The sequence below is a fragment of the Benincasa hispida genome, chromosome 9, assembly GCF_027475165.1.
Source record: "Benincasa hispida cultivar pf3 chromosome 9, pf3_genome.v1.1, whole genome shotgun sequence".
Taxonomy (NCBI): domain Eukaryota; kingdom Viridiplantae; phylum Streptophyta; class Magnoliopsida; order Cucurbitales; family Cucurbitaceae; genus Benincasa; species Benincasa hispida.
Genome location: NC_143486.1, coordinates 90346753 through 90418841, shown reverse-complemented (window position 1 = coordinate 90418841; position 72089 = coordinate 90346753). Strand labels below are relative to the sequence as shown.

At 34.4% G+C, this 72089-nt stretch overlaps 4 protein-coding genes across 4 annotated transcripts; all 4 read left to right on the top strand.

Moving 5' to 3' along the window:
* Window positions 1-10368: 10368 nt before the first annotated feature.
* On the top strand, window positions 10369-13999 carry LOC120086634 (cytochrome P450 81Q32-like). Its single transcript, XM_039043374.2, has 2 exons — window positions 10369-11586; window positions 13226-13999. The coding sequence occupies exons 1-2, from the start codon at window positions 10675-10677 to the stop codon at window positions 13838-13840; spliced, it is 1527 nt and encodes a 508-aa protein (XP_038899302.1). The 5' UTR covers window positions 10369-10674; the 3' UTR covers window positions 13841-13999.
* Window positions 14000-31367: 17368 nt separating this feature from the next.
* On the top strand, window positions 31368-33870 carry LOC120084943 (cytochrome P450 81Q32-like). The gene is made up of 2 exons (XM_039040755.2): window positions 31368-32350; window positions 33142-33870. The coding sequence occupies exons 1-2, from the start codon at window positions 31439-31441 to the stop codon at window positions 33790-33792; spliced, it is 1563 nt and encodes a 520-aa protein (XP_038896683.2). The 5' UTR covers window positions 31368-31438; the 3' UTR covers window positions 33793-33870.
* A 440-nt stretch (window positions 33871-34310) lies between these two features.
* Window positions 34311-40656, top strand: LOC120086228 (aspartic proteinase CDR1-like). Its single transcript, XM_039042774.2, has 12 exons — window positions 34311-34763; window positions 34859-34979; window positions 35861-36288; window positions 36385-36541; window positions 37640-37722; window positions 37807-37903; window positions 38039-38111; window positions 38330-38542; window positions 39158-39282; window positions 39504-39605; window positions 39706-39803; window positions 40159-40656. The coding sequence occupies exons 1-12, from the start codon at window positions 34369-34371 to the stop codon at window positions 40331-40333; spliced, it is 2067 nt and encodes a 688-aa protein (XP_038898702.1). The 5' UTR covers window positions 34311-34368; the 3' UTR covers window positions 40334-40656.
* A 3819-nt stretch (window positions 40657-44475) lies between these two features.
* On the top strand, window positions 44476-47253 carry LOC120087006 (uncharacterized). Its single transcript, XM_039043848.2, has 3 exons — window positions 44476-45492; window positions 45770-46117; window positions 46207-47253. Exons 1-3 carry the CDS (start codon window positions 45061-45063, stop codon window positions 46825-46827), a joined length of 1401 nt encoding a protein of 466 aa, XP_038899776.1. The 5' UTR covers window positions 44476-45060; the 3' UTR covers window positions 46828-47253.
* Window positions 47254-72089: the final 24836 nt, after the last annotated feature.

The following is a 72089-nucleotide window of genomic DNA, read 5'->3' as shown; positions in this document are numbered from 1 at the left end:
GGGAAAAATCTAAAAATATAACACTTCTTTAAAATATTTGCAAACATGAAAGTGTTAACCAATCAACTTTTGAATTTTTTCTAGTTTCCAATTTTGCCCTTCCTTATCTTGTTGCATGCCTTCTTCTCTTTTTTTTTTCTCCATTTTTTTCTTTTAGTTCTTCACTTTTTTTTTATTTTATTTTCTTTCCTTTTTTTTAAAAAAAAAAATTCTTTTATTTCTCCAGTTTTTTTTTCCTTTCTCTGATTTTTTTAATTTTTTTAATTTTCTTTCATTTCTCCAATTTTTTTATTTTTTATTTTTAATTTCGTTCCTTTCTCTAATAAGAATTACGAAACTGATTTTCAAACCCAAGACTTGAAAATACTTAATTCATAAGTGACTTAACACCAACAAGCCAATCATCAAATTTGATTATTACAACAAAACGTTAAATATAAATAGCAAATGATAACGGATTTGAAAAGAACTACTTTTTTTAGTCCGCAAATTTGCATCATTTTAGAAACATTAAGTTTGAAATAAAAAACGATAATAGTTATTAAATAAGTTTATTTTTCAAAAAAAATGAGAAATAAGAATGTTATCAAATAGGTCAATAGAAAGTCTGTCAATGATAACACTAATATTTTCTATCATTAATAGCTTAATCTTTGATGATTTTCTTTCACGGTTAATAGCCACGTATAGAAATTTATCATAATCTATCATTGATAGCTAACTTAGTGAATTTAATTAATTAATAAAGTTAAATCTTGAACTGAAGTATAAGTGAGACTCCTAGAAGTTATCACTAATAGCATATTATCAGTGATAGAAACCATCAACGACAACATGTTATTTGATGGTAAAAAGGAATGGCATAAGTTATCTCTGATGGCATGTTATCAGTGAAAGAAGCTATCATCGATAATCATGATATAAGTGATAAGTGATATTAGTGATAAAACTTAAGAGATATCTATATATTGATGATATCAATGATATAAAAAATTGATTATGTTTGATGAAAGTCTATCATTGATAACCACTGCTAGAAGCTATCGGTGATAGCCACTGATAGAGGCTATTAGTGATATTCACTAATATAAGCTATTAGTAATATTTGTATATCAGTGATATGAGTTAGGTATATATCAATTAAATGAATTATATTAATGATGTTAGTGATATGACTTAGATAAACATAAGTGATAGTCACGTATATCATTAATAGACTTTTTATAAGTGATAGTCACTTATATCATTAATAGACTTTTAACACTTATAGTCTTAAATATTCATCTCTTTGAAAGTTGATAGTTTCCTTTCAAAGTTAATAACTATTTATAAAAGTCTATCATTGGTAGAACTGATAGCCTTAAATATTAATATTCCAAATCTATCTTTAATTATTAAAAATTTTAAAACCAAAATATGAATGTGTGTTAAATCAAATTGTAGTCCGTAAACTAACATTTTTGTGATAAATGAATGGTTAATAAAATACATTATGGACCTATTCAACATTTTTTTTATCATGTACGTCTATTAAATAGAAAGTTGAAAATTTAGAAATGTATGATACTATTTTAGAAGTTTTGAGGTATGTTAAACACGAGTTCAATAATTATATTTATGGTCTCTACATTTTTTTATTTAGTTTCCATTTGATGTCTAAGTTCCAGAATGTTACACATATAGTTTTTAAAGTTTTGAGTTTGGTTTCAATATAGTCTATAAGTTTCAAAATATTATATACCCTCAAAATTTGAGTTTTGTTTCAACTTAGTTTATTGATTTTAATATGTAAACTTTTAATCTCGATTTTTCACTTAATACTCATTTCATATATATAGTGTAAATCTCTGTTAATTAATTTAAAATATTTAGAATAATTAAAATGAATTAAGTTTCACTGCTTTTCATTAGTATTTAAATTTAATTTCATAATTCTTTCAAATTAATAAATAAATATTGATGTACATGATTGAAAGTAGGTATTTAATGAAACATCGAGATTATCAATGTAAAATCTTGAAACATATGAATTAAATTGGAACTCGTCTCAAGGGTAAAATTGTAACATCTTGAAACTTATATACTAAATTGAAATAAAAATCAAAATTTAATAACCAGGGCCCCGTTTGGTAACCATTTTGTTTTTTTTTAAAAAAAAATTAAATCTATTTCATCTTTATCTCTTACAATGATTTGTATCATGAATTTTTAGCTAAATTCTGAAAAAAAAAGATATTGAAAAATTACTTTTTTTTAGTTTTCAAATTCTGGCTTGATTTTTCAAACCATTAGTAAGAAAATAGATAATAAATTAAAAAAATTTAGAAGTAGAAGTAGTATCTATATACTTAATTTTTAAAAATAAAAAATAAAACATAAAATGATTAGTAAACCACACCTAAACCATCACAATTAAATAGAGCCAATACTCCTATGAGTATTAAAAAAATGTATTTTTCTCTTAAATTTATAGTTTTAACGAAAAAAAATTAACAAAATGGAAACAAGAAGGAGACAGAAAGTGTATACGTGATGCGTCCATTGCTTTTGGCATTAGGTCTTGGCACGAGGCTTTCTCATGGGCCCCCACGTGGGCACTGAGTGGGCAGGGCCCATGAAGAGATGGCAGGGAATTTACCCATCGGATCATTATGCCCTCCACATTGGTATCACCTCATTTGCCTATGCCCCACTGCGCTACGCCGGTACCCATTATGGGCTACATCTCATCTCATTTTTACTGTCATTCTTCTCTTTAAAATTCCATCTTCTATTATTCTATTTAATCCCCCATTCATTAACTAAATTTTGTTTCATTTACAGATAATCCCATTATCGACCACAAGCCGCCACCACCACACCTTCAAATTTAATGATTCTTATCTCATTTCATTTTCTACATCAACCATTGGCTATTCTAAAGATGCTTAGGGGTGTTTACCCTGCCAAGTGAAGTTAATAAATTAATGTTTGGAGGGTAGAATTGTAAGATAGATTCTTCACTAACCGTAAAAAGTAGATTTATAGGAAAAAATGAAATTACTTTATAAATTTGCAAACTTCAATATGGTTTACTATCGAATAATTGAGTTGTCTAACCCAAATAAAAAAGTTGATGAGTCAAATGATCTCTTGTATAATTAAATTTCGTCGAATCTCATAAATAGTGTGTGTGTTTTATTTTTTCTAAAATCTCTATCAAAGTCATCATTTCTTGAAAATGAGTTGTTCTCAAATATAAAAAAATGAACCAAAATATTTACAAATAATAGCAAAATATCACAATCTATCTGTGATAGACCGCGATAGACAACGATAGACAACGATAGACTACTATCTGTGTAAACCCCTAAACTTAGTTTATTAAGTAATTATGATTAAGCTTCTTTTAATTATGTGCTTATGTTGTTTGGAAGTGTTAAACTTAAATGTGAGCTATGTCCATGTATGTAAGGGTTAGAAAGAAGTGAAATTTCTCTAAGCGTTGAGAAGGTGTGTCTTATCGGACAACCAACACTTAGTAAAATATTGAGACTTGTGAGTAAAAGGAAGTTAGGCATGAAGCTAAGCCAAAGGAGGGAAGGAAATACCCTAAGAAAAGAATATTGAGGCTCTCGGGTGAAGATAGGGAAATCTGACATTTAGAAGTATTGAAGAGTTTGAGAAAGAAGGCCACTGGTCAAGCTATGCACCCAAGAGTAGAGGAAGGATGTTAGACAGGTAATGGTGTGAGGCATGCGTTGATGTTTAAGGCTAGTGGGCTTAGTAAGGGAGAACCTGGCCGAGGCTGCCAAGGATGAATTAGCCTCACAAGTGTTGGGTTTTATGTCCTAAAACTCGCAATTTGTAAAATGATAAACATTTTCTATAATCAATAAACTTATTAATGATTTTACAAAGAGTTGTAAAGTGCTACATACGATGTGATTCTAATTCGTACATGTTATGACATGGGGAATGGGGGCGTCCTATGCAATGAGTTTGCATAAGATCAGACCAAGAAATAAATCACTCTTACTTTATGACAATGTTTACTGTATAAGACTAACTATTTCACCTTGATGACCTAAGTAACTCGATCTTAATCCTGAGCTAACTATGAACTCTTGTTTATCCGGGATTATCCTTAGATTTGCATAGGTGAGGATTGGCTCAACAGGGCCGACTCAATAAGCCTCCCATTTCAGGGGTGAGACCTAATAGATAGCTGGGGACATAGGGTGCAAAACAGAGTTCACGTCTACCCGATTTAGGGATAGGAGAAATGTTGTTTTCTCAAGTACTAAATCCAGGTCTTGAACAAGGGGCCCCACCCTCTCACTGGGCTGAGAGAGTTTGGTTTAGTGATTGGATCACAAACTAGTTGTTCATTAGAGGATTAGTAGGAACTTGAGGAATAAGACATAATCTTGGGGGTAAAACAGATATTTGACCCAGCCGTTATTACGAACAACCTGTGTAGGGTCGATTTGCTGATTACAGTTAAATCATGTGGACATAATATATCTACAGCAAGGGGAATGCAACTATGGGCTTTAGTGGAGTGACCTACTAGTTAACGAATGAGGAATAATCTAGTCTAATGAGTTTAGCCAATTAATCTTGAATCGATCGAGCCCATGATCTGTAGGTTCGCGATGTCCCCCTACTACCTCGTAATTGGACTAGCTCTAAAATAACGTGATAAGTTAATTTGAAATGTTCAAATTAGAATTAAGGGAATTAGTAATTATATGAGATATAATTACATGTTTAATTTGAGAATTAAACGGAATAGGAGAATTTATATTTAAATATGATTTAAATATATAAAGATGGATGTGTGTAAAAATTAATTTAATATTTGATATTAAATTAATTAAGTTTTATTTAAAAATTAATGTATAAAATTAATTTTATAAAATTAAAATTTTCAGTTTTAAAATCAAAATGGATTTTTTAAAACTCAAGTTTTGATTTTGAGATAAAATTGGGAAATTGGGAAAACAATACACAAATGGAAAAATAAGTTTTTCCATTATCCATCTTCTTTATGCTCTCACATTTTCCATTTCTTCTTCTTCATTTACTCCAAGCATGAGCTGCAACTCATGCAACTCTCTTTCTTGCATGATGGTCTGCAATATATTAAAGAGTTTGGAGTGAATTTCGGGCATGCAATCAAGAGAGAATTTTAGAGAAAATTCGTGTTGAAGAAAGTGTTCTTCAACAAGATTGATGTTGTAAGCAATTCTCCATAATTCCTTAATTCAAGCTTGTTATGAGTCCCACAACTCAATCTAGAGTACCAAGAGAATAGTGAGGAAGATCTTGAGGTGGTCTGCAACAAGATTCGGAAAAGATTGTAGGTGGAGATTGTGCTTTGAAGAGATTCTACAAAGGTATGTCATGAAACTCACTTGTTTTCTATAAGAGCATGCTTTATATTTTGTAAAAATTAATGAATTAGAGTGCTTAAACGATCCTTGTTGCTTTCGTTGTTGTTGATACATTCTTACAATAGGGAGGTTAAAACGACTATTGGATGAAGTGTTGAAGGAGTGTTTGAGTAGCCTCGGATGAGATTAGTAAAGGTTAATGCGGGCAGCATGTAGACAGCTAAGTCACCTAAATGAGCGCTTAGAAGGGACGTTAAGGCATGAGGCTAGGTGAGGCGCAAGGCATGCACCAACTGGAAGGTAGCAGTTACCAAGCAAGGCTACCGTGGGCCTAAACAATGGCATGGGTAAATGGCATCTCTCCGTTGATGCGACGAAGTATGCTATGAAAGGTTAATTGAGACAAGGATGATCGGATGAGGCTTGTAAAGAATGCCAAAGGTAAGACAGTGTGATGATGGATAGAAGGGATGCGATGGCCAATGGAGTGTATGCTAAGATGTGATGGTTAAGAGGGAAGGCTTACATGGTCGCAAGCTTATGTGTTGAGGAAAGGCTGAAGCATACTGCTTAATCATTCGGTTAGTGAGCTAAGAGGCTGGGTTAGAGGCCTTAAACAAAGATTAGTGGGACAGGTTGCACCTTAATGAAGAATCTGGTCATGCAGCCCCAAGTATAAGAGGAAGTCTAGAACGGGGAGTTACTTGTGCAAATTAATCGTGCAAAAGAAGAGGAATTACTGCCAAATCGAAGCTTGAACATTGTTGAAGTTGATTTAGGGCTATCAAGAGAAAATTCTCATGGAATCGAGCTGGAAGCTGAAGGATTTCACAAGTGCTCAAGGCTCTCAAATCACTCGAAAAATCTAGAAAGATTGAAGAATTCTGAGCTTATTATAAGGAATCAGAGGCTGAAATTTTGAGATAAAGTAGTTAAGATGTTTGGAAACGAGTTCTTAGAAGGAAGTTTTGTGAGATGAGGCCTAGAAATTAAGTTAGTTAGATTGGAAGTTGAATATGGAATGTTGATAGGTTGAGCAAGCAAGTAGCTGCATCATAAGAATAAACATGCAGCTGACCAACTAAGGATGTGCGTGGACAGGCGCACACGTTGTTGAAGGGCAGGCGTTGGTGTGATGAGCATTAGTTGTGAAGTTTTCGCAGTGTAAGCGAGAGGCTACAAGCAATAGTTAAGACGCGTCGAGGTTCGTGGCCACAATCGCTCAACACATAGGTGAGGCGGGTGCATCCTAGCGCAAGTGAACACCCATATGCATGTGTTGCCACCCACCAATCTAAATACAAGGTAAAATTGGATAAGTTTGGTGTTGTGTTGAATTTACCTAAGTGTGGAGAATGCGTTAAGCACAGTTCAGTATGGTGATGTGTTGAGTTGAGCTATGTGTTGAGAAATCATAAGGAATTATTAAGTTGACGTTAAGTTTAAATGTTAAAGTTAAGCTAAAGAAAGAACTAGTGACATTAACCAAGGTACTTGATGTCATAGGACAAATGATAATAGGGGAAGCTTACCATCATTTGAAGATGTAGCCAAAGACAGTGAATGACGTGTTCTGAATGTTCTTTACTTAATGTTTTCATCGCATAAGTTTGAGGAATGCTTTACTTACGAATTTTCTGAGCATGATTCATGATTGAATTCATAAGTTCTGAGGATGTTTTCTTGAAAATGTTTCAAATACTTGAGATGTTAACTATGCGATGAGTTTTCCTAAATAGAGCATGCTTTCATTAAGTTTACTTCATCGCATGCTTAGTTTGAGTTTGAGAAGTGGACGCATGGTCCCTTTGTTTCCTTAAAGTTTAAGAATTTTATATGGGATTGAACATTCTTTCACTGAGTTTTACTATGAGTTTTAAAGTATGTTTTTTTCCTAGCTTTCAAAGCTAATTTTTTAGCCTACGCATGATGAATTCTAAATGAGGTTTCTAAAGGATACTTAAGTTTAAATGCTTAAAACATGCTTTACGAAGCATTCCTTCAATTAAGATTATTTCTCATTATTTATATATTTTAATATATGTGCTACTAGAATGCTTGATGTTTAAATTTCTTTATGCAAATAAGGTTTTATGAAGTTCTAATGAGGAAACCCGATACTGAATGTATGAAGGTATCTGGTGTTGGGAATGTCCTAGAACTTTCAGTTCATAAATTTTGTGTTAAACATTATATTTATCAATAAAATATTATTGAGTATTTTATTCAATAAAGTTGTTGTATTACGAAAATCCAATAAACATATCCATGACTATAATATGAATACTTTAACTTTATGTGGTGACATAAACAGGATCAAGTTAATAGTATATAGCCTAAATGGTCTATAAGCATATGAAGAAAATTGGGTATCTCATCCTGATAACACTATTGGATGTGACCCATTTTGTATAGGTAATACAAATGATGTGATCCATAGATCATTCATGTAGAGACATGTGAGTGGGGGCGTCCTATGCAATGAGTTTGCATATAGACTGGACCACGAAACAATCATTTTTCTTTATAACAACTATTTACTGTTATAACTGACTATTTCATACTTAAGGTAACCTAGGATAGCTCGATCTTAATCTTGAGCTCGCTATGAACTCCTGTTTATTCGGGATTATCCTTTGATCTGCATAGGTGAGAGTAGTCTGACAGCACTGCTCAATAAGCCTTCCATTTTGGGGATAAGACTGGATGAATAGCTGGGGACATAGCCCTGCAAGATGGAATTCACTCTTACCCATTTTAGGATTAGCAAATAGGTTGTTCTCTTAAGTACTGATTCCAGATCTTGAATAATCAGGACCCCGCCTTCTCATGATAAAGAAATGACATGATTCATAAGTAGTATTATGAATCAAATTGTTCATTAGAGGGTTAGTGGGAACTTAAGGAACGAGATGTATTTACAGGGGTAAAATGGTAATTTTGACCCAGCTGTAATTATGAACGACATGTGAAGGATCGACTTACTGATTATGGTTTATATGGATAAAAATATATCTACAGTGAAGAGAGTACAATTATCAAGCTATATTGGTGTGTCTTGATAGTTAACGAATAGTAATTAATTTTATTAAAGAGTTTTTGAATTAATTACAGATCGTTGGAGCTCATGATCTGTAGATCCATAAGGTCCCTCTACTGGCTCATTAAATTGGAATAACAAATTGAGTATTGATGTATGAGATTAGGGTTATGAATTTGAAATGTTCAAATTTAATTTTTAGGGTTTTCGATTGATTGTATATGATACAATTATAATTGTTTAATTTTGAAATTAAACGGAATTGAAAAATAAATTAATATTTAAATTATGATTTAAATATAAAATTGAGTCATTGGTGATATTAATATTTTATTAATTTAATATTTAGATATTAAATTAATATTATTAAAAAAATAAATTAAAATTAGTTTTATTAAAATTAATTATTTTGAATTAATTTAAATAAACTGATTTTTTAAAATCATTTTAGGTTAATGGGGTTTTCCAATTTTAGAAAAAATCCACTAACATGTTTGATGGAATATCATCAAATTCCAATTGATTTTAGTGATGATCTTCAAGCTGGAGCTACCCACCATGCAACCCTATACATTTGCATGTTATTTACCTATATTTTGAAGCTTCATGCATGAAGATCAGAGAGATTGCTGAAATATATTTTCTAAATTGATAACCTGAAAACCCAACTCTCGTTCTTCATCATTCAACTCGTTCAAGTGTTTCCACCTCACATTCCAGCTTGAGTATAGTAGAGAAGATCTCGGTGGTAGTCCTCTCGGTGATTCAAACTCTATCTTGGTGTTTTTCAGCTGAATTTGTGGAGGAATCTTCAAAGGTAATATATATTTCAAACCCACTTGTTAAATATCATATGACCAACATGCTTAAAACTCAAATTAAATGTAGTTTAAGTGCTTATTGATTATGTAGCCTTCTGTTGCATTATATTTTATTCCTTCATCTAGGTCCCCTGGTACCTAAGATATGACAGTATCAAAGGCTTAACAACGTGCATGTAGGTTAACATCATCGACACTGATTGTATTGAGATTACTCTATGTCAGCTAAGGATTTGACATTGGGTGATTGAGCAAAAGGGTTTTCCTTCAACTAAGGCTAGAGAATGATGTTTTTCCAAATGAAGTGAATGTTAGTTAACGTTTCCAGGGTTCTTTTAACATTGTTAGAAAATTATTATGCCGTGATGTTTTAAAGTTTGTTGAACCCTAAGTTCCAATAATTAGTGCTTGAGTATAAAAGTGTTTTCATATCTTATTTACTAAAAGCATGTTTTAAAGTCACTCGTTGGGCATTTAGCTCACCTTTTCTAATGTTTTCTTTTCCTTAAATAGTGGTCCACATCTCGAAGCCTAGCTGATTCAAAGATTGAGACTTCTAGAAGAACTTAGGTGGTTAAACTTGTCTTGTTTTAGTAAACTATCATGTGCATATTAAAGATAAAGGTAAACAAGATGGGTTCCACATCTGTGTTAGCTGTTTTTTTTTTTTTTTTTTTTGGTGTGTGTGTATATATATATATACATAACTCGTATTTTTGTGTTGGGTACGTATGTTATTGAGGAGTGCCTAGTCGAATGCATGCTTATAAACTGTTTACCAGGGCACGAGACTTGAGAGTACATATCGTTAAGGTCCAGATGGGCAGTGGATGTCATAAGAGTTATCTACCGTCATCACATCTCCTACTAGGTTAAAGAGGTAATCTTGGAGGGGGTATGACAATCTTGCCTATCATAACTATTTTTGTCATTTAAAATAATTTTCCGAGAATTGAGCTCCGTTTGATTAATTTTATTTGGTTATATTGTAATGAAATGAAATAAGGGGGTCATAGCCAAATCTGAAATCAACAAACACAATCCGATTGAAGAGGTGAGGGTGACAAATCCAACTGAATTTGAAAATTATAAATTTATATGACAGATTGACCATAGACATTAATGATAATAGTAATGTAAGAAGATAATAATACCATAAATACAAAATTTAAGTAAATGTGACCAAAAGTAATTCAATACGATCGGGATTGAGGCTATGATGATTGAACATGAAATCCTATTTCAATTACAAGAATTTTGATTAATTGGTAAAGACGACCTTAACCCCCAAGACTCAATACTGCCCAATAAATGTGACTTGGAAGGTTTGAAAATTGAATTATCACGTAAGAAGCAAATTGAAAATTTCCCGCAGAACTCATCGATTCTTTGGCCATCCAAACAAATAAGGTTACTATAAACATATGATTCTCGCATGAAAATGTCCATGGCGATCCCATTCCTATATCTTCTGGTTTTATTCATACTTCAAATCTTCACAAATCACTTCCTTCACAGAATCCGAAACCTTCCCCCAAGCCCATATCTCTCTCTACCCATTATAGGCCAACTCTACCTCCTCAAAAGCCCTCTCCACCGGACCCTGTCGGAAATCGCACACCGCCATGGCCCAATCCTCTTCTTCCGGTTCGGTTTCCGCCAAGTCCTGGTCGTTTCATCTCCGTCGGCCGCCGAGGACTGCCTCTCCAAAAACGACGTGGTCTTCGCCAACCGGCCTCGTCTCTTTAGCGGCAAATACCTCGGGTACAATTATACGAGCCTCCTCTGGGCGCCGTACGGCGAGCATTGGCGAAACCTCCGTCGAATCTCGTCGTTAGAAATCCTTTCCAAGCACCGCCTCCAAACGCTTTCCAGTATTCGCGTGGATGAAGTCCGTACGCTGATCCGGAGACTGTACAACGCTAAAAACGACGTCGTAGACATGAGAACAGAGTTTTTCGAATTGATGTTCAATATCATGATGAGAATGATAGCAGGAAAACGGTATTACGGGGAAGATGTGGCGGCGGACACGGAGGAGGTAGGGAGATTTCGGGAGATTCAGGAGGAGACGTTTCGATTAAGTAGCAAGACTAATTTGGGGGATTTTCTGAGGGTTGTGAAATGGGTTGGATTATCCAAAGGGCTTGAAAATAAATTGAGGGAGTTGCAGATGAAGAGGGATGTCTGGATGCAGAGTTTGATTGAAGAACATCGGAAGCAAATGAATAATACTTCTACTTCTCTTCAAAATGATGCTAAAAAGACTATGATTGAGGTTCTCCTCTCCCTGCAACAAATGGAACCTCACTATTATAAGGACGAGTTTATCAGAGGCCTCATGCTCGTGAGTTACCTCACTTCTCGTTAACTCATATTAAAAAATGGCTAGATTATACAACTTACCATTAAACTTTATATTTACTTTCAAAAAAATTCATTCAAACTTGCAAAATTGGTTTTAAAAAAAATACGAAATAGTTAATATTTTCTGTAAAATATATCCTGACCTTCAAGAGTTTCAAAGTTTTATTTAAATTTTAAATAAAAGTTAAAAAATTCCTAAATTGTTATACGAATAGAAACCGTTAAATACGGTCTCGCTTCACTATTTTTTCCTCTTTCTTATCTCATATCTTCTTCAATATCCGATTACTCTTTTTTTTTTTAACTGTTTGACATTTGTTTATTTATAATTTGGTGTTTAACTTTTAGGTCTAGTTTTGAGTTTGATCTCAATTTAGTCCCTCGATTTTAAAATGTAACAATTTTATCTTTGACATTTGAGTTTTGTTTTAATTTGATCCTTAGATTTCAAGATTTACACTCTTAACCTTGATTTTTTACTAAATGTACATTTTCTGTCTTTAGTGTTAATGTATGTTAATAAATTCAAAATAATTAATAGAATTATAATTAATAAAGTTTCACTATTTTTTTTTATCAAGTTTAACATTAAAATTTAAAACTTCATTTCATAATTATTTTAAATTAATTAAGAAATATTTACTTGAATGATTAGAATTGAGTATTTAATAAAAAAAATTGAATTTAAAAATGTAAAATCTTAAAACCTAGAGACCAAATTTAAATAAAACTCAAATATTAAGGATAAAATTGTAACATTTTTTGAATTCGTGGTCTAAATTGAAACTAAACTCAAAATTTAAGAATTAAATATACAACATGTTGAAACCTAAGGACCAAATAAAAACTACATTCAAAATCGAGGGACAAAAAAAGTATTTTTTTTTCTTCAAATAAATAAAATTGCCAACTTCAATTAAGGTATGTGGACTACAATAACAAGAAAGAGAATAATGAAAGTATCAAAAGATTTTAGAACTTAAATATTTTATAAAGTTGTAAGTTAATAATTAAGTGTATTAAGAGCCAAATACTAACTTTTTTGTTCAACTATTTATCGTTTTTGTACGTGTTAAGGGAAAATTTTAATTTTATAATTTTGTGGAACTTTATGTTTAACTTAGAATTTTGATATTTATTTTGGTTGCTAAAAAAATTTGTGTAGAAATTGAAAAAACAAGAGTATTTATATGAAAAAAAATCTATATATATTTTTTTAAAATTGGTTCATTTTGAACTAAAAAAAATTTCAAATAAATTATTCATCATAATAACGGTAAGAGCATTTTTTAACTTAAAAATAAATTAGACCTATTTTGCAACGAACTATTAACGGTTTCGGTTCATATGAGGGTACTTTTATTTATTTGTTTATTTTAAGAGTATTTTTTAAATTTTTTAAAGTTTGTGAGTATTTTTGAAACAAAATTTCAATGGTTTCACTCAAAACTAACAATAATAATATTTTTGTACTCTTTTTTAAAGTTGAAGGATATTTTTAAAATTTTAAGAGTTTAAATGATAATTTTGATCAAAAGTGCAAAGTTTATGAATATTTTTTTTGATAATTTAATCTTAAAAAATGTAAGAATGAAGCTCATGAATTTGGATAATTGTAGGTGTTGCTATTAGCAGGAACAGAAGGTTCGATCAATACAATGGAGTGGCTTCTGTCACTATTACTCAACCATCCAGATTGTCTTCAACGAGCCCAAATGGAAATCGACGACGTCGTGGGAAGATCCAATCGGATCCTGGAAGAATCTGATCTGGCCCATCTTCCTTACCTGCGTAGCCTAATCCACGAGACTCTTCGAATGTACCCGCCCGGCCCATTATTGATTCCCCACGAATCATCGGAGGATTGCCACGTCGGAGGGTTCTGTGTCCCCGCTGGCACAATGCTATTCGTGAACGTGTGGGCCATCCAAAACGACCCCACCGTATGGGTGGAGCCTGGAAATTTCAACCCGGAAAGATTTGGAAGCGAGGGAGAAGGATTCAAGTGGATGCCATTTGGGGCTGGGAGGAGGAGGTGTCCCGGCGAGGGCTTGGGGCTGCGCGTCGTTGGATTGGCCGTCGGGTCGCTGATTCAGTGCTTTGATTGGGAGTCAGTGGGCGGAGAATGTGTTGATATGAGGGAAGGCGGTGGCCTCACCTTGCCCAAAGCTCTCCCCCTCCACGCCCTTTGCCGACCCCGTTCAAATGTCGCACATTTGCTTCCTCAAATCTGATTCAAAATGCATGGTTTAGTTTAACAGTTTTTAAATTTGGAATGTTTTTTCTTTATATTTTGTCATTTTCAGTTACACCATTTTCATTCCTAGTCGCAAAATGTAGGCCTGTAATAAGTTTATGAAATTTAGTGAGCTGACAAAAATTTAGAGGATAAATTAACCTAATTAATAGAGTAAAATTCTGAACACGATAGAAATTACAATCCTAATTCCTTTTCCTGATTGTTCTATTAAATTTAAAATTGGTGCATTAAAAGGTATGGATTCAAATCCAACCTATTTTAAATAATAGGAATTTTTAACTCACAAAATGACCAAATGACCAAATCTTTACAACTAAATCTATGTTTGGAATTGATTTTAAAATTATCCGAACATAATTAATTTAATATTAAAATTTATACTTTTAAATGTAGTTTTTATAAGGAAATTATTTTAAATGATAAAAACATTGGAAAATTATATATATAAACAAAAAAAAAACTTTTTCAATGAATTGAGAAAACATTTTTCTATTTTATTATATTTATAAATAAATTATCCATTTTGCTATATATGAAATCAGCCTAAGGCTAATAAAATGCATCCCTCCCTTTTAGATAGTAAAATATAACAATTTGTAATAACATTATTGTTTGTTTTTTTGTTTTTTTTAATCAAAATTGCAAGATGACACAATTTTATTAAAGTTTTTTCTCATCAAAATTAGTTGGAAAGATTAAAAACATGTTTTATAGTCATTTTAAAAATTATAAAAGTATTTTTTAACAATTTTAGAATCAATCCCAAACACCCGCTAAGACGCGTACATAATATAAATGATTAAATATGGTATACATTGACATATTTAGTAGTTGAACATCCTTACTTTTTCAATTTGTCGAGTGTCCTACATTGATAAAATCAAATACCTCACAATCTTTATAAGATACTTATATTATTATCAATTAGTTTTGGAATGAAAATTTATATGATCTGATATAGTATTAATGAGTTATGCCAAATTTAATTATGGAAAAAATTGCATAAACCACACCTAAACTTATCTCCCTAATGATTTCTTAACGGTGGCATGTTAGCCCATTTTATTAAATTAATATATATGAACACAAGAATTTGAGGGCAAACTTGTCATTTTATTAAAAAAATATATATATAAAAAAAAGGGGATGAAGTTTGTCAGCCCACTTTCATTTTCTCTCTCTTCTTTGTTTAACCCAAACCTTAACTTCAAAATTAAGGTGATGATATTGAAATTAATGATTTTCCTTCCACATCCTCGGATGTAAACAAGTTTTTTTTTTTTTTTCTTCTTCTTCTTCTTCTTCTTTTTAAATCATGGAGAGGAAGATTATTAGACCATAAACCCATTACCTGCACGGCCTTCATTCAAGAAGTTAATGAAGAAAAATATGAGGAGATCATAAATTGCAATAGGAAAATTGCATCTAACCCGAAAATGATTTCGTTCTCCAATGCCCTTTTGCTATTGAAATAAATCTATTGATTATCAATACTGATTACATAAATTACAAGCTCCTTCGCTCCTAATTTAAGACGTGAAATCAAAGAAGAAGACGAAGAAGAAATATAACCAAGTTACGAAGCCCTAGCATGTAATTGCATAACAATGATGAACTCCACCGCCACAAGGAATCAATTGCCTTGAGAAGTCCAAGGCTGCCGCCATTGAAGGTGAACAAATCCTCCACCAAGATTTTCAAGAAATCGAACGAATTCTCTTCGCTTCTGATTCCTAACCAACGTGATTGTCGTTATCCAATAACTGTATACCTTCGATCTCCCAAGATCATCTTCATTATGAGGAGTTCAAAAGCGTCATTCAACTCCCAACTGGAAATTGATCCTCTGTCGTCGTCATCACACTCTTCCTCCGCAGGGCTTCATTACATATTTCAAGAAAATTTTCGGTTTTGACCCAAAAACTTTTTCCTCATTCAAAAGTAACTTCATCTTTAAAATCTATTTTTTAACTATTTTCCCAACATTTCAGACTTTAAGTTGAAGGACCCACCACGTAAAATGATAATTTTGTCCCTCAATAAATGGTCATTTCAAAAAGTTAAAATCAAAATTTATCTTCATGTGGAAAGTCAGGGTTTTTTATTCTTCTTCTTTTCGTTGAGTTTTCTTCACCATTGGTAGATTCTCTTCTCAAAAAGACCCCTTACCTCGGTGAAAAGTACCCATCTTTCATCTTCCGTTACCCCTTTGTCCAATTCGAATTTTGACAAAAGGTACCTTTTCCATTTTTCTTTCTTTCTAAATGTATCAATTCTATCATTTATAGGGGGAGTCTGTATGATTTCTGGTATGAATGTGTAGTGAAAAACCCAAAACCTATTTTTTTTATCATCCTTTGAACTTTAACGAACTTAAAAGAACCTATAAAATATATGGGATAAGGGATATATGTCCATCTATGTTTCATTTCACATTTTCGAGAGGGCTTGGCTTAGTTGATCCATGATTTATGTTTCGTCTTTCGAGTTTACTGAACTTCACGAGACAAATATCTCGTGAGGTTATTGCAAATATTTGTCTCTTGAAGTATTCGCAATAGTGGAAAGTTTGAAAAATAGCTTGAAAGCTCTCTGTCATTTGTCTCGTATTGTTGTAAGTATGTCTCGTGAAGTAACTTCACGAGACAAAAGATAGAAATCAACTCAACTTCACGAGATAAACCACAGAGAGTACACCTGAAGTTTTTTTTACAAACTTCACGAGATTTGTCTTTTGGTGATGGCTCTCTTGCTTCTTTCTCGTGAAGTTTGTCCTTTTAAAGGGTATTTTCTTTCACTACGGATTTTAACATTGTACCATGTTTTGTGACATGTATAGGTAATTGTTATGAAGCCGAGGATCGAGTTAGCAAAATACTTTAAGGCTTTGTTATCTTCGTGTTCTCATCTGGCTAAGACTTGTATGGTGATCTGATGAAGTTATCGAGGGTCCAGTTAGACATATTTAGGCAGACCCTATTCGGACCCATTTTATATAGTACTCTCTCCCTCAATAGACAATTGATACATCACATACTTCTAAGGGAGATTATGGATGATAGATAGAATGTAATTTCTTTTAATCTATTCGAGACTAAGGTATCATGTGGTAAAAATGAGTTTGACCTCATCACTGGGTTTAGGGTACAAACGCGAGTGGTGCAGAATCCTAACCCTACCAAGCTTAGAAACTTGTACTTCAATGATAGGCCTAGATTGAAATAGTTTGAAGATGAGGAACATTTTCTTGCCATGGACTTTAGAAGCGATAAGGATATGGTGAAAATAGCACTTGCATATTTCATAGAGTTAGTCATGATGGAGAGGGAGAAAAAAAAAGTGTTTGACTATAGCATCCTTGGCATTGTGGATAACTAGGAGATTTTTTGCAATCATAATTGGAATAGTGTGCTTTTTTGGAAGACTATCAGTAGTCTTAAGAGAGCTTTCACCAGTGCTATTGATTGAGTAAGACCTGGGACTCTAGCTAGATACAACCTGTACGAATTCCTATTTTCCTTACAGGTTAGTTCACATACGAATTCTACGTGTGCTTCCTTCTCTATTATCATCAATTATTATTCATGCATTAACTCTATCTTCCTGTTTGTAGATGGTGGGTGTATGAGACGATTGTTATGCTTATAAATATTGTGGTAACTCCTACTAGTGAGACAGCCATTCCACGCTTGTCTCGATGGGAGAGGCAGGAAAAATCTAACATACGCCTCATTGGGCAGAGATATCTTCACGACATGACGGGTAATGGATTGAAATTCTTTTGGTATATTTTGTGTCAAGATGTTTGAGTATGCACCATAGCAACCAATTAGAGAAGATTGTGGTATATTTTGTGCCAAGATGTTTGAGTATGTTGTAACTAGGTATAATATGTCCACTTTGACTCAATCAAATATGGATTTCTTCATACGTCAGTTTGTTGTACAAATATACATGAAGAAAGCTATTTATTAGTGCATTTGTTTATCTTCAATGTTGTTTGCTTTCTACGCCTTCTTTTGATACTTTGCTTGAGATAGTTAAATATTACACTATCACATTAGTTTTATTACGAGATGTTATACCGTAAAATAACCCAATCAAGTTTTAACATAAATTGAATTCGCGTCGTTGTCAATGGTTATCGGCAAGTTACTCGATTGTGGCCACACATACCGTACCTAGTACATTTGTGAATCTGAGTGACCTCTTCTACAAACGGTAGTTATCTCCTGGTAGCGGCCAATTTGAGTAAACACATCGGTGGCAATATCTGGATGTCTTCGTAATCATCCCCCCGAGGCCATTCTGAAATATGATCTACAGGGAAAATAAGTTATGCATATGATTCGTAAACAACTTGGATGTTGTAACAAGGGTAACAAAGTGTGTATGGATCAATGTTATGGTAATGGGCTGCTGGAATCGCATGAGAGTATGGAATGTCGTACTAATCGAAATCCTATCATGTACACGTATGTGGATTCAAGTCAACAACTCCACTAAGTGATTATCAATGACTTCAAAAATGTGTTGATCAATCGGCCTCACAAAATGTCTTCTAGATTTGTACTCTATCGTCGCCATTTTCGCCTCCACAAAATTTGAAAGCATCGTTGACGACTCGATGTGTAAGTTCATTGCCAATGAAACCAATCTTGCAATAGACCCCTTATGTGGTCAAGAAATTTAGTTATTGGCAATGTTCTAGCATCCTTCAATACAACGTTCAAACTTGTAATTCCCATTCGTAGACTCATCAGACTCATTAGACTCATCATCCAATTCCTTTGGTAATTCCCATTCGTAGTCTAAATTGTCTTCAACCATGTTCTCCTCCGAGTTTCTGTTGTTCTCTCTTACACCATGCTTAAAAACCCCTTCAACACATACATTTTCATCTTCTATCTGATTCTCTTCATTTATATTATGCCCAAACCCCCTGTCTACACAACCAGTATCTTCCTCACCGTACATTGAGGAGGATGGACCATTACCCTCGGGATTGTATAGATAAACAAAGAAAATCCAACCGGATAGGTTATATGGGACAACATTATTATCTAAAGGGGTTAGTGATGTAGCATAGTCTGATGGATAGTTTTGTTCGAAGGAAGGTTGTGTAGGATAATAAAGGGGTGAATATTCTTGGGCTAAATTGTATGAAAAGCTTGGTTGGTATGAGCAACTGGGGTTTTTTAAGTCACTGTCGCCATACATAGGTTTGGATTTTGTTGATAAATAGATAAGGGACCTATATGCGTCCTTACCATTTAAAAATAACCTAAGTTATTGATCATTTCATATCAAATACTTAGGAACCCTAGATCCAAAATTGTATAGACATCTTAGGGTGAGATTATAGTTTTTTGGGGTCAATCCCACTTAGATTATACGACTCCAACAAGAAATCTTACAAGCAAGTGTCACCTCTTACATTCAAACCCCATAGATTACCGCCTGCGTATACTCATTCATCCTCATTTTGAATACCACTGTAGCAAACAAACACACAAGGCATTCTGTAAGTGAAGACAAAACTTACTAAAAGAAAATGTATAAATAAATATTAAAAAAAAATTAGGAGAAAGTTGACTTTACGAGAGAGTTGACTTGATCAACTTCACGAGAAAGATGACCTAGTCAACTTCACGAGACAACTCGATTGGTTAAATTACACGAGTGATAGCTCTAAAAAAGAGTTACATTTCCTTGCTTAATTTGGACTCGTTAAAGGGATTTTATGGGTTAATTATCTTTTTTTTAGGTACTGATGACGGGAAGTTAGACGTCAAATACTCGACAACTAAAATCCTTTGGACGCGATATGCGATGCATGTTCTTAAGGTATGCATTGATAGTCATGCATCGATGGTTATGCGTTGGAATGATTATGTGTTTACAAATGTATGTGATGACCATGCGTCTTGTCACAAGTTTTCTTGCGCTCATGCCAAGTATAACACGAATGCAAGTTTCTCAGGTGATCTGAGGTCAAACATGGGGACTTGTAGCAAAATGAATGTGATAATGTGCATACGGCGGTTTAAATAAAAGAATGGATGGGAAGGTTTAAGTTAACCCTACTCCTACTCCTATTTAATAGACATCGCAATGAGAATATGCATGAGAGGTAGAGACACGACAACTCTTGACATGAAATAAATGAATGGAAAAATAGATAAAATGTGGAGATGATTTCATTGCAACCCTTAAGAGTGATCGCAAGAGAAACCTTAGTCAACGCAAGCCATGCGATCATGTAATACACATACAATAGTAAATGACCTCTCGATGCGAATGCTACGACTTCCAATGCTAGAACGCATGCGGTATATGCGATAAGTCTATAAGACCTACACATAAGCCTCTATTCTTATTTAGCGATGACAAAGTGACACACACACAAATATGGCGACCATATAATATCATACCTATTCCTAGGGTGCATGCGATGCAGGTTAGCAAACGGAGCTTATCTCTAAGTTCTCCGTTCTTGCCTATGCGTTCCAATTCGCTCTCTCGAGTCTTAAATTTGGGTTTTAGACTACTCTCCTAAGTATGCCTAAATAATGAATGATGTGCTCATAGGACAAGGTAACCGCATGAACTTGGCTGATCTAAGATTATTCCTATCTCTAGTGAACAATGCATACATTGCTTAATGCGACCAACCACTTACCCTTTTGGGCAGTTGGTTGTTACTGACTTTACTCATAGACTAGCATTGTATTAGCCTATGGACATGCGTTTTCGCAGCTTCACACTAAGAAAATAAGGTTACTCACACACTCACGCAATGCACACCTCTCGGTGGGTTGCTACATGCTTCATATCCCTAATCCACATGACTAAGTATGCGATACCCAAGCAATCTCACTAAGTGTTGCAATGAAAGTAAAGATGCTAAGCAAAGAAGATGGAGATAGAGTCGAAGGAGACAAAGAAATGCATTGAAAACAAATTGGATTAATTCGTTAATCATAAAATGTCATACAATACAATATAAGAAAAGAAAGAAAAATGAAATGACCGGCTGGAAGCAAAGACTTGCTTCCAGCGGATGTACGTCAAGGCTGCCGGTGGTGCCATGGATGGCGGTAGAGCTGACTCTCCCGAGATCTAGCTCTAGTCGTCAATCGGAATAGATGAAAGAGGTGAAAAACTCTCAAGTGTCTTCTCACGCATTTTGTCTAGATCACAAGGATTTGCCCTAGGCGAAAACCTTGGATTCAACCTTGGGCGAAAACCCTGGATAACTTGAATTTCTGCTCATCGACTTCTTTATATAGAACCCGGATTGCCGACAGCATTAATGGACTGCTCTAATTATGATATTCGGCGCGTTTAGTCCTTTCTGAGCCTCTGCCGCCAACGGCGTGATAAGTGAAATGTCAACATCATCTTTTGATTTTCTTGAAGTAGATGCGTTGATGCGTTTATTCCTCTAACCTTGCGTTGATCCCTTTATCATGCATTATCACGTAGCCGCAACCGCTAAATACCGCAACTCTACACGATGACCGCAATCGCTTAACGAGTGCAACTCTCATGTGATGGACACATACGACTGATTACCGCAACATCCATGCATTGATCGACGCGTTTGCCTTTGCGATGGAGAGTTTCTCTGCATGCTGTCATCTATGCGGTGGTCCGGCTTCCGCAGTTGCGTCCACTTTATGCATTAGCTACAAAAATAGAACATTGTACGCATAATAATGCATAATAACGGGTTAGCCAATATTCTTTAATGTTAATCGACGCAAGCTCATTTTCTCATGAATTCCTAACACAATTGTCGCATATTCTGCTTAACAACCTTTTTAATTCTAAGTAAAAGGCCTAAAATGACATGCATTTCTGCATGTTATCAGGTACCAAGCAACCAAGAGGTAGAGTCGAGCATTTGGAGCTAAATAGGTCGATTTAAAGCAAATTGGAATTGATTTGAGCATCATGGCTTCAAAAAAGTGAAAATGACCGAAATGCCTCTATTAGAGCGTTGCAACGCTCGTTACATGTCTAAGCCCAATGCTCGCCCCACACTGTAAGGCAGTAGTTGCATTCGCAAGGCAATATTGCAACGTTGCCATCAACGTTGAAATGCTCTAGATCCTTAGACGCTACCCAGTCGTCCGCACGTGCGTCTCTTTTTCAACCCATACACAGGGCAGCGTTGCAACGCTATTCATGGGGTTGCAACACTGCGATCGATTTCTATAAGTTCTCTCTTCTGTCTAGGTTAAAGGGTTTTCTTTTTTTTTTTTTTTTTTTTTTTTTTTTTTTTTTTTATGGAGGCCGAGGAGAGGCCTAGTTTTCTTCCATTCCCCTTATTTTTTCAGCATCAATAGGTTAGGATTTTACTTTATTTTGGATCGTTAAATATAGATTGGATTTTTCTCTTCGATTTGTCTACGGATTTTTCGAGGTAAGGATTTTCTATCTAGCTTTTGGAGTTTTAATTCCTTACTATTTCTTGAGAATTATGTGTTTTGAATGAATGACATGTTAAATTTGTGTTTTCTTTGAATTCGATTTAATTTCTAAAAGCATGCTTGTGAGGTTGATTGTTCACGCATAATCGTGCATGGCTAATCGTTTTTTTAGTTACATCCCGTTCTTACTTGAATGTCTAGCTAAAATAAATCAAGTAGCATTAGTTAATTGTGTATTTGATGGTTATTCCTAGGATGCATGAATTGCTAGGTTCGAAGATAAAATTGGTTAATTGAATATGGCTTTCCTGAAAATTAATCAACACAATAGAATTCTTGTTCATAATGCACATTTTTTTAAAAAATTCTATATGGATGCTATCGAACCCAATAGGATTTAGGAACATATAGATTAGTTGGGGTATGGCCTTTCCAGCCTCAAATGATGTTTAGGACACTCCCTAAGTTTGATCCTTGCTAGTCGTCCGCCTTTATAGAGGCTAGTTAGATCACATCGAGTGAGTTGATGTGCACGCATAAATCAGTTACATGTGTAAGTTACAAAAGGAAAGGATAAAAACTACATTGTATGACTCTAGAAACTAGATAGACTAATGCTAGTTTACATTTATATGTCGCATTTTAATTTCTTGCATGTTTTCAATTTTAAAAAATCAAAATCCCGTTTTTATTGTTTTTCAAAGTCAAATTTAACTTAGGAGAGATTTAATTTTTGGCCTCTCTGTGGTTCGACCCTATACTTACCACTATTGCTACATTTTTGTAGTAATAGGAGTAGTTCGATGATCTTTACAAATTTTCTTTTGATTTGCGGATCTTTTTGGGAATTAAACGACATTGGAAAAAGTTTCGCAATAACAAGACAAAAGTTGAACAAAAGAGTTGCCACGTAAAGTTAGACAAAGTCATCTTCATGAGAAAGACAACTTCACAAGACATCTGCTTTAAACTTCACGAGACAAATCACAGAACATTAGTAATAACTTTCCCACGTTCAATCATGTTCTAGTACTTTTCACTTTTCAATTTTCTCTCAACCGTAACAATTCTCCTTTATAACGTATACAAGTGGAAAAAAAGGTAAGAATTTCGTTGCTTATTGAGAACTTTCTTTAAAAAGTAATTTTTTGGCTTCATTTTCATGACTTTTTTTTAAAAAAATAAAAAACTACTTTTCAACATGCCTGTCTCTTTTGAAACTTTAAAAAAGGAAAGAAATTGTTCCTCTGAATTCGGGACCATCTGAAAAGGATTATTCCTCTGAAGTTGGGATCTTCACCTCACATCAAGCATTTCTACTATTGAAAACAAAATGAAAATAAAGATTGAAGTTTCTATTTTAAGATATGTAAGCTAGGTAAGTTAGGTGATTTCAAATTCAAGGCAATTGAATGATCATTTATTGAGGGACAAAATTGTCTTTTTACGTGGTGGATCCCTCCACTTAAAGTTTTGAAACTTTGGAAAAAGAGTTTAAAAAAAGTAGATTTTAAAGATGAGGTTATTTTGAATGGGAAAAAAGTTTTTTGGGTCAAAACCGATAATTTTCCCATATTTCACCCTTTGAAAGAATAGTTGTTTAAGCTGGAAAATTATATATTATGTATTAGTTATAACTTAGAAAAAATCTGTTTACATTTTTTTATTTAGTTGTACAGGTTGATTATTTTCTTTTCACACGTTGATCTACTATATAATGATTAGTGTGTTGATCACTTCATCAATAAGATTTCTCCTCATTTTGTGATCAATTCCCTATGTCCTTTTGAAACATTTTATGGTATCAGAGCAATAAGTCTCGACGTTAAAAGAAATCTAGATAATGAAGAATTAGGTTTCTTTTTCTGCTACAATGGGAGACTTATCGTCTTCATGAGTTTGTTTATACTACCAAATAAGTTTTGTTGTGATATTACAAGATCCTTTTCAAGGTTTTGGTGGGGTTCTGATTTTAATAATAGGAAGACTCATTGGATGAGTTGGACAAGAATGTGTCTTCCCAAAGCTTTTGGTGGTGTAAATTTTCGAGACTTACAAAGGTTTAATTAGGCTCTTGTCACCAAGAAAGTTTGGAGAATTATAGAGAATTCGAATATTTTAGTTTCAAAGGTTTTGAAGAGTATATATTTCCCAAATGAATCAATTTTGGAAGCTAACTGTACTTTAGACTCTTGTGTTATTTGAAAAAGTCTACGTTGAGGAAGAGACTTATTAATCAAGGGGTTGCACTTTAGAATTAGTAAATGTGGTTCTATCAATATGTTCACTGATCCTTGGATCCCTTGTCCCATCACCTTTAAATCTATTTGTTTTAATCCCTTTTAGCAAGTCGTAGAGTTTCTGATTTTATTCTCCCAAATGGGGCATGGAATGTGATCAAACTGGATGAAAATTTGAGTGAAGACAATGTTACTTGTACCAAGAATATTCCAATAAATATCAATATTCCAGAAAAAATTATATGGCGCTTGAAAAAACTAGAATTTATACAGTTAAAAATCGCTAACGACTCTTTATGAAGAAGATTATGGATGCATAATCATCTAGCAAAGATTCAATGGCTCATATTTGGCATTACTTTTGAAACTAAGAATTCCTCCAAAATTTAAACATTTTTTTATGGAGGGCTATTCGTAATGTCCTTCCAACAATAGTTGAACTTAAACGAAAAGGCTTAAACATGGTACCTCTCTGTCGTTTGTGCAATGAAGAAGAAGAATATATTGATCATTTTCTTTTTTGTTGTCCTAAAGCAGTTACCATATGGTTGATGATCTTTAATTGCCTAGGTGTGTTTGAAGACTTTAATCTTAGCTTTGTTGACCAATGGATTCATATATCGACTTAAGATGATTTAGCTCTTTTTACTATTACGTGTTGGGCAATCCGATCTGATCATAATAGAACCATTCGTAGTCACTCCATCACAAATGTTAAGTGTCGAGCCATGTGAGTTCAAAATTATTTGAAAAAGATATTAGGAGGTAAGATCCCATCGATATCATTTCAAATTCTTCAAAATGAATTCAATCTTTTACTGACCTAAAGTGGTTGAAGCCTCCATTTAGAACGATTAAAGTAATGGAGTCAGAAATGCTCCTTAATGGGTATTGGGATTGTTTGTTGAGATTTTAATGGAGATCTCAAAGCTATCGCCTAATATTGTTTGAATATAGTTTTCAATCCTCTTCTTTAGAGTTGAAAGCCATTTTAGAGGGTGTGCATCTTTCTCTTAAAATGGGTTTTCTCAAGGTCATCATTGAGTCTGATTGTTCAACGACATTAAACATTCTAAATCATAGAGTTGTTTTCTTCGTGAAGCTCAATGTATATATGAGGAGATTTGGGCACTTGCTAAGGGTTTTCAAGAATTTTCCTTTATTCATATAAATCGTAAAATTAATTTTGTAGCTAATGATATTGTTGTATGGGCTATGAAATATAGTGTCCATGAGGCTTAATAGAAGTAATTTTTTTCTTTAAAAAAAATTATAATTAATGTAATTATTGAAAAGTCAATGCTACCCATGGAATTTCAACATTTTTCTCTAATATACTCTACCATGTCAATATTTATATTTAAACCAGTCTATACATGTAAGAGAATTATATATAAGGGTTTCTACATAAAAGGCCTTAAGAATAGGCACATATTACGTTAATGTCTTGAACATTTCACCTTTTTACAAAAAAAAAAAAAAAAAAAAAAAAGACCTATTGACATCCCTATTTTCACTAATATTAGTAGCTATTTACAATTTAGCTCGCACCTATGTTATATATATATATACACACACACGAAGGAACTCCAAATAGAGAACCAGTGAGCGGAAGCGGATCGTTTCAAATTCCACTAAGTAAGAATCCAAACAATTACAGTCTAACGGAAGAGATTATGCATAAACAATAAATTACAAAAATGCTTCTTTAAATGAATAAGGGATAGAGTATGCAAACCTTTGAAGAACTCTTTTTTCAAGTATCCCTCGATCAATCTCCAATGCGTCCAAAGAAGAACTCGAGCGCAACGATTAGAACAACCAACAACACGACCACAAGAGTTACCTTGGTATTCTCGTTGTGAGAATCTAGGAATTGTGGACTCTGTGTGACTTTGGATAGAGGAATGAATGAGATAGACGATTGAGTAAGGAAGAAGTCTATCATATAGACTTGATACTTGATTGTGTAGTAAGAAGAAGCCTATCATATAGACTTGCTACTCGATCGTGTAGTAACGATCGTATAATAAATTCGGTACTCAATTGTTTAGTCTGTGAGATGTTATCATTTAGTAAAACCTTTTTATTCAGTAGCCTTTCTTTTGTGATACCGATTCAATGAATCATCATTCGATTTGGAAAACTATTTTCCTTTTTATCTCACAGTTACCATAACCGTGCAAACCTCCCACTTAAGTCAGTTATTAAAGAAAAAGAATAATTAATTATCACATAATTAATATATTAAAATAAATACAATAACCAACTTATCATATTATATTTATAACCTATAGTTTTAATATTTCATCATATAAAACATATAAACCATAGTTCTTTTTTTATTTTATGGTATTTAATATAAATCATATTTATATTAATTCTTCCAATGATAATCTATCAAATACATCATATCAATTATATCACATATAATTGAATTTCCTTTTGTTAATTTGAACACATAAACTAACTCAAAATCTGATTCTCAACTTGAACCCATTGAGCAACCAAGGGGACCTCATGGACCTATAGCTTGAAGCTCTAACCGTACGTGAATAATTGATTAAACTTTTTAACCACGATATTCATCATCCGTTAACTGTCGGACACTCCACTAAAGATCAAAAATTGCACTCTTTGCACTACATATATACTTTTGTGTCCATATAATCAATCAATGGTGCGATGACCCTTCACAAATCGCTTGTAATTATAGTTGGGCCAATTTACCATTTTTCCTCTTTAGTTACATCTAACTTCTTAAGTACCACTGATTCCTCTAATGAACAATAAGTCATAGTCCTACTATGATTGAATTCTCTCGGGCTAGGAAAGGGTGTGGCCACTATGTTCAAGACTCAGAGTCAGTTCTTAAGGGAGAAATTTATCTACTTATCCCTACTTCAGGGAAGGAGTGAATTCCGTCTTGTGTAGTTGAGTTCCCATCTCCCCAATCAGACGAATCCCCAAAATGGTAGGCTTGTTGAGTTGGCAATCTGGCCATTTTCACCCATACAAATCAAAGGACCGCCCTCGTGAGCAGGAGTTCCCAACTCACTCAGGATTAAGGTCATGTCACCTATGGTCATTCTAGTGAAATATAAGTCTCAATTATCAACGACGTTATATAAAGAGACAATCATTTCGTATCCGTAGTGTCATCGGGATAAGGTATCCCTCCTTTATCCATCCACTACAGACTATTTAGGTTATTACTTAAGGCACGATCCACTTGTATGTCTCCACATACATGCTTGAGTTACATAAAATAACTTTGGATCTTAGTTTATTGGATTTAGTAAATGCTTATAAAATAACACTTATTTTATTAATAACTATATGTTTATAGAGTGTTTACAGACTACAAGACTACCAGGAGAAGTAGGACACCAATCTCAATAATATTATATATATATATATATATATGTATATAGTTAGTTATTTATTTATTTATTTATGTAGTTCTCTCTCCTCCATGCATACTTCTCTCCCTCATGTATGTTCTCTCTCCTCCATGCATATGTTCTCTCTCCCCTAATAATATATTTCATATATTCTTTTCCCATAATTCACACTCGTTTCTTCTTATTCCCTCTCTTTTCTCCTTTCTCTTCCCTCTCTTTTCTCTTTCCGGCGATGTGATTTGTAGGTGGTAGATGATGGCGTGGGGCGAATTGATGGCTTAACACGAGGTGACACGAATGACTTGGGACAAATCGATGATGTGGACGACGTGGGGTGAATTGACAGTGATAGGTTGAGCAGATTCGATTGACGGCACGACGAGGCGAGCAAATTTGATCAACGATGACGGGGAGAGAGATCCGTGGCAACCATACCTGAAGAAAAAGAGATGAAGATGGATGGTTATTTTTTATAAACCCCTATATGAAGATGAACTTTGTTTTTTTCTATTTTTTTTATATATACTGTTATATGTGTACTTTTTTTAGTTTTTGTAGGAAATTTGATATCTATTGTGATATATATGTATTAATTTATTTGATATAAATGAGTCTTTTTTATTTAGACTTATAGTATTATAATATATATATATATATTGTGGTGTAAATGAAATTTATGAAGTTTTATATGTTATAGTATATTTCATATAATTTATACTGTGATTTATGTTAAGCATTGAGTCAATCTCTAATTTATAAATTATAGTATATTTATATATTTGTTAGAATATTTTCAAATGCCTACCAAAATGTTCTAAGGTATATTTAAAATAATAATAAATCCATCAAAATGTTCTAAGGTATATTTAAAATAATCATTAATCTGTAAAAAAAATCCAATAAATTGACATGTACAAATAAACAACGGAATATATTATATGTATAAGTGAACAAACAATGAAATATTTCACATAATAACAAAAAACAACATGAAAAATGAAATGGAAAATAAAATCATATTAAATGTCATTTTCTCTCTCTAAATAAAAATGAAAAAAATATATCAAATGCATTTTATCTCTACAATCAAAAAAGGAAAAAAATCATAATAAATGCATTTTCTTTCCATAATAAATGCATTATATGGTGATTTATATCAAGAATTTATATATTGTGGTATATTTCATATATTGGTTAGAATATTTTAAAATTCCTAACAAAATGAATAACCATGAATCCGTAGAAAAAAAGGTGAAACCAATGAAAATAGAAAAAAAAATTCATTAAATGTATTTTCTCTCTCCAATTAAATTAAATAAATGAAAAAATCTCAACAAATAAATACATTTTCTCTCTCCATTTGAAAATAGGACAAAAAATCATACCAATTGAATCTTCTCTCTCCATCATTAAGAAAGTTTTGAAAATAGATAAATATATATAAAAATCGAGAATAAAAATAATAAAAAATGGTAAATTTGTCCAAAAATAATATTAAAAGTCTTTCTTGAAAAAATTCAAATTTAATTCATTTTTGAAATATAGGACTATTCGCACGAGATTTCAAAAGAAATTTATTTCGTGGAACTTGAACTTTGTATTTGTATTAATTTTGTGGAAAGTGAGTATAATCTCTAATACACAGTATTTTAATGCTTTCAAAATAAACTATAAACTTTAAGCTAGTTAATCTTCTTGAACGATCGGCCTTTACACTTGTTAATCTTCTTCGGTGATCGGCCTTTGGGCTTATTTATCTTGATCGGCCTTTAGACTCGTTGATCTTCTTGGGTGATCGGCCTTTGGGCTCGTTGATAGGTGATCGGTCTTTGGGCTTGTTGATCTTCTTGGATAATCGGCCTTTGGGCTTGATGATCTTCTTAGATGATCGACCTTTAGGCTTGTTGATCTTCTTGGAGGATTGGTCTTTGTACTTGTTGATTTTCTTGGATGATCAGCCTTTGGGCTTGTTGATCTTCTTGGATGATCGGTCTTTGGACTTGTTGATTTTCTTGGAAGACCGGCATTTGGGCTTGTTGATCCTCTTGGAGAATTAGTGTTCGCACAAGGCTTCCAGAGAAACTTATTTCGTGGAATTGAAGTGAGTGCAGCTTTAGGAGTCTTGGGAGCCTTCTACTTATTGATGAATTATCTTTGGACTCTCTAGATGTAAAATTTGCTTGTATCTTCAAAGGACTCTCTAAATGTAGAATTGCTTGTATCTTCAAAGGATTTCAGTATTTAGAATGCTTGCATCTTACTTCTGATTGTAAAGAATTCTCTATAAGCTTTTCTGGAGTATAGAATTGCTGACCCCTCCAAATAAGGAGAATTTATCTATTTATAGAGTTCACAAGTGGGCTTGGGTTTGGTTGATCCATGGGCTTGGCCTTTGGGCCCAATTAATCGAATTTAGGCCTGATTTGACATTTGGGTCAAATTCAGCCTATTTTTGGACTTAGTTGGACTTTGACCTAAATAATAATATCAAATTGGGTCCAATTAATCTTATCTGATTCAAGGGTCATGATAAAACCACGTGACGTCATCGAAATTTGTCTTCAACTTCAATTCAGGACATATGTCAACTCTTAATTGAGCCCAAATTTAATGATTTTGAATTGCATCATTAATTTAGTAAATGACGTGGCAACTTGTGATTGGTCTAAAATTTCTCATTCAACAAGGACCTAAAGATGGTTTTTTTATGTAAAAATCTCTTATATATTATCTGTTTTTAAAAAAATCTACATTTTTTGTAATGAATTATTTCACTTTTTTTTTTTTTTTTTTTTTTAAGTACAACTAAGATTAAGATATTTGAACCATATACCTTGTAGTTACTAATATATTTGAATGTCAATTGAATCATGTTCGATTTAATGAATTATTTCACTTTTAAAAGTTTAATACTGTACATGATATAATTGTTAATTTATGGTTTTTAATAATATAACATGCAAATTTTAGAATTAATAGTTAACTAATTTTTTTCTCACTCAAATGTGAAAAAAAGGAAGTCAAATGATATATAGCTCAACCAATACTAAAATATAGAATGATATAGGCCCATTAATATTAATGAAATGCTTATTATACACACACATAAGATCACTATAAATATGAGGATATCTTTCTCACATCATATCATTTTTTATGTCAAATTGAACATATCTTAATTGACATAGGAGTGTATTGGTAACCATAAAGTTTGTAATTTGCATCATCTACTCTCGATTATATTAAAAATAAATGGTTTGTTTTTATTTATTTATTAATTATTATTATTATTATTATTTAATTTTCAAGTTGTTGCCAAATGGCTTAAGGCTAGAGATTCGTTGAGCTTTCAACTTTCCTTCATATCCTGCCTCAAGTGGTTGGTTATATATTACCATTTTGGGTTCATCTAATTGACCAATTGGCTTAGGTCTTTCCTTTAATTTCTAATTCTAAGCAATTCTTCAGACGAACAGCGAAACTGAATCTCATGGCTATGGCTATAGGAGCTATCTTTCTTTACATCCCACTGTTTCTTGTACTGTATATATTAACGGAGCACTTCCTTCACAAGATCAGAAACCTCCCGCCCACCCCTTTCCCATCAATACCTATCCTTGGCCATCTCCACCTCTTGAAAAAACCCATATACCGCTCTCTATACAACATCTCCCACCGCTACGGTCCCGTTGTGTTCCTCCGATTGGGGTATCGCTCGATCCTGATCGTGTCGTCTCCTTCTATAGCCGAAGAATGTTTGACTAAGAACGACATCGTCTTTGCAAACCGACCTCGTCTCCTCATATCCAAGTGTTTCGGGTACAACAATACGAATCTCGTATGGTCATCCTATGGGGACCATTGGCGCAACCTCCGTCGAATCTGCACCGTTGAGATTTTGTCCACTCATCGCCTTCATATGCTTTCTATTGTTCGTTTGGAAGAGGTTAGATCTTTGATTCAACGGTTGTTGAAATGTGAAAATCAATTAGTTAACATGAAGCATGAGTTTTTCGATTTAACTTTCAACTTGATGTTGAGGATGATTGTTGGGAAACGTTTCTATGGAGATGACGTGGATGATGTTGATGAGGCAAAATTATTTAGAGAGTTACAAGCTGAGTCAACTCGGTTGTCTGGTAAATCTAATATAGGAGATTTTATTCCATTAATAAAATGGTTGGGATTTGGTTCAACTTTGGAGAAAGATATGATGAATTGTCAAAATCGAAGAGACACTTTGATGCAAAGTTTAATTGAGCAACATCGAAGAAGAAGAATGACAGAAATCGACGATTCATTTCGTGATGGAAGGAAGAAGACGATGATTGAAGTATTATTAGAGTTACAAGAATCTGAACCTGAACAATATAATGATGAAACTATCAGAGCACTAATGCTAGTAATTCTCTCTCTTATTTTATCATTTTCAATTAGTCTAAACAAATTAATGGTAGTGTGGAGGAATTAGATACCAATTAAAAGTTTAAGAGCCCATTAAAAGTTTATCCTTTTCTTAAAAAAATATTTTTATTTTTTATTTTTTTTTAAAGTTTAATAGATACAATTATACGATTGAAAATGATATATTTTTTCTATAATTTTAATAAAGTTTAGCTAATATAATATTTTCAATATCATATGAACTACCTACATGTGACATCGGTTTTGGTGTAAGTCAACTCATATTAAAATATTAGGGAAAAACAAAAACCAATAAAAACATTACAACTATGAACACGTTAAAATGAAAATCAATATGAAATATAATTTTACACGATAATTTTGTCATGTAGTAAGTGGCTTTGGGTGTATAATAATTATATCATATAATAAATTTCTTGGGAACTCAGAAATTTGGTTGTAAATTAAAATAATAATTTCTATACAATTATTATAATAAATGCACGTTTAATTTATATTATGCTATTTCTATGAATATTTTTCTACGTATATTTCCCTTCAAATTTTATATAGCATTTCAATCAAAAACATAATTCAACGGACTTAAAACATATATTATGATCAAGAAATTCGAATCTCTAAATTTTATCCCATATATTGTGGGACTGATAAAAAGATGAATATTTGACCATTAACAAAAATGTTGAAGTTAATATTTCATGAACATATATTATGACTCGTATATCACATCACAATTCTAATATTATTATATATTGCGTACATGGACAGCTTATGTTAGTAGCTGGTACAGAAACATCAGGGAGCATAATGGAGTGGGCTCTATCTCTTTTGTTAAACCATCCAACAATTTTAAAGAAAGCACAAACCGAAATCGACCATCAAGTTGGCCACGAACGTTCGATTGACGAATCCGACATGGCCCACCTTCCCTACCTACGTGGCATAATCAACGAGACCCTTCGGATGTATCCTCCAGCTCCATTACTAGTACCTCATGAATCATCAGAAGACTGCTCTGTTGGAGGCTACCATATTCCACGTGGCACTGTGCTATACATCAATATATGGGCCATTCAAAACGACCCCAAAATTTGGGCCCACCCAAGAAAATTTGACCCCGACAGGTTTAACGGGCATGAAAGTGAAAATTACAGGTTCAATTTGATGCCATTTGGGTTGGGTAGAAGGGGGTGTCCAGGAGAGGGATTGGGCCTACGAATGATTGGGCTTGTATTGGGCTCATTGATTCAATGCTTTGAATGGGAGCGTCCTAGTGAACAATTGGTGGACATGACAGAAGGGATTGCAATCACTATGCCCAAGGCCCAACACTTACATGCTAAATGTAGGCCCAGGCCCATAATTGTCAATCTTCTCTCACAAACCAAGTCCAGCCCCCGCCCATCGACTATTGTATAGTATAGCGTAGCAGCTATAGCCCCATGGTCAAGCTTTTTAATGCAATAATAATAAACATTACGTTTATTTCCAGCATTGTACATTTGAGTTTTCTTTTTATTTTTCTCCTCTTTGTTTATATAAATATGTACTAGTTAAAGAAATATTAAAAGGGGATTTTAAAAATAGAAAAATAAGAAAAATTATTTACAAAAAATAATAAAATCCTAATATTATTTGATAGAAGTGATAAAAATTTATCCGTATTTTTTTTTTGTTATTTTTAAAAATAGATTGACATTTTTTCTATTTTTAAAAATTTTCCAATATTTAAATATGAATTCTTTAAAATGAGACATAAAAATTTCAACTTCCAACTTGTCGTGGGCTTGCCGTTGACCGTGTGCCCCATCTCGTACATTACCATTCTGTCGTCATCGTGGCTCCGTCTGATTAGCCAATTGGTTAGCGACTTCTTGAAGTCATACGTTATTTTTATTATTAGTATTATTATTATTATTATTATTATTAGTATTATTATCATTATATTAGTTTAGTTTTTTTTTTTTTTTTTTTGGAAAATAAGAAAAGATTGCAATGGCTTTATTTCATTCAGTCTCAGTAATTTGGGGGAAGGCGGAGAGGGCATATTACCGAGTCCTCTCTTCCGTCATTTCTGTCCCGTCTGCACCGTCGCGTACGGTTCACCGGCACACCATGTCGCCGCCCTGGGCCGATTCATATTCTGCCATCGTCTTCTATTGTTTAGTTGGTTTTAATTTGCTAGGCAGGATTCTTTCCTCTTCTGTGCACGCGAGAGATTTCGATTATCAGCAACAGCCTGTGATTCTTCCTCTCTATATCTCGCCCATGAATTCTACTCATCAGCGCGTTTTGGACCGTGATCACCGTCTCCGGCACCTGCAGAACTTGGGTAAGCCCCACTCGTCAAATGCTCGAATGAGGCTCCACGATGACCTCCTTACCAACGGGTCCGTCTTTCAGAAATTTTCGAATTTACGTTTCTGTTTTATAATTATTTATATGTTTATCGAGAATTGGAGGTTCTGGGCATTTATATCCGCAGGTATTACACGACACGTCTTTGGATTGGGACTCCTCCACAAGAATTTGCTCTTATCGTCGATACCGGAAGTACTGTGACGTATGTTCCATGCTCTAACTGCGTAGAGTGCGGGAATCATCAGGTTTCTTTCGGTTGATTGCTGATCTGCGTTCTTTTTTCAGTTCTGCTATCTATATCTAAATATCTGCAAGTTGTTTTGTGGCTTCGAATTTGGGCCTACAGATAATGATACTGTTACTTGAAACTTTTTTCTTCAAAGTCTATAACTGTCGAGGACGGTGTAAGCATGGGATCTTAGAACTGGGCTTGGTCGAATCGCTGATGAAGGAGAGATTAGCGATCGCGCATCTGATCCATCTGGGATCACGGCTTCGTACATGTTTTTCTTTGGAAGTGAATTTCTGTGTATGGGTTCACAAAAATCAAACCAGTTAGGGCCAACAAGGTGAAAAACTACTTTTGGTTGGCCAGTGATCAATGGACACTAATGTAAACAGTAAAGGATTTAAAAGGAAATGAGTTAGTTACGGTGGCTGCCCACTTAGTATTTAATATCCTAGAAGTTATCTTGACAACCAAATGTAGTAGGATCTCTTGTGAGAATAGCTCAAAAAAAAAAAAAAAAAAAAAAAAAGGCTTCACTGAAAAATTCTGGTCATAATTTGTCATTTTAGGAAATGTGAAGCCTTCAAAATATTTTTTCATGTGAAAGTTCAAATCTCATTCAATTTACTAGTATCCTTGCAAATTGTTTAGCGGATAGTAGTTCTGAGGTGTGCATTGGAAGATCATGCTAGATTAGTCACTTAAAGCTTATGCATGTTCCATTGGACTAGGTGCTTTAGATTGATTGTCATAGTCTTATATATATATAAAATATTGATTGTCATAGGACGTTTAGATAGTTTGAACTACTGACTACTCTATTTATACCCTACAAACCAATATAACTTGTTAAAACAAGTTTTCACTTGATTTATTTTTAGACCATGCTATTTTTAGGATCCAAGGTTCCAACCAGAGCTGTCTAGCACATATCAACCTGTTAAGTGCAATGTCGATTGTAACTGTGATGACAATGGAGTCCAGTGTACGTACGAGAGACGGTATGCAGAGATGAGTACTAGCAGTGGTGTGCTTGCTGAGGACATCATGTCATTTGGAAAAGAAAGTGAACTTGTACCCCAGCGTGCTGTCTTTGGGTGTGAAACTATGGAAACTGGTGATCTTTATACCCAACGTGCTGATGGGATTATGGGTTTGGGCCGTGGTACACTCAGTGTGATGGACCAACTTGTTGAGAAACGAGTTATCAGCAATTCATTTTCGTTATGTTATGGTGGGATGGATGTTGGTGGGGGTGCAATGGTTCTTGGCGGGATCTCTTCACCCCCTGGTATGGTATTCACCCACTCAGACCCATCTCGAAGGTATGGTAATTTTGAATCTGCCTTTGTTTTATTCATTTTTCTGGTTTATATTTGTGTACATCTCATAAATACAGTCTAGCATTGGGATGGAAACAGCCCATATTATAATATAGAGCTGAAGGAAATACATGTTGCTGGGAAGCCGTTGAAGTTGAATCCTAGCACTTTTGATGGGAAGTATGGTGCTATCTTGGATAGTGGAACTACATATGCTTATTTTCCAGAAAAAGCCTACTATGCATTCAAGGATGCTGTAAGTTTTTCAACTCCGACATCTGATCTCTGGTTTCTGATCTTAAAGGGTCTTGCCTTCACCCAAAGCATATCATTCTTGTGCTACTTATGATTCCTTCTGCTTAAAGGCACCCTTGTGCTTATCACGATATTCTCGCTAACTCTTAGTGCTCATCTACTGTCTGGGGCCTGTTACATACACCTATAATTTAATATGTTGTCACCAGTAAGATTCAGCATCTCATTCATTCTGCATATGATATGGAATTTTGGAACACCTAAAAGCCATTGAAACTGTATAAATGCTTGTTGAGAAATCTATTATGAAGGATATTTGGATCTTCTATGTGTAATCAGATCAATCGAGAGTTTGGAGTTTACCCAGTCCCAATATTTCATTCATGTGTGTTATATATCTCATCTTTTACCATTCTGCATTGATTTGACTATTTTCTTTACCTTTATATTTTATCTTTGAATGAAGACTTCTTCAAGTAGTTCTTTATAATCACATATCGTTAGTGCAACTATCTAAGAACTCTTACATATTCAAAACATATTTTGGTGATGTCTTCTATTTGTTATTACCAAACATAATAGTTATGATATGCAATTGTTTTGTTTTTTCCTCATACGGATGGCTGTCATCTAGTAGGCGACACTTAGCTTATGCTATTGACTCCCAGTTGAGGGACTGTTTCATGGTTGAAAAAACATGTAGGAGTTGGGTACGGTTTTTGGCATTCGGAATGTAACGTTGTAATTTCTTTTGGACAAAAAGATCTGATCTAGATGTCTATTTTGAAATTGATACCAAATTCATCTTGAGCTCTTCTTTTTAGCAAAAAAGGCGTTCTTTCTTCTTCTTCTTCTTCTTCTTCTATTTTTTTTTTTTTTTTTCTAGAGTTGTTTTCATTAGAAAAAACAGGTTTTCTACAGTTGTTGCATGAGGGATAATGCTATTTTTTTAACTTTTTCGTTCACGTGAATGACGAAGTTTTGGTTTCTTGACTCAATTGTTTGGTACATATTCCTGGTTTGCTCCCCCGTTCTATTCTGCAGCTCTTTGTTACAAAACATGGTGCTTTTTTTTGTTAACTTGTGGTTTAATTTGCAGATAATGAAGAAGATTAGTTTCCTGAAACAAATTGGTGGTCCTGACCCGAATTTTAAAGATATTTGTTTCTCTGGTGCTGGGAGGTATTTTTATTTCTTGCTAGGAGCACCGATATTTGAGGTTTATCCTTTCTGGGTTGATTGTTGAGCATCGGTTTTTTGTGCTAGGGATGTCACTGAACTTTCAAAAGTTTTTCCAGAGGTTGATATGGTTTTTGCCAATGGACAGAAAATTTCACTTTCTCCAGAAAACTACTTGTTCCGGGTACTCATCTTTGATTTAATTCTTTTTCGCCTTCCCTCTCCAATGTATTGTTATGATATATCCAGTTTTCTATAACTTGTAGTAAATTTTACATAAATTGTATATACCTTCTCTTCTCATCAACCATCTCTGCAGCATACTAAGGTTAGTGGTGCATATTGTCTGGGAGTCTTTAAAAATGGGAATGATCAGACAACACTTTTGGGAGGTATGGCAGAGTTTTGCTGGATTTTTGGATAATTCTCTTTTGTTCGGTATACATTGTTTTTCTCTTGAGCTTTTTGTGGTTGTGTATATATGATGGTTTTATATTGCATGCCTTGATAAAACTTAGGTGTTCAATAATCACGATCATCAAAATTAATAAAAGAAAAACAAAGTAGTACTTCTTTAGAGTAAAACGTCATGGTTTCTTTCCATCGGCAGGAATTATCGTTCGTAATACTCTTGTCACTTATGATCGAGAGAACACCACAATTGGGTTTTGGAAGACTAACTGTTCTGAACTCTGGAAGAATCTGCATTATCTTTCTCCTGCTCCTCCTCCAGCTCCTCCTCCAGCTCCTTTACCTTCCTATGGTCAGAATACAAGTAAAGAAGTTCCTCCACCTGGTTCTCCAAGTGTGCCATTTCTTTCCGGTAAGGTTTTGCTATTGGTTTGTGTGTGTGTATTTGTTATGAAAAATGTATTCAGTATATCCAAATTTTGAATTTGAAATTTTAAAATGCAAAATTTTATTAAAAAAGGGATAACAATGTTAATAAATATAATATTTCATGTTGTAAATTAAATTATTTTTGTTTTGAATTAAAATATATACTTTGTAAAGTATTATAAATTATATGAAACTAATAATAATTATACAAAATTTTTAACCTAAAACACGTTCATAAATTAATTAATAATAGTTTATATTTAACCTAATATTTTAGTGGGTAACTACAACTAGCTTTATGATTTATAAATATATTATCAAACACAATTAGTACACATGTTTAAATTGAAATCAAGTTTTTGTATTTGCTACCAAAACAATATTTGAAAACATTAAAGAACTCTGTTTTTAATCCCTAGTTCTCAAGTTTTTATTTTGAGATTGCCTATGACTTAAGTAACTTACCTTTCTTAAGTTGAAGTGTCTTTTTGCTCTTAATTGTTTCAAGATTATAATACCAGATGACTTTTATTTTATGCAGTATTTATGTACTATCTCTGCTGTATGTGTTTTATGTTTTCCTTTGTTCCATGTATAGGTGAATTTCAGGTTGGAGTCATAACATTTAATATGATGCTTCATGTAAACAAATCCTCCGTGAAACTTAACATCACTGAGCTTGCAGAATTTATTGCCAATGAGCTTGAAGTTAATGTCTCACAGGTAATAATGAATTTAGAGCTAACCTTTTTACCATTCATGTTCTCACTTAATCTCGTAAAAGGAAACAATTAATGGTGCAAACTCAACTTAAGAAGAATTCATGTTCTCACTTAATCTCGTAAAAGACTTGCACTGCTGTTGCTATATCTTTATGCTCGTTCTTTGTAGTGTCTGCGGTTTCAAGTTTTTCTTACACAATACTACCAATTGTCTGATCTTAGGTTCATGTGCTGAACTTTACATTAGGGGAAACTGAATTCTTCATTAGATGGGCCATCTTCCCTGCTGACCCTGCTGGTTATATATCTAATACCACGGCAATGGTAAAAGCTATGTCCTTAAGCGCCGAGGTTATTTATACAAAGTGAAGACATTGGAATATCATCAATTAGCTATATTTTTACTATAAATGATGATTTGCAGGACATAATTTCTCGCTTAAAGGAACATGACTTGCAACTTCCTGAAAAATTCGGAAGTTATCAGCTGGTTGAGTTGAATGTTGAACCTCCGTTAAAGAAGTGAGATATATTCCATATTCTTGAATGTTATACTTTCAGTTCTTACTGGCCACTGCATTTAGAGCACATCCCCCCCTTCTTCATCTTTTGAATATATTTTCTAATGAGAGGGCAAGGATTTATCTGCATGGTACTCGGGGAAAAATCCTTCAAAGCTTAACATTCACATCTAAATTGCAGTAACTGCTAATAAGTTTCGTATCTGTATTCCCTTATGCGTCTTCTTAAATAGTAATTTGCCTTCAGCCTGGTAGGTTATATAGTCTTAAAAAATGCCATTGATCAGTTTTGTTAATCCCATTTATGTGTGGTTTGTATGTTCACTCTTGTTTTCTCCTGATCCGGATTTATACAGGACATGGATGGAGCAGCACTTCTGGTCTATGATGACTATTGGAGTAGCAGTTACCTTAGTAGTTGGATTGGCAGCCGTAAGCACGTGGTTGATTTGGAGATATAGACGGAGGGAACTGAGTTCCTATGAGCCTGTTGGTGTAGTAGGACCCGAACAAGAGCTTCAGCCATTATAGATCTTTTTTTTTTTTTTTTTTTCCTTTTTTGGTTGAAGTTATGATTCTGTTTATCAGATGTATAGTTCAGAATTAAAGAAAAGATATGATTTGGTTAGGAAGGGAGAGTGGAGTTTGAAATAGCTTTCTAAATCTGAGTGTATAATGGTAGCGTCACACCGTCACTCATACTATGAAAGGTTTAGGACTGTAGGGATGAAACCTTGTACACTGATAAAGAGTTGTAGTAAAAACCACAGGAAGAAGGAAAAGAAACCACACCAAACAAAAACATATGTTGAAAAACATGAATTTTTATTGGAATGAGTTCTGTATTTTAGAAATTGAACCAGAGACAAAATTGTACAGCCTTGACCTGTTACCATTGCTCATTGTTGTTATTACAGGTTGGTTTGAGAATATTCGTTTGACTCATGAGGCAGATTTGATTTATGGACAATAAACAAAGGTAATATTATACGAATCTTTTGTAATGTAAACAAAATATTTATGTGACTTTTTAAGGTTGTACATACCACATAGTAAAGGATTGGTTACAGGTTACAACATTAAATCCTGCAGTTTTTCACTAATGGAAGACACCACTCCCAATTCAGAATTTCGACCATGTATGCCCCTCAGAGCCAGTGTGTACTGTGTACTGGTCCCCATCCAAATGTTAATTTCTTCAAGTTTTTAGAAGCATCAAATCATATAAAATAATAGGCTCAATATAAACCCTGAATTTTGACATTTATTTTTTTAAAAAATTAATATTTTTATTCTAAAGTTGAAATATTAAAGAAAATATGTTGTTATATCTGATGAAAATTGAGGTTTGAAAGGGGTGTGACTGACTTGAAAATGGTGTGACAATGTTTGGTTTCAATTTTTTTTTTTGTTATTGTCATACTACTTGTGTCTCAATTTTCACCCAAAATTCTAATGAATTTATATTTAAAAGATAGTTTTGAAATTTTTATAATTGTGAAAGGTAATATTGTAACTTTTGAAAGAAGGGATATTTTTTCTTATGATTTAGCAAAATAATATAATGTTTTGGATTGTTGAATTCACATTTTTACCCCTACTAGAACCCCTATAAATATATGAAGGGTTGGGGGCATACATGTCACGTGTGTCACATGTCACATGACCTACCCTTCTCATGGCCTATTCTTGCGAGTACATTTCAACTTTATATAACCGATTAATGATTATAAAAAAAATGAGATAACACAACCAAATTGAATTAACATTAAGGTCACGTTTACATAGAGGAATGGGTATAAATAAATCTCAATTCGGTTTGTGTGTCCTATAGGATTACTTTAGCTTTTGTTTACACGTTCATCTGTAATTGTAATTAAAAGTGAGGTCTACCGTAACATCTGTAATGAAGTATTGTAATTTGATCGAGCTTGGGAAGGTCCATAATCCTATTACATTTGAATATGCAGTGAGACCCACATATTTTGTACGAATATTTATGCCTCAATTTCCGTCATTTGCCCTTTGAAATAAAGAGATACCGGTTTATAGATGAAATTATTGGTATTGATTTTGGCGCCTTTAATATTTATAACACCCTTTCTTCGTCTTAACGATCTACTGATTACTATGGTGAAGTCGATAGTGATTAAGATACCGATACTTTTATCAGTTTTATTTTGTTTGATCGGTCCAAATGTTGAACTTTTAAATTTTTGTTATAATGACATTCGTGCTATGGTTGTCGATCTACCGCTATAATGTTCCATCAATCACACAAACCAAATATTGATGAATAAAGGAAAGGAAAAATAGCAAACGATGAAAGCAGAAATATTCGTTCATTTGTATAAGAAAAGTTTATACAAACTAGAGTTAAATACAATGGAGAAGATGACCATACAAAAGAGAGTTAATGGGGTTGGGGTTCGCCATTCACCAAACCAAACAAAAACAGACAAACAAAAAAGGAATATGCAAACCCTAACCCCCCAACCCTACGAGAAGAAGAAGAACCCTACTCAGAGTCACTTGATATGACCACCAATGTTCGTTTGGAGTTTTTCTTTTGGACCTTCGTGTCGCTTGGTCCTTTTCCAACATGGCGCTTCCTCCCCACCTCATCCACCTTCCCCTTCCCTTTTCGATCGTTGGGGCAACTGATCGATATCCAGTGATGATTAACCATTATTGATTGATTTATTTATCCTTCTTCATATTGACTTACTATATGACTTAACCGACATGACTGTCAGTGAAGCACACAACCATACCATAGACGATAAGGAAGTCGATATTTACATCGATAAGTATAAACAGAAGATATAAAAAATCAAATAGAGTTGATATTTGGCCAGATTAATGACGAATTTGTACTACTTGAAAAGTAACGATACCAAACATGCAAGTTCAAGTTTCGAATAACATTAGGAATTTGGATGTATATGTTCCTCGAAGCCTAGTTGTATGTGATATGAACAGTTAATTGAAGACGACTGCTAGTTGATACAAAGTAAAAAATCGAAGTAAAAAGTAGAATATGTTACACTTACATGAGGACGAGCAAACAAATGACCGATGAAAACTGGAAAATAGAAATCGAAAGATGAATTGTGAGGAAGTAAAGAATAGCGGGTTAAAACGGCCGATAGATTGTTTGAAATAGGGGTGAATGGTTGTGTTCGATGTTGTCATTGTCAATCAGAAATGGCGTGATGGGGTTTTCATCATTTTTGTTCTACCTTTGAATAAATAATTTGAAATAAACAAGCTCAATTAGAATCATATTGCTTTTGAAAAATTAGATTAATAAACACCAACAATCACAATCTCAAAGATTTAGCATTGGAGCTCATTTCAATGGAAGGTCCAATTGAAATGAAGATCCACATGTAAAGGTGACCTAAACTAAATGCCATTTGCGTGATTTTGGATGGCTCATAGAGAAAAAGGTAAGAAAGAATAAAAGGAAAGGGGTATTTTTAGGGAAATGAAAATTGTGTTGTGTGGTCTCTTCCCCAATGATAAAGCGTATGACATCTGAGATAAGATTCATCGTCTTTTGAGCAGCTTTGTTTTGGTGTGAAAATATGATGTGATAAATCCCCAATCAGACGGCTGAGACCACATGGGTTGATGATATCAAGAAAACTCAAAATAGAGATCCCAAAAAGCCAAACCGCAGCAGAAGAGGAAGCTGGCTGGCTATTGCAGTTGCAGCTCTTTTAAGCATATAGATTGGTTATGAAATGATCTCTTCTCCAAAACAAAATAAATAATAATAATAATAATACAGGTAGCGAGATTCGAGATAGCTTCTGTAAAGTGGTTTACTTTGAAGAGTTGGACAAAAATGCCCCTAGCTCTCTACCTACTGGCTACTACTCAGCGAGATTTGCGGTGAAATGGACTTTTGTGAACCAGGGAAAATATGAAGAAGAAGAAAGGATTGTATAATCCAGGGATAAGTCAAGTGTTTGGTAGCTGCCAAACACTGCGATTCCAAATGAAAACTCCCAACTACATTTTGACAAACATTTGCAAACCCCATTTGTCTTTTCCGTGATTGCCGATCCTCTTTCCGGTAACAAATAACGCACCATCTTCTTTCTTCCCACATATCCAAACCAACGTGCATAGATTTGGGGGAAAAAAAACTAAAAATAATGTTCTCTTAACTATATTATTTAGCAATCCTTTGATGTGACAACATCCTAAATCTCACATGTATATTAAAAATAAACCTCATTTCTGCAAGGTCCAAACTGAAAACAACAAATCAATGAATTTCACCAGCCTACCCATGTTAGTAATTAAATGATCTGGTTAAAATATTATATCCTCCATTAAATTAGAGGTAAACTAGAAAAAAAAAATCATTATGTAATAAAGTTTTGGAAATAAATTATTGGTCCTATAAGTAAGGGTAAGGATAAAAAATTTCATAAAAAATTAAATTGAACGGCTAGATTTTGAATACTAAAAAATCTTAATGGTCAAAATTATCACGTGGTTTTTACCGTATTTTGTTCCAATTACGAAAGAACTATTTTAATGAACAGAAAATGGAAAATGGCTAACGCAAGCGCATGGCACGCTACTAATGTCCGCGGGTGGGCCCAGCATTAATCTGCACACTGCCCTATGATCTTTTTTTCTTTTTTTCTTTTTTTACTTTTTCAATTTTCCTTCTAAAGTTTGGTGTAGTGTTGACCAAATACGACCTCCCAGTGGCTTTTACCGTTGCTTTGAGCCGCTCCTCCAACCCTATCTACCGTTTGGGTTCTTCTTCTTCGTCTCCATTTCCCAAGATCCCGCCGCCCGGAGATCGCTGTAATCCCTTTTCTTCCTGCAAGTTTCCGTCACTGTTAGATCCTTCTCGTCTTTCAGGACCAACCCCACTTTCGAAGGCTATAGCAGTGCAGTATAGTAAACGACCCTAGTGACTAACAATTGAAGACAAAACAGGGCGACCCAGATCGTAATTATATAAAATACCCTGAAGCTGGCTACAGTTTTGCTTGTCTACCAGTGAAGTGTAACCCCAATTCTTTATCATTATTATTAGCCTTTGAATCTCCTTGTTTTCTTCTGCGAAACGGCGTTCTCTTTCCCCCTCTGGATTTGTAGCTATTCGGTAGATAGTGAACTTTGTACACCGTTTTTGCTGCTGATTACGATATTCATTCCATCATATAGTTCGAGAGCTCGTCTTCTTTTTGTTTCACTCTTCTTTCTCAAATTGTTTCAATTTTGAAATGGAGAGAAAACAAGGATTCTTCTCGGCGCTAAAGGGAGAGATAGTGAGAGGGCTTTCACCTGGAAGGTCAAGAGCCAAAAGTCCGGCGAGAAGTGCGTCTCCTATGTCGGGTTTACTACGGCGGAGGAAGAACCACCAAATGTCGCAACCGGACTTGATGATTGAAAGATCTGGAAGCTTAAGGCCGGAGGAGGCATTGTCGCCGTTGAAGGAAGGGCCTGACGGGAACGAGAGCAGAGAATCGAAGGAGGGGAAATGGGGAAACTGGATGAGGGGTCAGCTTTGTAGGGCACCTTCGGCTGTTTCTTGCTCTGCCCAGAAACGATCTGATCTGAGGCTGCTGCTTGGAGTTTTGGGTGCTCCGTTAGCTCCTGTTCATGTTAGCTCCACCGAGCCTCAGCCCCACCTCGCCATTAAAGACATCCCTATTGTTAGTCCTAATTTTTCACTCTCTAAGCTAATTTTTTCCACTGAGAAGTCTTGTCTTCCTTTTATGTTGGCACTCAAGTTTATTCCAAAATTAAGATCTCTGTATATTATATGTTTTCAAGATAATAATGTTGTATAATGTAGAGTACACTGAGAGAGATCTTAATATTTCTGTCTCGTGTTATTTATTCAAGATGAGATGTATGGTATGTTTTCTGGATACTGGGTTTTCAGGATGAGTCTTAGATAATAACATTTCAAAAGGGTTTTTCCTGCAGGAAAATTCATCTGCTCAATATATATTGCAGCAGTACACAGCAGCCTCGGGAGGGCAAAAGCTTCAAAACTCTGTTAGCAATGCCTATGCCATGGGAAAGGTGAAAATGATAGCATGTGAGTTTGAAACAGCTAACAAAGTGGTAAGGACCCGGAATTCCTCCAAAGATGCAGAGTCAGGCGGATTTGTTTTATGGCAGATGAAGCCAGATATGTGGTATGTTGAGCTTGCATTGGGTGGTAGCAAGGTTCATGCTGGTTGCAATGGGAAGTTGGTGTGGAGGCACACACCTTGGCTCGGTGCTCATGCCGCCAAAGGGCCTGTTAGACCCCTTCGCCGTGCCCTTCAGGTGACACCGCTGTCTTAGACCGAACTCATTTTATATTATCAATTTGGCTTTATCATTGAAGCATTCTTGACCAAGTTCATTATATGCAGGGACTTGATCCAAAAACTACAGCAAGCATGTTTGCTAATGCAAGATGCATTGGGGAGAAAAGTGTTAATAGCGAAGATTGTTTCATCCTCAAGCTCTGTACAGATCCTTCAACATTGAAGGCAAGAAGTGAAGGACCTGCAGAGATAATCAGACACACCATGTTTGGATACTTCAGCCAGAAATCTGGGCTCCTTGTACATTTAGAAGATTCACATTTAACCCGAATTCAAAACAATGGAAGCGATGCTGTCTATTGGGAAACCACAATCAATTCGTTCCTTGATGATTACCGACCAGTAGAGGGGATCATGATTGCTCATTCCGGTCGATCTGTAGTAACGCTTTTCAGATTTGGGGAAACAGCCATGAGTCACACAAAAACCAGGATGGAAGAAGCTTGGACTATTGAGGAAGTAGCATTTAACGTCCCTGGTTTGTCCATTGATTGTTTCATTCCCCCTGCTGAACTCAGATATGCTTCCATGAGTGAAGCCTGCGATTTCTCTCGAGGACATGGCTTTAAAAGCGCCATGGCAGCAGCAGCATATCGTGCCAAAGTTGCAGCTCTAGAGAAGAATCACGACAGCAAGGTCAAAGTTATCTGGAAACCAGATATCTGAACCAGCAGCCAACAACTCCTAGCAAGCAAGCAAATGCTTTGCCAAGGTAAGTGCATTGATGACAACGCTAACTATTTTAGAAGAGGATTCAAATCCAATGTAGTAGAACTTGTGGTCTATTTTACGCGGCAAATTGTAAATAGATCAATAGTCATTCTCACACATTTTATTCGGTGATTGAGCGACTCGCTCTCTCCCGAATCTGGCTTTATATTTACCTTTCTTATCTTCCAATCCAACAGAAAATCTCTTTCAATCTTTCAATCACCATTGTTTTCTCTCTTGCAACGTGAGGAGTATTAGTGAATGTAAATGTTCTTCTGTGCTCTTGTTTTCTTAAGGAATGTACTTGATAGTACAGCCTTACAGAATGAGGATTGTGTTTAAGTTTCAACTTGAAATAATGGAGCATATTTTGTTCAACAAGATCAAGCTTTAAATGACAGTTTGGTCCATCACTTTGTTATCGATGTTTGAAAAAAAAAAAAATCTCATTATATGAAACGTCACCATCTGTTTTATTTTAATCAGATGCAATACAAAGTTTAAAAAAATGTATTATATTAAATAAGATTATAGTGGACTTACTAAAACATAATAATGATGAACAATATATATAATTATTAAAGATGATATTGAGAATGATAAAGAGACGTGTACCTCGTGATAAACTCATTTATATGACTTGGATATTTGGTGTCCACGATTTCTGTTAATCATTCTTTGCCTTCTCTTTGTTTGCAAGGAAAAACCATTTTTGTCTTTATTTCCTTCCCTAATTTGAAAAATAGAGCATCAGATAGTGATCATAATTTGTTTCTCATGTTATATAAAAAAAATAAATTTATATTTATTTAATGTATTTGTTCCATCAATATTTTGTTTATTAGTAAATTTATAATTTTACATTCAAAAAATTAAAACCAAGAAATTGGTGTAAAAATGAGCACAGCTAAATAACATACGTCATAAGAACAACAAAACCTTCACTTATCTCCATAATGATCTGATATTGTCCATTTTGGACATAAACGGTCATGAATATTATTGTTTTGGGCATGAACCCTCAAGATTTTATATTTGATACCAACCAAAAGGCTTCATATTAATAAAAACAATTGTTCAAGTTTATATATTCATGGTCACTTCTTGTCCCAATTAGTGTGAGACTTTGTATGCACTCCTAACAATAAGTATGTGTTGATAACCAACAAAGGGTTTGGTGTGCAGGTTTGAAATCTTAAACCTGGGAATGTTAAGTTTAGGGGATTAGACTGGGGGTTTAGACTGTATTGGAGTGCAAACTTAAGTAGTCTGTGAATGAAGTGCAGATTTATAAATATTTAGTTTGTGAAATATTTTTTTATTTAATCACTAGTTAGATTTTAGATTAGTTTAAATTTGTCATCTTAATATTGTTAAGTTTAACATAAACTAAAAAATTTAGAAGAGAATTTTTTTAAAAAAAATTGAAATAGAGTTTTTTATTAAAATTATAATTTTATTTAGTCTATTATTTTAATAATTTGATATTCTAAACTTACTAGATTTTGAAATAAAATTTCATAAACTTTTGTCACTTTAACTAATTTGAAAATGATCATTTTTTTTAACATAATACGCTAACTTAAAATTGAAATAAACTAATATTTTAATATACTTTTTTCTTATCAAATTACATTTGAAGAATAAAAAATAATAAATTTTGAGTTTTAGTTTTTATTTGATCGCTAAGTTGTTTTAAACATTTTAAATCTTTACGTATAGAAAATGATTATAAGTGTTCGAGCTACATAAATTGACCAACAAAAAAAAATTATTAAATTAAGTTAGAGCTTTCAAACATATATAGTTCTACACATATAACCTAAATAAATATAACTATACAATTGCAGTCTATTGCCGTATCTGGAATGACTTAGAAAAAATATATCTTTCAAAAATTCATTTTTAGTTAAACATTTTTGATAAAAACTCATTAAAAAAAAAAAATACATGTATTGCAATTCTTTCTTAAAAGTGTTTTTATATATATGTTTGTCTAGTTTATTATATACTAAGAGTATTTTTATTAATGTTTTCAAGGTTGGTTGGTGGCGGTTGTTGGAGGTGGTAGTCGGAGGGTGGCCAATGGAGTTGTGGTCAGAATTGTGCCAGTGGGGGAAGGGGGTTGCCAAAGATTGGCCGATGGTGGTCGAAATTGGCCAATGGCGACTAGAGGTTGGTTGACGACGGTCACCAAGGTGGTGGCCAGAGTTGGTTGATGGCAATCGACGAGGTGGCGATCAGAGTTGGCCAATGACGGTTGTAGGAGGTGGCGATCGGAGTTGGTCGGTGGCGGTTGTCGGAGGTGGGGGTCGGAGTTTTTCAGTGGCGGTCGTCGAAGGTGGTGCCAAAGTTGACCGGCAACATTCGTTGGAGTTGGCCACGGTAGTCACTGAAGGTGGTGTCCGGAGGTTGACTGGCGCACTTCCTAGATTGAATTAGAAAAAAAAAAGGGGAGAGGTAACCCATGGCTTTGGATAGTAAACACTATTCAAACCCATGGGAAAAGGATGTAGGAAGCGAAATCCATGCCCAAACAAGGATTGGGCTTAAGATGCTAAGCCTAACCCATCCAATCCCAACCCTTGAAACAAACACCCTCCAAGAGATTTGTGCTTCTAATATGCCAAACCCATTTTTGCTAGTTGTTTTGATTTGAAGGCATAGTTCTTTTTAGAGCACATTTAAGACGTAACTAAGAAGACCTCATTTGGTAATCATTTGATTTTTTGTTTTTGTTTTTTAAAATTAAGCTTATAGACATTACTTCCACCTCCAAATTTCTTCTTTAGTTATCTACTTTTACCAATGATTTAAAAAATTAGGTCAAAGTTTGAAGACTAAAAAAAGTAGCTTCTAAAAAGTTGTTTTTGTTTTTGAAATTTGGCGAAGAATTCAATCATTGTTAGATTGTGACAAATTGAGAGGAAATAGGTTTACAAAAATAAAAAACAAAGAACTAAATGATTATCAAACGGGGCCTAAATAATTCTAATTTTTAAAATTTTAAAAAATTAAAATATTCTTTTCAGTGTTTTCAAGGACTACCATATCATTATCTTCCTTCGAATTTTCATTATTTTGAAGGGCTAATTGTATAAATGGAATTCACAAAATAATAGAATATGTAGTATAATGACAAAATAATTGTATATATAGAACAAAAATGGTAAAAGATAAAAAGCCCACACCTAGCCACCATTTTGGTCACTCCTTCCCAATTTTCTCAAATTGAAAGCTATCACTGATAGCAACTATTAGTGATAGTCAAGCTACTTTCAACTGTTATCACTAATAGTTGCTATCAGTGGTAGCTTTCAATTTGAGAAAAATTAATACAATGTTGAAACATTAGCTTTTAATTTGCTATCAATTATCAGTGGCTATCATCGAAACACTTTCATCAATTGACATCAACCTTAAAATATTAGTAGTTAAGGCTATTAGTGGCTATCAATGATAGACTTTTATAAGTAGTTATCAACATTGAAAGAAAACCAATCGAATGGAAAACCATTGAAGGTTTTCGCAGCGGAAAGTGGGGATCGATCCAAATTTCGTTTTTCAAAAAATTTATGAAATTACTGAATTAAAAGAAAACAAATTATGCCTTAAAATTAAATTTACAATATGCTATTCAAAAGGGAAAATGGAGAAGAAAGACTTACCTTTGAAGAACAATTCTTCAAGATTTCCCTCGAACATATCACGATCTATTCTTCTAATTGGGACACCACCACAAATGAAGCCTTCTGTATTCTCTAGGGCTGAGAATTGATAGAAGTTGTGGGCTCTGTCTTTGATTTGGAAGAGGGAATGAGAGGATTTTTCAGAGAACCTTTCTGTGTGATTTTTTAGAACAGTTCTCCCAGGAATCTAAGGAGAGAGATGAAGAAGTGACCCACTCATTCCATAACTCCCACATACTACACGTATGGGTTGGGTTACAACTCCCTCCCTTTAATTAAAATAATATTAATTTAGTTAATAATAATTATAATTATACATATAATAACAACCTTATTATATGTATATCAATTATATGTTATATCCCATATAACACATAATCTATCGTTACATATTATATCAAATACAATATAACCTATAGATTTATTTTCTCTTAACTATACATGACATTTAATATAAATCATATTTACACTAAATTACTTATATGAATCTCATCCATATAATTTGAATCATATTCAAATTCCTCTCATATTACCTTATATCATAATGTGTCAAATACATTATATTAATTGATTATATCGTATATAATTAATTTCTTCAATTAATTTGAACACTTCAGATTAATCTAATATTAATTCTCAATTAAATCCCTGTTGAGCTATAGAAGGGACCTTATGGATCTGTAGATTGAAACTCTAATTATACTTGGATAATTAATTAAACTCTTTAATTAAATTACCCAATTTCATTAACTATTGATCATTCTACTAAAGACCAGAGCTGCACTTTTCGCACTACAGATATGTTTCTGTATCCATTGGATATAACTAATCAACAACGCGATGACTCTTCACAAATTGCTCGTAAATACAACTAGGCCAAAATTATCGTTTTGCCCCTGTAGTTACATTTAACTCCTTAAGTACCACTGGTTGCTCTAATGAACAATAAGCCATAGTCCAACCATGACCAAGTCCTTCTCGGACCAGGAGAGAGTGTGACCACTACGTTCAAGCCCTAGAATCAGCCTTTAAAAGAATAACTCAGGGAATGAGTGAATTCTGTCTTGTGCAATTGTGTTTCCAGCTCCCTAGTCAGACGAATCCCCAAAATGGTAGGCTTATTGAGTTGGTAGTCTGGTCACTCTCACCCATACAAATCAAAGGACTGCCTTTATGAGTAGGAGTTCATAACTCACTTAGGATCCATATTATGTCACCTATGGTCATCTTAGTGAAATGTAAGTCTATTATTAACAACGTTATATAATGAGACTAATCATTTCGTGGTCCGGTCTTATACAAACTCTTTGTATAGGATACCCTGCTCACGTGTCTCCACATGAATGATTAGGATTAGATCATTTGTAACACTTTACAACACTTGTAACACTTACAAAGCGGGACGTATCAGTAGTGTCACCAGGATAGGGCATCCATCCTTATCCATCTACTACAGACCATTTAGGTTATTATTTAAACAAGATCTATCTGTATTTCTCTATATACTTGTTTAAATAACATAAAATAACCTAGGATCTTTAGTTTATTGGATTGAATACATGCTTATAAAATAACAATTATTTTATTAATAACAACTTGTTTATACAATGTTTACAAACTACGAGAATACAAAAGATTTAAGACATCAATCCCAATACCAATAACTTTGAAAGAGTGAACTATACTAGTGATGGAAAACTATAAGTGGCTATCACTAATAGACTTTCATAAATGACTATCAACTTTGAAAGATTAATACAATAGCTATTACTAATAATCTTATATTGTGGCTATCACTGATTGCAGTTATCAACCGCTATCACTGATAGACTTTCATCAATTAGAGTTAACCTTGAAATATTAACACTTAAGGCTAGCAATGATAGACTTCTATAACTAGTTATGAAATTTCAAAAAAACTCGATATATAGATGTCACCTAACTTTTATCACCAATATCACTAATATCACTTATATCGTGGTTATCAGTGATAGCTTCTTTCACTGATAACATCATTGATAAGATGCTATCAATGATGTCACTAATATCATGATATCAATGATCTCATTGATATCATGCTATCAGTGATAGCTCTCTATCACTAATAACATGCTATCAGTGGTAGCTTCTATCATCGATAACATGCTATCAGTGGTAGCTTCTATCATCGATAATGTGCTATCAGTGTTAGCTTCTATCAATGATAGCAACTAACCACCTTATTGTCCCTTTCCTTATCATTTTCAAACATTCATGCAGTCCCTTTTCTTTTCGATACCTCTCAAGGGCACTTTCGTAAAAACAATGAATAACCAAACCAAACTCTTCTTCTTTGTTTAATCTTGTAAACAAATATTATGGTACACAAATATTTCAATTTGTGCTCTTCATTTTGGGCCATCTATGCTATTTTTTCAAGTTTATTTCTGATAGACATCATACTCTTAAAGTCCTATAAAAAGAAAAAGACTTTTGACCTATTTGATATCATTCACATTTTTTATTTTTTGAGAAATAAACTTGTTTAATAACTATTCTCATTTCTTATTTCAAACTTTTATGAAATGTTTCTAAAAATGGTGCAAATTTGTGGATTAAAAAAAATAGTATCTTTCAAATCCATTTTCATTTGCTATTTATATTTAATATTTCGTTATAATAATCAAACTGGATGATTGGTTTGTTGGTGTTAATTCACTTATGAATGGGGTACTTTCAAGTATTGGGTACGAAATTCAGCCTTATAAATCTTATGAAAAAATGAAAGAAGCAAAAATTGGATAAAGGAAAGATTATTTTTTTGAAAAAAAAGGGAAGAAGCAAAAATTGGAGAAAGGAAAGAAAATTAAAAAAACAAAAACAAAAACCAGATAAATGAAAGAAAATTAAAAAAAACAAAAACAAAAACCAAAGAAATGAAAGAAAATTAAAAAAAGAAAGGGAAGGAAAATAAAAAAGAAAAGAAGCAAAAATCAAAGAAAAGAAAGAAAATAAAAAGATGAAAGAAGGTGTGCAACAAGACAAGAGAGGATGAAACTGGAAATTTGAAAAAAAATAAGAAATTGACTAGTCAAGATAATTTTTTACATTTTCCCCCTATTTTACTATTTATTACAAATATCTTATTTTAAATGAAAAATATAAATTGATATCAGTTGGAACTTGTAAGATGTCATTAATGTAAATGATTTTAATTGCACAAAAATTCGTTAGCAAGATTTGAACTTTAGACCTTAGTGTTTAACTTGTAAATACAACTTTTTTTGATAAATTAATGTTAAATAGAAGTATTTAATTGGTTTTTAAATTTGCAATTGCGCGTACTTGGTCAATAAAATTGAATTTTTTTTTGGCCAGTTTGATACTTTCTAAAATTAACTTATTTATTAGGAGATGTTTGACTCACAAACATGAGTTGATTTGAATTTAATTGGTATAATATACCAACTCAATGTTTAGCCCACAAACTTTAAATGTTGGTATAGTTAAGTTGGTATATTTTACCAACTCATCCCAACTCTCCTTCTTCCAATGTTTTCAATGACTCTACCCATCGGCCATTGTCGACGACTATCATTGCCACAATATGGGAAGAAACTCTGGGTTTCGACAACCATAACTGACGAAAACTTCGACGACCAACTCCAATGATCAATTTTGAGTTTCGACAACCACATCTGATGACAACTTTTGTGATCTAATTTCGACGACCACCTTCGCGCGACCAACTCCGACGGACTCGGCAAGCACCTTCGACAACAAACTTCGATAACCATCTTTGACAACCACCTTCGTAGGCTTTGACCACCACTTTCAACTACAAACTTTGACAATAACCACCTTCAAGCGACCAACTCTGATGATTAACTCTAGACTTCGACAACCATCTCTGACGACAAAACTCTGGCAACCAATTCCAATACCACCTTCATCATCTTCGAGCTCCGACAACCACCTCTGACTACAAACTTCCGCGAAAAGCATCTCCAATAATCAACTTCGACAACCTCCTTTGTGTGACCAACTTTGGATTCCAAAAACCACATTCGATGACAAATTTCGGCTACCAACTCCACTACCACATTCATGCGAACAACTTCAGGTTCCAACAGCTACTCCCAACTACAAACTTTAACGAAAATCATTTTCGATAATCAACTTCGGCAATCACTTTTTATTATTATAAGACTGATGATTGTTAAAGTATGTTTTAAGGTTGTTTATTATATAAATAATAGTATTGTCTACATTAAATGCGATATTTATATGTAGAAATTTGTAAAATATATTTTTATTTAACTAAATTCACATATCAAATGAGTGATACTAATATTTGGAAAAACATGTATGTAGTTAAATAGTATGTAACACATAATAAAAAAAAAGTATAAAATGGAGATTTTTTTCTTGAAACATTTTTTTGACAAGAAATGTGATGACAATTCATTGACCGCTAAGATGGTGACGGAGATTCAATTAAAAAAATTCATGACAAAGTAGAAATACATAGCAATACCAGGAGGAAGAAGAAAAAAAAGATGAGGATGAAATTCATAGAGAAAAATTAGGAATAAAAACTTTTGATTTTTCTTTGATTTTCCAAAAGAAAAAAGAAAGAAAGAAAAAATTTAAAAATTAAAAGAAAACTTGTAATTCATAATCTATCTAACACAAACATGGATAGAATTATTGAATAAAAAAATTTCAATACTAAAATAGTCATCATAAAGGAATATTATTTAGAGTTCAAAAAATTGTACTGGATATTCCAACTCAACTTTATTCTAAATACAGACATATGAACTCAATTCTATCTCAAATCCAGACATATGAATTCTTAAATAGCAAGCATGTATTTCTTCTTTTCATAATTACACACATGATAAAGAAAGAAAAAAAACTTTTAATTTTGTTTATTATGCATGCCGATTTTTTCCTTTTTAACCACGTTTTTAATTCCTATTTTTCCTCTCGATTTCAGCTTTTGGTAGCAGTAAATACTAATGTACATCATTTTAGGTGTACTTTTTTAAACTAATTTATTTTTAATTTCTGAATCTTATGTCTTTTATTTTGATCATTTTTCTTCTCTCTTTAATTAACATGTATTTTATTTTTAAAAATTTAATAACATGTCAATTTTTTTCATCTTCACCATATATTGTATTTTTGTTCGATTCTTTTTTCATTTATTATTTGTTTGTTCAACTATAGGAGATATTTGTGTTTCTTTTTAATATTATTTTGTTCGATTTAATATTTTTTTTCTCCGATTTAGATTTTGACGAATCAATCTGTTTTTTGTTTTAAATTAAGGTATGTCATATTTATAACTAATATACCAAATTTAAATTTAAATTCAAATCAAGTTTTAATATTTATGTTTACTTTAAATTTGGTATATCAATAGTAATTTCAAGTGTATCAACAATATATCTAACATCAATCAACATTCAATCTTTAAACATATTTTGAAGGAAAACATGCATGTTTCATTTTATAAGTATGATATTGCAAATATATCAACAATATATTAGATATAAGACATAAGTGTATTAGACATCAATCAGTAGATACTTGAAGTAAGATATGAGTATATCAACAATATATCTAACATCAATCAAGATTCTATCAGTAACTTATTTTTGAGTAAAACATGTGTGTTTTGTTTTGTAAGCACGATATTTCAAGTATATCCATAGTATATCAAATATAAACCATAAGTATATCAAACATCAATTCAATAAATATTTGAAGTAAAACATGAGCATATCAGCAGTATATCTAATACCAATCAACATTCAAAGTGTATTTACAGTATGCCTAAAAATAATCAACGTTCAATTAGTAAATTATTTTGAAGTATACCACGTGTTTCATCTTATAAGCATGATATTCTAAGTTCATCCATCGTATATCATATATAAAATATAAGTATGTTAGACATTAATTAATATATACTTGAAGTAAGACATGTGTAAGCCTTCGATTTCTTTTCCCTCCACTTAAGTTTAAAGATCATTAAATAATCATTGGGATTAAGAATATTTAGTTGGAACGCAAGCTGAAAATTTGGAGCGTAAGATTTTGACTAAGAGTTTGAACTATGCTTTGGAGGAAATAGTAGTACCTAGGGAAAATTTTCTAAGTGTTGGGGGGATACTAGGTTGGAGTCAGAATTTTGGCTAAGTGTTCAAAATATGCTTTGAACCTAGAGAAGCCTAAAGGCAAGAATTGGCCTGAAAATAAAGGATAACAAAATGACTAAGTGTTGAGAGACAATGTGAACGCATAGTCCAAGGTAGAATAAGAAATTTGGATTATGTACTAAGTATGTTAGAAGTAAAGGCTTAGATTTTGATGAGTTACCCTAGAGTTGGAAGCATAATTGGAATTGTAGGGGTCTTGAACGCATGCTTGGACAAGAATAGATTCATTTGGATGCATGTTAGAGTAAGATGAATCATCTTGGGATGTCTAAGGCTATGTGAGCGCATACAGGAAGAAATGGTTAAGTGATGGACAACCATGCATTAAACTATGCATAACTAGGTAAGAAAACTAGAGTTGGACGTATAGTACTGAGGTAATGAATGCTTGAGAGGTCCAAGTTGAGAATTTGACTAAGTGTTAGACAGCTCGTTGGACACACACTCTAATAGGGGCATGTTAGATGCATAGAGGGTGGAAAATGAAGTGGTTGGATGCATACTTTGAGGAATGGACACAATTGGACGCATGATGGATGAGGAATTAGGTTATGCGTACACTAGTTGGACCAAATTTCAAAAGAGGAGGTGGCCAATTTTAAGGTGGACATCTAAGGAAGTTAAGTGGCAACATGACATGAATTTGACTAAGTGTCAAAGCTTGATGTGGACGCCCAAGGTGTAATGTGGAGCATGCAAAGTGTTGGATTGACACCTTAGAGGGTAGCATGCGTTTGTCTATGCAAGGTGTAGACATCTAAGTCTTGCATGCAAGTATGAAGTGTCAAGTAACCTTGTGTTGGACCTTGCATACTGTTGACACTTAGGATTTTCATGCAAAATGAGGTGTCATGCGTTGGAGACTTGGAGTTAGTGACAAAGATGGTCTAAGTTGCCTATAAATACCCCAAAGAAGCCTAATTTCACCTCACAATTCAAAGTTCTTTCAAATAAGATTAAAAAGGGGGTGTGTTTGAGAGAGTTAGGGTTCTAAGGGTAGGCTATGTATTATAGTGGACTAGCCATGCGTCCATAAAGAAGTCCAGGCATCCAACTGAGTCTGAGATGAGTTGAGAAGGCAGCAAATGCAACTAAGAGGGTGGACCATGCGTCCAACTTGCCTGGGGAGGCAACCATGTATCCAACTAGTGCTGAGGAAGGCTACCTTGCAACCACTGTTGTCCTAGGTTTTTTCAAGGCCTAATTTCACGTCTGTTGCAGTTGGCTCGAGATATAAGGAGGAACCAGGAAACCAAAAGACTTCGAAGAAGGGGAAAACCTTACTAGTAAACTATGAGTTGTCTTTAGTTGTAATTGTGAATTTCCATACATGTAATTTGCATGGTGATAAAGGATACACCGCATGGGATGGTTGGGGGGGGTCATAAGGCCTAGTTCTTGAGCCTGTGGCAGAATCTCACAGGATGGTCAGGGGGTCGTAAAACCTAGCTCCTGAGCCTATGGAAGAACCTCATGTAGGATGGTTGAGGACCGATGGATCTAGCTTATGAGCCTACATAGTGTAGAGCTATGTGCACATAAGAGAAAATGTTTAATTGTCTACCTTGTGTGTAGAGATAGTAGGAAATGGATACATTCAAGCCTGAGGTTTAAATAATGACCTCATTGTGTTAATATGCTATTATTGAGTCGTTTGCTCTTAACGGTTGAAAGAGATCCTGTAGTTTGTTTACCACTTACTGGACTTTTAGCTCACTCTTTTCTTTTATGTTTTTCTTCCTAGGTAGTTAAAAAGAGAAGTTTCAGGGTGCTGTTGAGGTCAAGGTCTACTACACTGTAGCCACACTTCTGGATTAAAGTATGCTCTTTATGAGTTTTGTAACCTAGGAGTTAAGGTTATCTAAGTTAGATATGGAGTTGTATAAACATTATATTGGGTTGTAATTGTTAGAATAAACAACACACATGCGAAAACAAATTGAATCTTAAGAACTCTAAATTTCATTAATTTTAAAGATTAAACATGCATGCAAATAATTTTGAAATTAGGGTTTGAGTTACAACCTTTATAGCTCTAAATTGACCACTAATTCCATTCCAATCTCCTCATGAACCGGCTATGAGCCACTACAAGAGATTTTCAGACTATTCTTCGGCTTTAGAATGGGATGGTGGAATCCGATGAGTAACTTTGTAGGGGTAAATTTAGTATAGAAATTGAGAGAGAATTGACTTAATTTCTAAAGCTCTTTTAGAATCTTTAAGTTGACAAGAAGAATTTGTTTTTCAACTTGAAACTCACCAAATGGCCAAGAAGAATTAATTTCTATCCATCCTATTTATAGAGCAATTACATGTAATTTATGCAAAATTGAGTTAACCAAATTTTAACACTTCAAAAAATGCACTCAATTTAGTGGAATAAGTGACATTTTGTAGAACCAATACTTTGCAGAATGAATTACTTACTAATTCATTAAAAGTTGGATGTTTTCACTAATTTTGAAATTTTCCACTTAGTGAAGTCAACTTTTGATCTTTGACCTTTAAATCATGGTGAAGTCAATATTTGACTTTGTCCAACTTTGATTAATTCCATTTAATTCAAAATTATTTTAAATAATTAATTAAACAATTTAATTAGTTTAATTTAATATTCAATTATTAAACCAACATTAATGCCAATGAATTCGTATTCATAGTTTTGATATTTAAATCTTATTTAAGTATCTCCAACTCTCTCTTTATCATTCAATTTCCAATTGAATGATACGTCGTTAAATATATTGCATATATTTAACATTTATTCCCACATTTGAGCATGAACACTTTAAACTCACACGTCACTGTTATAAGGTTTAGTCTGATATGAGCTAGTAAGGAGACCTAATGGGCCTACAAATCACAAGCTCCAACGATTCGAGATTAACTGGCTAAACTCTTTAACCTAATTAACCAACATTCATTAACTTCCGAAATACTCCATTGAAGCCCAGTAGTTGCACTCTCATCACTATAGATATATTTTTGTCCACATGATTTAACCATGATTAGTAAGTTGTTCATAGGTTGTTCATAATTACAACTGGGTTAAAATTATTAGTTTACCCCTGTAATACATCTTGCTCCTTAAGTCTCTACCGATCCATTAATGAATAATTTGTTTATGGTCCTACCAATAAACCGAGTCCCTCTCAGTCATAGAGAGGGCAGGGTCCCTTGTTCAAGACTAGGAGTCAGTACTTAAGGGAACAACTTATCTACTTACCCTGAAATCGAGTATGAGCGAATTCTATCTTATAGGATTATGTCTTCAGATATCTATCCGGTGTTACCTCTAAAATAGGAGGCTTATTGAGTCGGCGCTGTTGAGCCGCTATCACCCATACAGATTAAAGGATAATCCTGAATAAACAAGAGTTCATAGTTAGCTCATGATCAAGATTAATTTACTTTAGCTCATTAAATTGAAACAGTCAGTTTGAAAAGTAAATGGTATTATAAAGAAAAGTGACTATATCGTGGTCCAGTCTTATGCAATTTTTTTTTGCATTTTCATAAGATGCCCCCAATCACATGTCTCTATATGAACGATTCAGGATCACATCGTTTGTCTTAAATACAAAGTGGGTCGCATTCATAGTGTTTTTAGGATAAAGTACCTCCAACTCCTATATTTATAAACCGTTTTAGCTATATACTCAAACTTGATCCACTTTTGTGTAGATATAAGGTTCAAGTATTCATGCTATAGCTAAGGGTTCTTTAGTTTATTGGATTTATACTTTTACAAGTGCAGTTTACTTATTCAACAACAATTTTACTGAATGTATCTTAATAACATCTTTATTGCAAAATAGATATGTTTAATGTTTACAAACTGCGAGTTTTAGAACATACAACCCAACAAGCTCCCACTTGGACAAAACTCTAGTGGGTTTACATTTGTACAATGTTGATTATAAAAGAATAAAATAAAAATACAATAAACTAGTGTTGGAGTATATCAACAGGTAGCGGAAGCAACAAGGATCAATAAACACTCTAATTCATTAATTCTGGCAGTAACTAAAGCATGCTCGTACTAAAACAAGAGGGTTTCAAGCCATACCTTTGAAGAACTTCTTGAAATCTTGATTCTCAACTGCAAATTTCTCCAAATTTTGTTGTAGACCACCTCAAGATCTTCCCTACTATTCTCTTAGAGCTTTAGATTGAGTTGTGGGACTCAAAATAAGCTTGAATGAAGGGAACTTGGAGAAAAACCCACTTGAAGAACACCTTCTTCAACTTGAATTTTTCAACAAAAAATCTATAGATGCATGCCTCAATTCCACTCCACTCTTCTCAATATACTGCAGACTATCATGCAAAGAAGATGGTTGCATGAGATGCAGCTCATGCTTGGAGTTATTGAAGCCAAATGAAGTGGGTTTTGTGTGGGCTAGTTGAAGGTGTAATTGGAAAAAACCATAATTCCATTTTTGTGTTTTTCTAACTTTTTCAATTTTTACCAAAATGATTTTAAAAATAAATTTGATTTCTAAAATTGAAAATATTATTAATTTTGTAAAATTATTTTTTCTAATAAAATTAATAAATAATTATTTAAATAAATTAATTTAATAACAAATATTAAATTAATTTTACATAAATCCACCTTCATATATTGAAATCATATTTAAATATTAATTCTCCTATTCCGTTTAATTCTTAAAATTAAACGTATAATTATATCTCATATAATTACTGATTCCTTTAATTCTAATTTGAACGTTTCAAATTAACTTATCATGCTACTCTAAAGCTAATCCATTAACGAGCTAGTAGGGGGACCTCGTAGACCTACAGATCGTGTGGCTAAACTCATTATACCGAATTAACCCCCATTCGTTAATAATGGGTTGCTCTAATAAAGCCCATAGTTGAATTATCCTCACTGTAGATATATTATGTCTACTCAATATAACCATGATTAGTAAGTTAACCCTTCACAGGTTGTTCGTAATAACAGTTAGGTTAAATGTTTGTTTTACCCCCGAGATTACCTCTTATTCCTTAAATCCCACTGATCCTCTAATGAACAATTGATTTGTGATCCAATCAAGTAACTGAGTCCCTCTTGGGCCAATGAGAGGGTGGGGCCTCTTGTTCAAGACTCGGAGTTAGCACTTTAAGGGAACAACCTCTCTACTATCCCTAAAAGCGGGTAGGAGCGAATTCCTTCTTACACCCTATGTCCCCAATTATCTACCCGGTCACCCTTGAAATTGAGGTTTATTAAGCCGATATTGTTGAGTCAACCCTCACTGTTGATGAAAATTATGGAACGCATATGTGATGTGCATGTCTTAGATTATGCGTTTGTTTTCATGCGTCGGTGGTCATGCATTGGAAAATTATGGAACGCATATGTGATGTGCATGTCTTAGATTATGCGGTTGTTTTCATGCGTCGGTGGTCATGCATTGGAATGGAAAGTGTGCGTTAATCTCTTGTGCAATGACCATGTGTTTCTATCACAAGTTTTCTTGCGCTCTTGCCAAGTATAATGAGATCGCAAGTTTCTCGGATGATCCGAGGTCGAACTTAGGGACTTGTAGCTAAATGTTATGCGGTAATGTGTTTGTGGTGAAGAATAAAAAAATGTTGAGGGTTATGAGCTACGCACTACTCCTACTCCTAACTATCAGATTAAGCGGTGGAAGTATGACTGAGAGGTAGAGACACGACAACTGTTAACGCGTAGCAATATGCATGGAAAAATAGATAAAATGGCGAGGATGCCTTCATTGCAACACTAAGCTTGACCGCAAGGGCAACCCCAGCCAACGCAAGCTATGCGATCATGCTATACACACTTGACGAAGATGCATGAGATGTATATAAGATGGTGTCGCGAGGCCTTATTTCTAAGCCTCTATTCTCGCTCACGTGCTCTCACACATAAACAAGATGACCACATACCACCATGTTCTACTTAAAGGGTGCATACGCTATGTTGTAGCAAACAGAGCTTATTTCTAAGTTCCCCATTCTTACTTATGCGATCCAATCCGCTCTCTCGAGTTTAGATTTGGTCTTTAGACTACTCTCCCAAGTATGCCTAAATGATGAATGATGCGCTCATAAGACAAGATAATCACATAAACATGGTTGACGTAAGATTATTCCTATCTCTAATGAACACTTGCTTACATTGCTTAATGCGATCAACTATTTACCCTCCCGAGCAGTTGGTTACTACTGATTGTACTCATAGACAAGCATTGCGTCCGCTTATAGATAAGTGTTGCTACAACTTCACACTAAACAAATAAGGTTTTCTCACAACACTCGCACAACGCACACCTCCCGGTGGTTTGCTACATTCATACTCCTATGCCACATGATTAAGTATGCGATACTCTAGCAGTCTTATTTAGTGATGCAATGAAAGTAAAGGAGGCTAAGTAAATGAAGATGGAGATGGAATCGAAGGAGAATATAGAAATGTATTGATCACAAAATGTATTAATCTTTTAAGCCACAATGTAATTGAAGGAAATCAGAAACAAGATTTCCGTGAGCAGCGGAAGCAAGACTATTCCAAATTACAATCATGAATCAACAAATCATTTACAGTCGACTTCAAACAAACGATTATACAAATAATTCTAGAAATTATAGCATGAACAAATACCAAATGTACAAAGGGAAACTTTACACACATATGAAGAAGCGTCTCCACGCTCCGATACGTACTCTGATTGAACAACAACGACCATGAACACTCGATCTACATGACCGTAACACTGCACGAACACAGCACGAACACTTATCAGTCACAAATAACTTCGCAACACGAACGGCCTCCACAGCACCATGAACGGCCTCCAGAAAACCTTGACGGTGTCGAGTTGAGTCTGACACAACCAACAAGGCGACCTTAGTATTCTCGGTGTGAGAATCTAAAGGGTGAGCTCTGTTCGGACTTGGTGTGAGGCAGGCGATCGGAGGAAACAATGATCGCGTATATGACTAGGCAAGTGAAAGAAGTCGGAGACCTATCGTATAGGTCGATGCCCAATCGTTTAGATAAAACTATGCGATCGTCTAGCAAAAGCTATGCGATCGTTTAGCTCTATCGTCTAGCTCGGTCTGTCGCATACAGACTCTACACGATCGTTTACCTTGGACCAGCAATCATCTAGCAAAGCTATGTGATTGTTTAGTAAACACTGCACGAAGGTTTAGCTTGCACCTGCACGATCGTTTAACTCGCCCAACCGTCGTTTAGTAAATCTGTATTTACTTGACGATCACCGTGAGTTTCTTTTTTCCGGAGAGAAAACTCAAATACTATTTCAAACTTTTGTAAAAAAAAGCTTCCTTATTTCAAAATAGGAAACCACTTTCCTTTTAAACTCACGGTTACCATGATCCAATGACCACCCACTACTTTGGTTATTTAAAAGAAAAAGTATTAATTATCTAATAATTAATATTATTATAAATATAAACGATAACCAACTTATCATACTATATTTATAACCTATAGTTTTAATATTTCATCTCATGAAACATATAAATCATAGTTCTTTTTCTATTCCATGGTACTTAATGTAAATCTCATTTATATCAATCCTCCACTAGATGTATCTTATACATCATATCGATTATATCATATATAATCAAAATACCTCTTTTCAATTTGAACATTTCACATCAACATCAAGAACTGATCCTCAACAGAATCCAAGCTACCAAGGGGACCTCACGGACCTATAGATCCGAAGCTCCAACGATACGTGAATAACTGACTAAACTCTTTAGTCACAGGATCCACCATCCGTTAATGCCAGGCATTACACTAAAGACCGACAGCTAAACTCTCCTCACTACAGATATATTATGTGTCCATCTTAATCAATCAGTAGTGCGGCAACCTTTCACAGATCGCTCGTAAGTACAGCTGAACCAATAACTGTTATGCCCCTGTAGTTATATCTGTCTCCTTAAGTACTACTGATCCCTTTAATGAACATAAATCATAGTCCTACTATGACTGAGTCTTCTCTTCCAAAGAGAAGCTGTGGCCACTATGTTCAAGCCCTGAAATGAGCAATCTCTCTACTTATCCCTACTTTAGGAAAGGAGTGAATTCCATCTTGTGGATTGAGTTCCTAGCTCCCAGATCAGACAAGTCCCTAAAAAGGTAGGCATGTTGAGTTGGCAATCTGACCACTCTCACCCGTACTAATCAAAGGACCACCCTCAAAGGTAGGAGTTCACAAAACACTCAGGATTGAGGTCGTGTCACCTATGGTCATTTAGGTGAGATGTAAGTCTCTAGTTTCAACGGCGTTATATACAGAGTCTAGTCATCTCATGGTCCAGGTCTTATACAAACTCTTTGTATAGGACACCCCCGCTCCACATTTCCACATGAATGGTTAGGATCTATAGTTTATAACACTTACAAACCTCTACAAAGTGGGCCGTATTCGTAGTGTCACCAGGATCAGGTATTCCACCTTAATCCTTATACTACAGAACGATTTAGGTTATCACTTAAGGCATGATCCACTTATATATCACATATACATGCTTAAGTTCACATAAGATAACCAAGGAGCTTTGTTTATTCGATATGAGTAAATGTTAGAATTAAATAACACTTATTTTATTCATTGAACAATGTGTATCTTTACAAAACAACGAGACTCCGGGAGAATTAGGACACCAATCCCAACAATCTCCCACTTGTCCTAATGACTCAGGAGACTAATGTACAATACAAAATAAAAATTATCATCTCCCTTTTGTCCTAGACAAGATGTCGCATGTCTCGCAGACCCAGACTCTCCAGGTGACCCTCGAACATTTTAGCCGTGAGGGCCTTTGTAAAGGGATCAGCAACGTTGTGCTCCGATGCGATCTACTCAACTATCACATCACCGTGATGCATAATTTCCCTGATCAGGTGATATTTCTGTTCTATGTGCTTACCTCGATGATGACTCCGAGGCTCCTTCAAATTTGCCATTGCCCTACTGTTATCACAATAAAAAGTGATAGGCAAATCCATATTTGGAACAACTTCCAAATCTGTAAAGAACTTCCTCAGTTAAATAGTCACTTTAGCTGCTTCACAAGCCGCTACGTATTCAGCTTCCATAGTGGAGTCCGTGATGCATCCTTGCTTGATGCTTCACCAAACTATAGCCCCTCCATTCAGAGTAAACATTGACCTTGATGTCGATTTGCGAGAATCTCAATTGGTTTGAAAGTCAGAGTCCGTGTATCCTGTAAGGATCAAATCCTTATCTCCATACATAAACATGTAGTCCCTTGTTCTTCGAAGATACTTGAGGATCGTCTTGACCGCCGTTCAGTGATCAAATCCTAGATTGGACTGATACCGACTGACAGTCCCTACTGCATAGCAAATGTCGGGTCTGGTACACAACATTGCATACATTAAGCTTCCTACAACAGAAGCACAGGGAATTTATCTCATCTTCTCAACCTCTTGAGGTGTCTTAGGACATTGATCCTTAGACAAAACGATTCCATGCCTGAAAGGTAACAAACCCCTCTTGGAATCCTGCATCCTGTACCTGATCAACATTTGATCAATGTACGATGTCTGAGACAGGGCTAACTGTTTGTTCTTGTGAACCTGAATGATCTAGATCTCGAACATACTGTGCCTCACCCAAATCTTTCATTTGGAATCGGGCAGCTAGCCAACTCTTAATGTCAGTCAGATATCCTACATCATTTCTAATGAGTATGATATCATCCACATACAGTATCAGGAAAGCTACTGAGCTATTGATGATCTTCTTGTAAATACAAGGCTCATCAACGTTTTGGTCAAAGCCAAACGACTTGACAGCGGTGTCAAATCTGATGTTTCAAGATCGAGATGCTTGTTTCAGCCCATAAATAGACTTATTAAGCTTGCAAACTCTTTGCTCTTAATCTGGAACTACGAACCCCTTTGGTTGAGTCATATAGATGGTCACTTCAAGATTACCATTAAGAAAGGTAGTCTTGATGTCCATTTTTCATATTTCACAATCATAAAATGTGGCTATGGACAGGAGAATCCGGATAGAGTTAAGCATGACAATAGGTGAGAAAGTTTCCTCATAGTCAACTCCCTCAACCTGGGTATAACCCTTTGCTATGAGTCTAGCCTTAAAGGTTTGCACCTTTCTATCTACACCTCTCTTTTGCTTATAGATCCACTTACACCTAATAGGTTTGACCCCATCAGGTGGATCAACAAGCTCCCAGACGTTATTAGTACATAGACTCCCTTTTCTGGTTCATGGCCTTAACCCATTCATCTTTGTCAACATCTTCCATTGCTTTCTTAAAAAAAAATGGATCCTCGACCCCATTATTCGTAATGACGCTATAGGCTTCAGTCAAACCCATGTAGCGACCCGGTAGGTTCATAACCCTCCCACTACGTCGAGGCAGTCTCAACTCTTGAGCTAGTTGACTAGACGTTCCGACCTCAACAACTCTTGTTGATCTATCGGCCTGTTCAACAACTCTTGTTGAACCCTCAACAGTCTCAGTCTCACTTGAGATCTCACGTAAAATGAGCTTACTTCGTGGCTTATGATATCTCATGTGATATTTTTCCAAGAAGATGACATTAGTGGAAACAAACACTTTTTTCTTACTCGGATCATAGAAGTATCCTTCTCTCTTCCTTGGGATAGCCTACAAAGAGGAAAACCTTCGAACGTGGTTCTAACTTCTTTAGGTTAGTCGTTAGTATATGTGCCGGACAACCCCAAATCCTGAAGTGGCATAACTACCTTTACGACCTCTCCATAACTCAAAAGGTGTTTCAGAAACACTTTTCGAGGGAACGTTGTTCAGGATATAACATGCAGTCTGCACTGCATAACCCCAAAACGAGTTTGGAAGATGAGCATAACTCATCATAGACCGATCCATGTCTAACAAGGTCCTGTTTCTCCTTTCTGATACACCATTCTATTGAGGTGAACTAGGGGCCAAGAGTTGGGACGTAATCCCATGTTCTATCATATAGTTCTGGAATTGGAGGTCCATATACTCTCCACCATGATTAGATCGTAGTGTTTTTATCTTCTTATCTAATAAGTTTTCAACTTCAGCTTTATACTTCTTGAACTTGTCAAGGGCTTCAAACTTACTTGCATTAGGAAGAGATGCCTAAACCTTTAATAATCATCTATGAAAGAAATGAAATATTCATACCCACCTCGAGCTCTAACATTCATCGGACCACAGAGGTCTGAATGTACAAGCTCCAAGGCTTCCTTGGCTCTGTAACCTTTTCCAGTAAATGGTCGTTTGGTCATCTTGTCTTCAAGGCATGATTCACATACCGGCAAGGAGTTTTCTTCTAAACTCTTTAGACGTCCACTTTTCACCAACTTCTTAATCCTATTGAGGTTGATGTGACCTAATCTTAGATGCCAAAGATGGGCGTTTTCCTTTGGAGAATCCTTTGGTCTTTTAGTTATTGTTGCCGTACTGAACATTTCAGTGTTAAACAAGGCTTTTATGACTAACAGCCTTAGTACATATAAGTTATTATCCATTGAACCAGAACCAATCTATATTCCATTCTTGAAAATAAACACTTTACTCTTAGAAAAGAAGACGGTATAGCCTTGTTCAATGAGACAAGAAACCAAGATTAAGTTCCTCTTAATATGAGGAACTACAAAAACATTATCCAGTAACAGATAATATTTCTTGTCAACAAATAACTTTAGCATGCCTACAACAACAGCTGAAACAACTCACCATTATCAATTCGAAGAGTCATCTCTCCATGTGGCAACGTTTGCCAAGAACTGTAAGAGGAACTGACATGATTGGTAGCACCTGAATCAAGGATCCAGGTAGAATCATCATTCTCTACCAGACATGTCTCCAAGACTAATAAATCATATTTACTGTCTTGTCTCCTCTTTTGAAGAGTAGTGGGATGGAAGTCTTTTGCCACGAAATTCGTTTCACACGATTATTTCCACTGTAATAAATTAGTCATTTTTAAAAGCTTTAAACGGAAATACTAACGAGTTGCTAAAAAGACAAACAGATTGACCTACGTTAGGTTTTAAGAGAATACCCATTGTAAAACAAAACAACATCCAATAAGGTTTTAGCAAAACTAACAAGAACCCCATGTGACATCTAGTTTCGTAATGACGCTTTAAAGGTTTAGGAAAAAAGTCACCGAAGGGAGGTCAGTTATCCCTCATCTGAATTAAGAAGTTCTCAACCAGTCATTAATACCGGAACAACTCTTGTTCCTATAACGACAAGCCATTATTGATTTGGCCAAGATATCATTAACTTACTTAACAATCTTTTGTAAGTGTGACCCGCCATTTTAAGCCCTAGAGGTCCGTCCTAAAAGGCCAATCCGAAGGAAAAAAATCCGATTGGGGAAAAACCTAAAGCGACCCTATCCATTTCTGGAGTTCACCTTGATATTGACCAACTGTACAAAACCCTTCCTAAGAGGGCCGCTACCAGGGCGACACGAGGGCGTACAGAATGATCTCATGGTGTGAACTAATGACAGAGACCATAGAACATGTTGACACACACCCTTCACCCACTTACTATAAATACTCTCTCCGTCTACCTTGATATTGACTCATGCAAACACCATCCGAAGGGGGATGCATCCTAGGGCATCTCGAGGCCAAGCATAAATCTCACGGTGTGAACATACAAGGAGAAACGTGAATGGAATCATAGACATATTTGATACGCCTCCTCCTCCCACTGAGTATTTTATAACCTAGGGTTTAGCTTACTTAGAAAAACACTGCTAAGGATTTTAACTAAGTGACTTTTAGGTTTTCCCAAGAGTAAGTTTTACCTTGGATAGTTGAACAACTTTTGATCATCATCCATTAAACTCTTTAACGGAGTCTTTGACCAAAACGTCGCATGCTTGTTGAAAATCTATCTAATTCACCTTTCCAGGTAGGTTCCCAGGTAGGAGTGTTACGTTTCCATCAACTTAAGAACTCCAGCCTAGCCAGAACTTGCCTTAGACAAAAGGTCCCTTATAGATAGGTTTACAACAAATTTAATCTTTTATTCCAACCAATTTAATCCTATTAAACCGATTTTAAAAGATTAATCTAGGTTACTAAACTCTTTAGAACTATTTGAACTAAGGTCTATCTCAATCCAATTTTAAAACCTTTTTAAAAACTTGAGTTCACCCTAAGTCTGCATGCAATTTTGAATTATTGATTTTAGGTCTAATTTCCTTTATAACACTTATCAACAGAAACAACCACAATACGAAGCTAACACATGCAAGGCATTCATAACGATTATAAATGGTCTAAGTGTCATGCTCAATGCATTGTCCATTCATTGCTACTTCTTTTATATAACACTTATACAAAAAAATGCAATGAAACAAGCAAGACATGCTTCAATTCATCCTTAGACTATAACACTTATAATAAAAGAATGATGCATGATAATGCTCAATGCATGCAAAATATAACTCTTATATTTCATGATGCATGCGCATGCTTTCAAGTAATTGCTTCATGTAAGATTTTAACATTTATAATACATGATGCATGAATAATTGCACAACCTAAGGTAGGTTTTTAACTATATGAAAAACACTTTGACATATAAGCACCAATCATCTAGAAAAATACACGACCGTTTAGCTATTACTAGCACTCCCAATCATCTAGCTATTACAACACGATCGTGTACCTTTACTAAGCGATGAAGCCTGAAGTACACGATCGCTTAACATGCTCCGCACAGCGCCCGCCTTCCGCGAGTCTAAGCGACTACGATGCTACGAAACACCATCGTCTAAGCGATCACTTAGCTAACGTCTCCGTATCACATACGCACGATCGCATAGGTAGTAACTAAGTGATGAAGCTTGCAAACTACGCGATCGTCTAGCGTGTGCCTTCTACTAAACGACGAGCATCGTATACTCCCACTACGATCACCTTCCTCCAGCGCCTATGCGATCGTGCAACCAACGCTACACAATATGGTAAACGATTTACCCCATCGCTTAGCATTAGCTAAACGATCGATTAGAAAATACTACACGATCGTCTAGAAAAAAAATCTAAACGATTGCTTCGTTTACCTAAGGCTATACGATCCAACCAACGCTTGATCTTCTTCTTCATAGAGAACTGCATCGCCATGCGCCGAAGCTTCATCACGAACGACTCGACTCGACGAACTCGAACTTTTCGAATTACAGACTCGATTGCAAAGTTAATTTCGCCCAAAAATATAGGGGCCTTTACAATTTACACTTTGTAATACTGAAAGCTTTAACAAAAAAGCAATTTAAACCCGAAACATTCATCAAATCCATCCACAAATTGAAGGAAATCAGAAATGTAGAAACCCACCGCGACTATAAAAAAACGTTCGATTCAAATCTATAATTTGAAATATCAGAAAACCTGGCTCTGATACCAATTGAAGGAAATCAGAAATGAGATTTCCGTGAGCAGCAGAAGCAAGACTATTCCAAATTACAATCATGAATCAACAAATCATTTACAGTCGACTTCAAATAAACGGTTATACAAATAATTCCATAAATTACAGCATGAAAAAATACCAAATGTACAAAGGGAAACTCTACACACATATGCAGAAGTGTCTTCACGCTTCGATGCGTACTCTGGTCGAACAATAGCAACAACGAACACTTGATCTATATGACCAAAACACCGCACGAACACTTTGCGCTTGTCCTCAATGATCTCCTCGGTCACGAACAACTCTGCAACACGAATGGCCTCCACAGCACCATGAACGGCCTCCAGAAAACCTCGACGGTGTCGAGTTGAGTCTGACACCACAAACAAGGCGACCTTGGTATTCTTGGTGTGAGAATCTAGAGGGTGGGCTCTATTCGGACTTGGTGTGAGACAGACGAATGGAGGAAACAACGATCGTGTACACGACTGGGCAAGTGGGAGAAGTCGGAGACCTATCATATAGGTTGATGCCTAATCGTTTAGATAAAACTATGCGATCGTCTAGCAAAAGCTATGCGATCGTTTAGCTCGGTTTGTTGCGTACAAACTCTACACTATCATTTACCTTTGGCCAGTGTAATGCAAAATTTGATGATTCTATTTTAGGCATGTGCACTATGATATATGATGCATGATTCAAGCTCATGTCCTCAGCAACGACGCCATAAACTTGTAACGCTATTTTTATATCTTTAAGCATATATGGACATTGACAATGATGAATGTGAATTAGACAAGCTCATGTTGCCATAAACTTGATGACTTGGAAAGATGGAGATGGAGTG

Excerpts from the sequence above, each read along its gene's own strand:
- LOC120086634 (XM_039043374.2), top strand. The coding sequence starts at position 10,675 with ATGAAAATGTCCATGGCGATCCCATTCCTATATCTTCTGGTTTTATTC. Across the intron at positions 11,587-13,225 it reads TTATCAGAGGCCTCATGCTC|GTGTTGCTATTAGCAGGAAC; the intron begins GTGAGTTACCTC and ends GGATAATTGTAG.
- LOC120084943 (XM_039040755.2), top strand. The coding sequence starts at position 31,439 with ATGGCTATGGCTATAGGAGCTATCTTTCTTTACATCCCACTGTTTCTT. Across the intron at positions 32,351-33,141 it reads CTATCAGAGCACTAATGCTA|CTTATGTTAGTAGCTGGTAC; the intron begins GTAATTCTCTCT and ends GTACATGGACAG.
- LOC120086228 (XM_039042774.2), top strand. The coding sequence starts at position 34,369 with ATGGCTTTATTTCATTCAGTCTCAGTAATTTGGGGGAAGGCGGAGAGG. Across the intron at positions 36,289-36,384 it reads CACTCAGACCCATCTCGAAG|CCCATATTATAATATAGAGC; the intron begins GTATGGTAATTT and ends GGATGGAAACAG. Across the intron at positions 39,283-39,503 it reads TTGAAGTTAATGTCTCACAG|GTTCATGTGCTGAACTTTAC; the intron begins GTAATAATGAAT and ends GTCTGATCTTAG.
- LOC120087006 (XM_039043848.2), top strand. The coding sequence starts at position 45,061 with ATGGAGAGAAAACAAGGATTCTTCTCGGCGCTAAAGGGAGAGATAGTG. Across the intron at positions 45,493-45,769 it reads CCATTAAAGACATCCCTATT|GAAAATTCATCTGCTCAATA; the intron begins GTTAGTCCTAAT and ends TTTTTCCTGCAG. Across the intron at positions 46,118-46,206 it reads CCCTTCGCCGTGCCCTTCAG|GGACTTGATCCAAAAACTAC; the intron begins GTGACACCGCTG and ends CATTATATGCAG.